Raw genomic sequence first — 72,089 nt, forward strand, 5'->3', positions numbered from 1 at the left:
ACCTTTACTGACTCCATTCACCAACTCTTGAAAAAAGGAAAACAGGTCGCTTCTATATTACTAGACTTGTCAAAAGCCTTTAATGCTGTCTCCCACCAGCTCCTTCTTAACAATCTATCCACCTATGGCCTTAGCTCACCCGCATTAACTTGGTTCCACAGTTAGCTTTCCAACCATCAACAGGCCACAGTATGGGACTCCTCTCTCTCCCCTCTCCTCCCCACCTCTGTGGGAGTCCCCCAAGGTTCCATTCTCGGTCTACTCCTCTTTATCATATTCACCAATAATCTCTGCACAGCAACCCAGCATGCCTCCATAGTTCAGTACGCTGACGACTCCACCCTTATCTGTTCTGCTCCCTTCACCCTTGATCTCCAAATTCGAATGCGATCTGCTTTTCAGAACATCGAATCCTACCTCTTACAACACCAACTCTTTTTAAACCCCAACAAAACCAAAGTTATAGTATTTAGGAATAACAAATCCAAACCTTCACCAATCCCCCTATCCATTATCTCTGCTAATGGTACCAAACTTACCCCCACTAACCACACAAAACTCTTAGGCATTACCATAGATGAATACCTCAAATTTGACATGCATATTGCCCAAACCATCAAAAATGTCCACATTAAATTAGGTAGCCTGTATAGAGCCAAGCCTTTCCTAACACCCTATGCCAGGCTTGTCACTGCACGCACACACCTCCTAAGTTCCCTTCTCTGTGGTTCCATTGTTTCACCAACCTCCATAAATCAGACCTCAATAAACTGGAATCATGTTACCACAAAATCTCTAAATTTGCCACCAACCTCCCACTCATATCCCATCACTGCTCATCACTGTCAGCATTAAACTGGCTAGAGCTACCTAACCTTCTGTTTCTCAATCATCTAGCCTTAACCCCCAAAGTAATCTACAATTCCAGTAACCGCCCTGTCTTATCCTCCTTAGTTCAACCACACTCCAACCATCGAACTCTTAGATCCTCCAACTCTTACTTAAGGTTTCCAACTCTCACAACCAACACGGCAACTCCATCTATTCCCAAAACATAGCCAAACTCTAGAACTCCCTTCCAGAAACCCTAAGGAACATACCCTCACATGATCAATTCAAAACACTACTCAAACACCACCTTAGCAACCACTGGCTATGCTCCTGCCACTCCCCTGCTTAAACCCACTCTCCTCTCTTGTTAGCTACACTCAGAATATGCTCTCCTCCTGCTTCTTTTGTAACTTAGTTCTTCTCCCTGCTCCCTTCTACTCCCTGACCCCTACCGATCTCTTACTTAAGCCCACTCTCCTCTCTTGTTAGCTACACTCAGAATAAGCTCTCCTCCTGCTTCTTTTGTAACTTAGTTCTACTCCTTCTACCACCTTTGCCATTAGCTCTCTCAACTTGTAAATAATTCTTTACTCAGCTTCCTCTTTATTCACTATATTATCTGCTCTATTGGCAGATTTTTAATTTTTCATCATCCTGTTGTGTTTGTTCATCAAGGTAGATCTTACCCCAGGATCTACACCAGTAAACACACAATACTCATGCAATGTTTTCTTCTTGATATGTAATGTTTATTACTTAATTGATCTTTTGATATTGTAAAAATGCTTCTATTTTCGTGATGTTATTGACTTGTAAAACTGCATTCTAAGTTTGATAATCTGTGTATCTAATATCTACTTGTATTTTACTTTCTGTGGAGCTTTTCTCCCCGGGACTCCACTAAAAATGGGCATCTGGCCCAGTTGGACATTCCCGGTCAACAAAATGTAATAAAATAAAAATAAAAGATATGCAGTCCTGTGACTGTAGAGCTATACATGTAATGAGTTTTGAAGAGCCCCATACTTCTTTCAGAATGAGAATTATATAATTTTTGTATACACTGATTTTTATATATCATTTGATAAGTGTGAAGCATTTTTCTTGTTTTCCTGTCCAATTGATCCAATACCTTTTGGCGTCAGCAAGTCACCCCAAAACTGAGGTTTAGAAGAGGAAGAGCAAATTGGTTTATAGGTTAGACTTTGCTCCTAGATGTCAGGGCTGTTTTCAGTTATTAATTTTGTCTTCTAAAATATTCCTTACTGAGTTTTATTCATATTCATTTATGTTTTATTGTAGATCCTTCAATTCCCAGATATTTATAGTCTCCCGCCTGCTCAAGTTCCTGTATATCACATTCCCGTACCAGATTGATATTTTCTTGGTACTGCAGCTTTCATGCTTTAAATTTGCTTTTGCACATCTATGAAAACCAAATGACATTCTTATACCATCTGAGAAAGTTTTAACCACTTGCAGATTTGGTTCTCATCTGATGAACTATACTGTTTTAGATCATCCACAAAATGATGAGAAGTCTTTACACTTGGAAGTTTTCAGGGAGCCAAATTGTAACCGTGACATAATCTGTTAAGAACTTAATGGGTTAAGGGAAAGAAAAAAAGAGAGGCAGTGAGAAAGAGTCCCTATAATATCCCCCTTTAAATTTTTGTCCCTTTTTGAATTCTTATCCCTGAGATAATAATTTGTCCATTATTATGGCTTAGCTGCAAAGCGGTTTGCCACTATGTGGTCACTGTAACAAAATTGATCAATGTAGGGTTTATCTTTATAGACCTGTAAGTACTCCTCTATCCATGAATGTCAGATGTTGCCAAATGCTTTTTGTAATCTATCTGTGCCGTACTTGGATTCTTCCCCTTTTTACAATTTTCCATTATGACCTTAACAACAAATGATCCTTTGTTAGATATGACTTTCTCTTGTTACCCTTTTGCTCTGTTGCCATGACTGAGTTTTCTTCTAAATGACTATAAACTCTGTTGGCATCAATTCCAGTACATAGTTTATACATCATTAGAAGGCAATTTATTGTTCTGCAGTTTTTAGGACAGCATGCAGGTTCACTCTTAAGGAGGAGTATAATTTTTACTGTTGATAACCAGGTTTGTGTCTGTTCGAGATGTGCATGTAAGTAGTTCTTACTCTTGGCTAAATCTTTATCCAGACGTTAGGTGCTGCATCAAGCCTGGCCTTTTGCATTTAGGAGCTTATCTCAAATTTCTTTCAATTTCTCTGGTTGTTACTTCATCCCATTTCATATCCCATACATTTGGACTTCTTACAGTTACTTTTACTTCTTCTATCCATTCATCTTTGTTATGTTCTACAGGGTCTTATATTTTTCCAAAATATACCTATTTCTTCTTTTTTTGGTGGTGTTTCTACTCCTTCTGCTTTGTTTTCCAATTTTCTCTAAAACTTTTTATTGGTCATCAATGCATTGCTTACTTTGTAGTTTTTTCTTTATATATATCTGCATATCTTCTAAGCTTTTCTGCCTATGCTGATATCTTTAGTTTATCATTTGCAATAACGTATATTAGAGCCTGGTCTGTTCAGGTACTGTGCATTGGTTTTATCCCATTTATGTAAGTATTTTTGTTGATCTGTTCTCTCTTGAATACTCTTCTTACAGCGACACTTCTTGTCTTAATTACTTTTTGTTTTCTGCATTCAATGTTTCCATGATGACATTTGATTTCTTTTCTGCTTTTCCCTTATTGCTCTATGTTTTTGTGATGAGACTTTAGCTGTTATTAATTTAGGTGCACAGTTATATAACCTATTTACTTATGTCATATTACATGAATTTCTGTTAATAATCTTGATTACTGTGTTCATCTGTTTTATGAGACTTCTAACATTTTGTGTCTTATACTAACTTTCTGTAATCTATTTCTTTCATCTGTCTTAATATGTCTAGCCATCTCAATTAAATCAAGCAACTCTTCCCTTAGATCATTTTCTTCTAAACTGAGGGCAAATTCTTTGTTCTCTGTTTCCTGTGAGTATTCTACAGAAAGTTCCAGAATATCTTCCTGTGACATATTCTCTTCAGCTGCATCTTACATCATCTGTTGCTCTTTCATATGAGAACTCACTGGCTTATCACTTCACAACATTAACTACATCAGATTTGCCACTGTTTCCTGCTCCTTCACTTTCTGTGTAACTCCAACTGAAATCCTATACTGGTTTCCTACTAAAGGTTCCAGAGTATCTTCATATGACAAGTGATCAAATGCTTCCTGTTCCACTTGTTTCTCCTTATTTTGGGGACTCATTATTCCATCATGCTGTGACATTACTCAAGCTGGGTTTTCTATACTAAATCCTTGTATTTCTGTTTAAATCTTTTCTGCTACTTTTTTATATCAGTTTTGCTTTCTCCTTTGGAGCTGTGGTGGTACAGTAGTTAGCATTGTTGCCTCACAGCAAGAGGTTCTCCCTTTCGATTCTCGGCTGGAGCACCTTCTGTGTGGAGTCTGCATGTCCTCCCAATGGTCAAGTGATGTTTAAAGACATGCAGGTAGCTGCGTGTGTGAATGGGTGTGCCTTCTTTGAAGATTGGGCATTGGGCTGGCAACTTGGCAGTGTAAAAATCCACTACCAATCATGAGCGGACCGGATTTCTGCTGTAGCGACCCCTAACCGGGAAAAGCCGAAAGACATTACTTTAATTTTGCTTTCTCCTTTGCATAAATATTGCACCGTATTAAATCTCTTTTCCTATTCCATGTCCATATTTCTTTTTCAGATGTCTACCGCTCCACCTGTTTCTCCTTATTTTGGGGACTCATTTTTCTATTATGCTGTGATATAACCTATGTTAGACTTGCTACACTAAAGCCTTCACTTTGCAGGGATTCCATAACTTCAGCTTCTGTTTGCTTAACTTCCACCTTACTGATCTTCTGTTCTACATTCCCCCTTTGTCATCTTATTTTTGTATTGAGAAATTTTCCATATCTGGGTGCCTTTGCCTGCATTTCTCTTGAAATATCTTTGGAGCTGCTGTTTTGCATTGATTAGTTTGGCTTTCTCCTTTGCATAAATATCACACAGCATCAAATCTCCTTTCCTTTCCAAAGTCCATGTTTCTTTTTTCAAATATCTCTAGATTTTGCTCTTTATGTTTTTGCACTTCCTCTGTTGCTTCTTTTTCCAAATGGCTCAAAGTTTTTTAGACTATATAATGTGTTTCATGGATCTGTTGCATTAATGAACACAATTTTGCATTTGAAGATTTTGTCAGTTTTTCTTGTGCAAGTATTTTTCTTTCCTTTCATTTCTCTCAGTCTTTTTGAATATTTTCTATCTGGAAATTCTGGACAACTTGCATAACGACAATGATACATCATTTCTTCCTTATTCTCAATAGTCCACTCCATCATCTTTATGAATCTTTTTTGGCCTGTCAGGTCTTGTGGTTTTTGTGGACTACTACTTCTTTCTACAATGGTAGGGGGTATATTCCCCTGAGCCTGGCTTAACCCCATTGCAAGAATGCTTCTGTGTCTTGAGGATTCTACAATGTCATTTTTTCCAGTACTGGCACCAGTGTGCTTACCAGGATTGGACATTTTTGTATCCTGGGACTTACGCACTCAGCTGTCTTTTTTATTTTTTAACTTACCTATGTCTATGATAAATGCTATATGAAATACAGTCTATATATCTGTGTTGTCTTGGTGAGATTTTGTAAAAACACTGTCCACCATGTGAAGGTACTCACCAAGATGTGAGTATAAATTCAGTTCCAACAATACTACTTTCCTTTTCTTGCTGATTGTATCATGCCTCCATTTGGTATGTATATATAACCCATACAATCTTAGACTTGGATAAGGTCATACAGTATTGTAACATCGCATACATAATAGTTACAACATGTAGATTGTGTAAGTTTGCATGGCATTGTATTTATACTTATTCTGTATGTTACATTTTTCCTGTGTTGAACTTTGACAGAGTGCAGCACAAATCCCAGCTCACCAACATGAAGACAATGATGATGTACCAGACCATTGCAGCTGAGTCCGACTTCAAGGACCAGGTTGATGACCATGATGGGGACTATGATAACGATGTCAGACCAGGACATGCATCTGCCATTTTTCCTGCTGCTCAGTGTAACAGATGTCCACCACCATATCAGGCAGACAATTTTCTGGACCAAATCTGGAACACAGTGACTGACATCTTTCAGATGTTCCTGTTGGGTAAGTTCTTTCAGGACATGGCTGGAGCCATGCTTAACTCCTTCTGGGAGATCACCAGAGAAATCTTTTGTAATATTTAACCCCATCAGTGTGGCCCCTCAGGACTGGAAGCATTTTCTGTGTGATCCACTTTTGTAATGCTGCCACAGTGGTGTTTTCCATATTAAAATATGTTATGATTTAGGAATAATTGTGCAGATATCCTGTATCACTATTGCACTTTTCTGACATACGTCATAATGTACACTGCTTATATCATGTGACATGTGCCTTTAACTTGCTGCTGCAGTATAACACACGTTACCAAATGGCACATGCGTTAACCATTATTATTTACATGCTCATGCTGCCATTGCTGCATATATTGCTCCATATGGGGAGGGATGCTACTCCTTCAGTCTGTATCTGCATGTACACCTATGCGCTGAGTGCAGCATAATATTGTTATGTCCATTAAACTCTGGCTGTGAGTGTGACAGATATGACTGCTACATTTAGCATAACAAGAGTGGGACACAATTGTTCTGCTTGTGTTTTTCCTATAAATACTTAGCAGGGATGATAGCAACTCACATACTACATTATTTCCATTCAACTCACATAAAACAGTAAGGTCAGTGGAGAATGTTCATATGCACATTATCCATGTGTATACATTACAGCCATTTGTGTACTGGTTGTTGTTGTCTTCTGTCAGTTGAACAACATGGCATGACATTGATTTTTTTAACTTATTTAACATTCTTGGGTCATGCTGTCTCACTGGCACAATGACCTTATGATACTGGCAAACATTGTGCCATGTTGTAGGAGATTACTGTGACTGATACATGTATGCATGTATCCTTGACATACTGCACTGATATTCTTAGGTCCCTTACTGAATATATGAAGGTGATGCTTTTTTTAGCAAAATGCATGACTCCTTTTTTTCCATATCTTGCTTATGTCAATAGCCATTCTTTTTGATAAAAGTGTACATTAGGACACGAATACATGGGTTTACATATTTGTCTATTTGTATGCATTTGTAGTAGATATGCACTGATTTTTATGGATGTACTTATGTATGGCCATAATCTGATTGATGCACAATCACTTTTGGAATATATGACTGGTTACATGCACTTATTCCATTTTTCTGAACTGCACTATATACACAGGACTTTCCTTTGACCAGTCCTGCACACGTACAGTGATATTTATATCAATAATGGTGACTGCTCCACCTGTTTTATTATGTTTGCATAGCAGTGTATATATATATATATATATATATATATATATATATATATATATATATGTGATACTCACGCATACTTTTGTTAACTCTTGCACATTATTGCATTTTTTTGTGTCATTTGGACACAGACATTTTTAGAGTTATACTGAATGCACAATGTCCGTATGTCAGACTTTAGCCATTTGCTTTAATGTACCTTGGACTTGCCGTACATCTTTTGTTGTAGACACATACATGTGCACTGTGTCTCCTTAGCTATGGTTGTCCTGCTTTATTGTGTGTCTACCTTCTCTCACTGGCATTTTCTCACTGATGTGGGCCTATGTTGCTCATTTCCTTTTCACCATATAGCTTTTTCCTACATGTTTCACATATACATGGCATATATTTACCTTCCTATATGGTATTGTCACTGTAATGTAGGTGTACGTGTACAATATTGCCTTGCTCCACCATACTAGGTATTATACATATACAAGGCATATGCATGCAAAGTAGTAGCAACTGATTTAATTTCATCATTGTTCATGTTGTACTTGTGTGTTGTGTATTACCCAGAGATTTATATGCTTTCTACCTGTGCACAGGCTTGCATTCCTTAACTTTCATAAATCATATATGTATTTCCATTTACTCCATATTCCATGTCATTAGTGGGGGACGTCTGATGAAAGTTCTTACTTTCTGGATTATGTTATGCCATTGTATTTTATGCATGTACATTGTATACCTGACAACCCATCTGTGTTGCCTCTGGCATGGCATGTGTTTTTGACATATGGTGGATCCCATTTCTCTTGTGTTTGTGGTGTGCATACCTATTTGTTGATTACACAGCCACATTAATGTTTTGATGCAGTACTGCTGTTTGGCACTGTGGTTGTTTGCTTTTTGCATGCAGGATGGAGGTTTTAGTCTGCCCTCCTCTTGTCTGTTCCTGCATTTGTTTATCCTTGCCATTGTTTGGCTTGCAGTTGCACTGCTAAGAGCCTAATGGATGATTGTATTTGATATCCATTGTGTACTGCAGTGAGGGTACTCCTGATTTAGTGTTGTCAAAACCACACATACCATCAGTAATACTCATTCTAGTATGATTGCCAGACAGGTTAGAATATCTTAGCAATGATTTATGCATTGTATTGGGTATTTTTGTGTTGTACCATGGCTGGTATGCATTCTACCCTGTTTATTAATTTTTCTTCACCCATGTTGTATGGTCTATATATGCGCTATCTGTGTACCTTACCTCTCTCTTATGTATATTTCCAACCTTTGTTTGTCATGTCTAGTGATATTCATTATATGTTTATACCTGATGTTTTGCCTTCCCCCCAATTTCCAGTATTTTACTTTCTTTCTATTCTCCAAAAAACAAAACAGGGAGCATATTCCCACCCAAAAAATGCCCATGCTCCTCTGACTCTCCCTCTGACCTTCCTATTCAACATACCTCTTGTGTGTCCCTCTTCTTCATCCCGATCCCACATTTGCTTTGCTATTACCCTGTTTCCTTGGTTGTGTGCATACTTGTGTTACCCACATGTCCCACACCTATTGTCAGCTACTGTTAGCCATGGTGAAGTGGCCATGATTGTCTTTGCCTTGCTCAGTGTTTTTATTGGAAATTGAGTGGATTACATCAGATTCTGCAAATTGAGATGAATGTGTTTATATATGCTCATCTATGTATTATGACAGTATCCATAATTGTTTGCAGATATTTGTCACTTTTCCAAATAATGACTGATGCACAGTTTTCCTTCAGTACCTTTCACCTATTAGAGTTCCATCAAGCTTGTAAACACTTCACAGAGGTGCATTGGTAATGCACATATATATTTTACTTTATAAACATGTTTTCCTGGAAGACAGTTTTGACATGTCTGCTTGTGGTGATGCTGATATGTCCGGATATGCCTGCCTTGTACTGTGGTATTCTCTGTAAATTGAGGTATATTTGCATATTACTTGGTTAGCCACAATTCTTGCACAGAACTCTGTGCAATCCAACATATTCCACAAACTTTATGAAATAACCAGAAGTATTTTAATTTTCATGTTACAGAAGGTGTTCTTAAAAGCATTAATATCATTGGGTTAAAGTAAATAAACTCATAGCTTAAAATACCACTTGGTCAAGTAAAGTGCATATAATGAAAGGAAGGAATTATAACACCTGCCCTTAAAGTTGAGATTCAGTTTATAAAAGAATCAGAGCTAGTTTAGAAAAATGTATTCCTAGTATAAAATATTTCTACTGTGTCTGTTTCAGTATAAAAACATAAATAATGTAACTGAAATTCTAAGTACACTTTTATTATTCCATAGATAGCTTTTCATCACTTGTTATTAATTTTCATCATGAGAAAAGTACATTTTTCTGATTGATAGCTATTTACATTTTAATTGGATTCCAGGGTGACAGATTTCATTTAGCTGGAATCCACACAAAATATACCCATTTTGCCATAAACCAATTAATATGTAGCTCAAATAAAATTATTATCTTAAAGAGATGTTTCAGAGCAGTAAAATTAATTTGTTATGCATTAATGCAGCTAGCTAGTCAAAATAACAACAGTGGATTTTCAGCAACAACATACAAAGTCTTTTTGACTAGTCATTTAAATGTAGTGCAGTTAGGACTTTTCCATACTAGTATGAGTAATCAGAATGAAGTGAACATTCACCATGTATCTATAAAGAATCAGCTTCTTATAGCTTGTATTCACTTTAAATACAATAAATATGTGTATATACATGTGTGTGTGTGTGTGTGTTTATATATATATATATATATATATATATATATATATATATATATATATACATATATATATATATATATATATATATATATATATATATATATACACACACACACACACACACACACACACACACACACACACACACACACACACACACACAGTGGATATAAAAAGTTTACACACCCCTGTTAAAAAATGCCAGGTTTTTGTGATATAAAAAATGAGATCACAATAAATCCTTTCAAAACATTTCCCACCTTTAATGTGACCTATAACCTGTACAATTCAATTGAAAAACAAACAAATCTTTTAGGGAAAAATATAAAAAATAAAAAAACGTACAATATGCTGGTTGCATAAGTGTGAACACCCTTAAACTAATACTTTGTTGAAGCAGAGAGAGGGGTGACAACAACATAATTGTGTTGTGAAGCTAATAGGAGCAAATTAAGTGTGTCAAGTAGACATTTGTGTTTGAAATTTTGTGGATGGACAGGTGTCCTTTTTTTTTTTTTTTTTTTTTTTTTAAAGGAGAGAGGAATGTTGGGGAAGGGAGAGAAGCATGTCTGGGGTAGGCATGTTGGGAAGGTGAGGAAGCATTTTCTGATAGACAAGATAAGAGACAGGGTTGGTGAAGGACACAAGAGGGGGGCGAACACCATGGTTGGGGTGAGGCTGAGGAAATTGCAAAAATATGGACATCAAGTTTGGTGACAGTGAGAACCAAGTCATCACCCATTGGACTGTTATCACTGTCACCTCACTGCACTAATGCCTGCAGTGTCTGATGTCTGCGTGTCTGTGTGTTATTCAAGATAATGATGGAGAACAGTGTCTCCATCTGGCGCAGCCATGCACCAGTTGTGCGGTGCACAATCCTAGGCACCATACCTGCCAGTTCAGCTAGGGTGACAAAATCACTCCCCTTTGCCTCTGCTCCCAGAGGGAACCATAAGCCTATCCTCTGGGGCAGAACTACCTGAGAGTCCACGTAGGGCAGGGGCAGTTGGGGGTGGGTGTGGCCAGGCTGCAGCCCAAAAGTGCTGGGCCTTGTTACTGTAGCTGGCGGAGTGAGTGTAGGTGGATAACTGAGAACCAGCCTACCCTGCTGTGCTGTAGTAATAACATAAAACATTAAAATACAATAATAAAATAAAACCAGAAAAATATGAATAATAAAAGAAAAATGATAACAACGAAAAACAAATATTATAAATAATTATAAAAAAACAAGCACAATTAAATAATAAGTAAACAAATAGGTAGCAAATAAATTCAAAATTATACATAAAACAACATTTAAGTAAAAAAAATAAAAAAGTAAAGGCGTGAGGGGAGAGAAAAAAGTAGAAAATTACTAATGTCATATGTGACATACGATGTGCATGTATACAATTCTATGACACTATTCTGCTCATACATCTCCACCTCTTAATGCAAGAAATCTGGACAAACCCTAACAAAACGGGTGGACAAAGACCCAAAAATTGGGACATATTTTAAATATTACTCCTATTAACTGACAGAGTTGCTAGAGTAACAGGGTTTTTGGTATATACATTTCTTAGAAGGATTTGAAGTCTGAAACTCAAATGTATGTCGTTATTTCATGACTTCAGTCCTCAGATAATCCCAGTGATTTGCCAGAAAACCACACATTTTATGAGGAACACACCAAATATATGAAATATAAATCTGGACATTCTGCAAATATCTGAATAGTTTAGAGGTATGCATCTGTTACCTTCATTTTTAACACTACTAACTCTTAACAAATAACTTTTACACTGTTAAGACAACCAAGCTCATAACAGATGCACAGTATATTATTGATTGCATCAAGCAATTATGGATATGTGCATATATTGTTCATATGCATGTTCCAATTATACTCATGACAATCTTCAGTAGGCTAGTCTTGTCCCTGGTTTATAGGTCTTATGTTACATTGCAATATTGATGTAAAACTTAACAGTGTTGTATAGTTGGAAAGTGTGGTTTTTGAACCAACAACCTCTGACTACTCTCTAATACTGGACTGTTTTATCCTACAGACTAATGCATGCATACTTTTCCTTTACAATTGGCAAATGCATACCAAATGTGATACAAGTGTTTAACACAATAAGCTGTATTTACTCTTAATGCTACAATAACAGTACTGTTTGGATGCATACACACCACTTGTGTCTTGCATCCATGCCAATCTTGCTTCATAAGTTCACAGATTCAGTAATCTATCTGCATGACTTTGGAGTTGTTGGCTACTGAGACTTGTCTGCATATATCAACTGGACACAAGTTGATTTAAGTATACTTTTCTCTGCACTTATTTAAGATTTGAGTCAATAAATACTGTGTGTCTTTGATTCAGTAAATATTGCGTGTCTGTCTCTCTGCAGTTAAGTTGCCTGAAGTGTGAAAAAGTGTAGCCATCTGGGCTCATTGAAAGTTGTTAGACTGCTTTGAAATTCCTGTGTTAGTGTTAGTTAGCCTGGGGGATTCTGCTAGCATTAAAATCTGTGTTGTTTACATTTCTAGTAATCATTTTAATCAGAGTTGCTGGCTACTGAGACTTGTCTGCATATATCAACTGGACACAAGCTGATTTAAGTCTACTTTTCTCAGCACTTATTTAAGATTTGAGTCAGTAAATATTGTGTATCTTTGATTCAGTAAATATTGTGTGTCTCTGTCTCTCTGCAGTTAGCTCCCCACCTCCCCTCCCTGTTTCCTGTTGTGGTGTTAATCTTGGTGGCTTTGGAATTGCCTGCCCCTGCTGTAAATCTGTTTTTGCACACTCCTCCTGAACCCATCTCATTTGCTCACTCAACTGAGTATAGTGATATCATATTTTGATTTCAGATACTCCTACCAGTCCCATCTCCTCTGCAGTGTACAGATAGAGGACTTGGGAAGGACATTCCCCTATAGTATTTTAATCTGCACTGTTTCCTCCCTCTCTAAAAAAAAAAAAAAAAAAAAAAAAAAAAATTGCACTTCATCTGTTTTACTGTATTTGTGTTTCTTCCTACTTTATTACCTTATTTTGCTTTTGCCTATTTTTAAAAGTATTCAATTGAATTTATTCTGCTGCCTTTATTACTGCTTGTTAATAGCCTGATTAAATTGTAACTGTTATTCTAAGGCCCTTGGTTTAAGCACTTGGGCTTCAAACCAGTTGTTTTACATTAAGAAGGTTTGTGGTCTGCACTGTTGTGGTAGGACAGGTAGCGTACATCCTTCTAAGTTGGGAACTGCTGATTGAAGGCTCAGTGTCTGTTATACTAAAAGTGTATTAGTTCTGGGTCAAGCACTTGGACTTCAGGCCAGTTATTTTACATTAAGAAGGTTTGTGGTCTGCACTCTTGTGGGAGGAGAGGCTAGATTCTGCCCTTCTGAGCTGGGAATTTCTGGTTAAAGTCTTATTGCGCATGCTTACTTGAATTGTTTCTTTCTGAAATTGGTACGCCTTGTTTGCTGTAGCATAGACTAGATTCAGGCCGGCTGGATCTAGCTTTGTTTGTATAACTTGTGCACTGATCCAGGCTGTCTTTTTTGGAGAAGGTTTCTCTGTACCCTAGTGGCAGGACTGTGCAGTTAGAACTTGTCTAATTGAAGACTGCTGGAACAGGGCTCAGTTTTGAGCTTTTTATCTGGTTAATTGGGTAAAGTGTTGTTTTGATTGTATCTGCTCTATTTTTCAGAAAAAAATAATATTTATATATATACTTGTTTCCCATCTTTCTGAACAAGTATAGTCCAGTTTTCAGGTCACTGCTGAATCCCGGGCTGTGTTACAAGTTTCTGTGTTTGCCCATACCTTACTTCGATAGAAGGACATTTCAGTGTTCACCTGTGAGAGAGGGAGCTTTGAGCAGCCTATCTGTCCCTGGAGGAGTGGTTTCAGCCCAGAAGTTAGTAGTTTATTGGCCATTTTGGGCTAATTTCTATCTCTTTCACTTCCCTGCTATAAAAACTTCATTTTCGCAGTTTTTGCGCTTGTATTCCACTCAGCAAGTGCCTCCCAGGTGTTCTGCAGAGTCTACAGCAGCAGAGAGACAAAAGAGAGTTTGGAGTGATTAAGTATCATTTTTCTGCTTTTCTTTCTGTCTTAACTAATTCTGTCTAAAACAGTTTTTTTTTTTTGCGTTTCTGTGATTTTAAAAGTTTGTTATTGCTACATATTGTACTTATTTGCTGCCTGCACTTGAATTGAGTCATTTTTGTGTTTAAATAATCTGTTTAACTGTTATAGGCTACACACTAATGTGCAATAGCCTTTTCTGTGCATTTCAAGTGCTATTTTGATTGTATCTGTTCTATTTTCTGAAAAAAAAAAATATATATATACTTGTTTCCCGCCTTTCTGAACTAGTATAGTCCAGTTTTCAGGTTATTGCTGAATCCAGGGCTGTGTTACAAGTCTCTGTGTTGCCCATACCTTACTTGGATAGAAAGAACTTTCTCTGTTCACCTGTGAGAGAGGGGTGCTTTGAACAGCCTATCTGTCCCTGGAGGAGTAGTTTCAGCCCAGAAGTTAGTAGTTTATTGGCCATTTTGGGTTAATTTCTCTCTTTCACTTCCCTGCTATAAAAAACACATTTGCGCAGTTTTTGCTCTTGTATTCCGCTCAGCAAGTGCCTTCCAGGTGTTCTGCAAAGTCTACAGTAGCAGAGCCACAAATGAGTGACTTTGAAGTGATTATCATTTTTCTGCTTTTCTTGCTGTCTTAACTAATTCCGCCTAAAACGCCAGTTATTTTAGCGAATCTGAGATTTAAAAAGTTTGTTATTGCTACATATTGTACTTAATTGCTGCCTGCACTTGAACTAAGTCATTTTTGTGTTTAAATAATCTGTTTAACTGTTGTAGGCAACACACTAAAGTGCTATAACCTTTTCTGTACATTTAAAGTGTTGTTTTAATTGTATCTACTCAATTTTCTGAAAAAATATATATACTTGTTACTCACCTTTCTGAACTAGTATAGTCCAGTTTTCAAGTTATTGCTGAATCCAGGGCTGTGTTACAAGTTTCTGTGTTGCCCATACCTTACTTGGATAGAAGGAAGGTTCTCTGTTCACCTGTGAGAGAGGGGAGCTTTGAGCAGCCTATCTGTCCCTGGCGGAGTGGTTCCAGCCCAGAAGTTACTAGATTATTTGCTATTTTGGGCTAATTTTGATTGTATCTGCTCTATTTTCTGAAAAAAAAAACAAAAAGAAAAAAAAAAACTTGTTTCCCGCCTTTGTGAACTAGTACAGTCCAGTTTTCAGGTTATTGCTGAATCCAGGGCTGTGTTACAAGTTTCTGTGTTGCCCATACCTTACTTGGATTGAAGGAAGTTTATCTGTTCACCTGTGAGAGAGGGGTGCTTTGAGCAGCCTATCTGTCCCTGGAGGAGTAGTTTCAGCCCAGAAGTTAGTAGTTTATTGGCCATTTTGGGCTAATTTCTCTCTTTCACTTCCCTGCTATAAAAACCACATTTGCGCAGTTTTTGCTCTTGTATTCCGCTCAGCAAGTGCCTTCCAGGTGTTCTGCAAAGTCTACAGCAGCAGAGCGACAAAAGAGTGACTGGAGTGATTATCATTTTTCTGCTTTTCTTGCTGTCTTAACTAATTCTGCCTAAAACGCCACTTATTTTAGCGAATCTGTGATTTAAAAAGTTTATTGCTACATATTGTACTTATTTGCTGCCTGCACTTGAACAAAGTCATTTTTGTGTTTAAATAATCTGTTTAACTGTTGTAGGCAACACACTAATGTGCAATAACCTTTTCTGTACATTTAAAGTGTTGTTTTAATTGTATCTACTCAATTTTCTGGAAAAATATATATACTTGTTACCCGCCTTTCTGAACTAGTATAGTCCAGTTTTCAGGTTATTGCTGAATCCAGGGCTGTGTTACAAGTTTCTGTGTTGCCCATACCTTACTTGGATAGAAGGAAGTTTCTCTGTTCACCTGTGAGAGAGGGGAGCTTTGAGCAGCCTATCTGTCCCTGGCGGAATGGTTTCAGCCCAGACGTTAGTAGTTTATCGGCCATTTTGGGCTAATTTCTATCTCTTTCACTTCCTTGCTATAAAAACCGCATTTGTGTGGTTTTGCACACCGGGCAGCACAGTTTAGCTAGAGTTAAACTATTCTCAGCTCCACAAAGTCTGCTCTTCAATTTTTCCCTTAGGACTAGACAAACATTCAGCTTTAGCACTCAAACCATTCATTTCACAGTCAAGCACTCGCTTGAAACTCATAGCAAGCACTAATTAACCCTAGCACTAGACCCCCTATACTGTCCAGAAGGACAAGGCTCTCTATTCGTCCCCACCAGCCAATCTGAAAAACAGCTTACTCTACCTATTCAGGCATGTCCAAAGGGCAGTGTCTGGTGTACTCTCCAGTCCAACTGGTGAATCTGGGCATTTTGAGGCAATGTTACAATTGCCTCATGTACACAGACAACCCTCTCCTCCTACCACCAAACACTAATATATGCGAGAGATGCAATTATACAGCCAAACTGGAGGCAAAGCTCTCTCAACCCAAGACTGGAACTGACAGTCAATAGGAGAAGGGTAATACTTGCAACACACCACCAGTCTCACATAGACCTAATAAACCAACACCGGCAAATAACACACATGAATACATGAATACATACTCGGAGGCTCTAAATAAAAATCTGCAAAAGCAACAGAGACCTCCAAAGCAGACATCCAAGCAACCTCCACACCCCATCACCAATCATGAAACACATACTTCACATAATCAGTGTGCCACACAATCACAGCCCTTAATGCAAAATAACATACCCAACACATTAGTAATAGGCGACTCTATAGTCAGGCACACTAATGTCCCACTAACTAGACTGGACAAGGAGAAGGTTACAGTTAGCTGCCTGTCGGGTGTCAGGATCTGCCACATAACACAAGCACTCAGGTCAGTCCAGAACAAGTACAAATGCAACTCTGTCATTGTCCATGTTGGTGTGAATGACCTGAGATGTACTTCCCTGGACTACATGAAAAGAGACATGGAAGAGCTCTCTGATCATGTAGCCCAGGCCGGTATGACTCTGACCCTGAGTAGTATCCTGCCCTCACCAAGAATGATGCCACCCCCACCTGAAATAAAAAAGACCACAGTAAAGAACTTCTCGAAAGCCGACTTCACACTTCTAAAGACTAGTGTGGTCTCCTTTAAGGCCCCCGAGCCGGCGGAAAACAGTACTCAAGCCGCTGAATCACTTACAAATGCTCTCCTACCAGCCACCTGCAGGACTGCATGATAAGGCAATCAAAAAAAAAAAAAAAGACTCTTTGTACCAAAGGCAAGCGTCCAGTCTGGTGGACCCCAGCCATAAACAAACTCTACAACAAAAGGAGGAAGCTACTACAAGATAGAGCAAAATCCTTAAAAGGTAAGACACCCTTGATCACTATAAGTAAAAAACTAAGAGCTCTCATAAAATCATCCAAAGCAAATTTTGAGAGAAATAGCTAAAGACTCAAAAGACAATCATAAGGCCTTCTTTAGCTATGTTAGAAACCTGGGAGGAACCTCCCAGATATGCTCAGAACTAGTTCAAAATGATGTGAAGATTACTGATCCTACACACATTGCCAAAATACTGGCTGACAGGTTCAGTGCAAACTTCTCCCCTCCCCCAAGGAGAGATATCTATACCAAGCGATTGCAGCCCCCAAACATCTCCAACGCCCAAGTGAGAACTGCTCTCTCCAAAGCAAAAAGACAGCATCCATGGGACGTGATGGTGTCCCCGGCTGTGTGCTCCACAAACTCAACGAGGAATTAAACCCACAGCTAGGACAGCTGTTTAATCATAGTCTTACCTCTGGATACGCACTCCAGGAGTGGCGACTGCAACTGTGGTCCCATCTCTTCAAAGGCGGTGCCTCCACCGACCTTGAAATTACCGCCCATTAGCTTGACAAGCCTTATCTGCAAAGCCATGGAGAGGATCATAATGGACCTAATAAATAAAGACATAGGGAATTTGCAGACTTTGGATCCATCCCAGTTTGGCTTTGTCAAAGGCAGATCATGCTTCTAAACTTGGTTGACTTTTTTTGAAACAGTCACCAAAGCCATTGATGAGGGAAAGGCAGTCCATACAGCCTACCTCGATCTGGCTGAAGGCCTTCATACAATACCCCACTCAGGTATCATTGAAAAACTCATCAGCTTAAATGTTAACCCGCACATCACAAGATGGGTTGCAAACTGGCTGAGTGACAGAACCCACAGGGTCAGAGTTGCTGGCGCCATGTCAGACTCAAAGCCTGTCACAAGTGGTGTGTACCACAGGGCTCAGTCCTGGGCCCACTCTTGTTTGGCATCTACTTTTCCAAGTACAAGCAAACACAGGAGGGTTATGTTATGGCTGACAAAGTTTGCAGATGACTGCAAACTGGGCCATAGTAGAAAACACATCTGACACAGATATCCTTCAGAAGGGTCTCACAGAAACGGATAACTGGTGCCAGAGCCATGGCCTAAAGTTAAATGCCAAAAATGCATAGTCATACCCTTCGAAAACAAGGTTACCCCTAGCTACCAAATAGGTGGCAATCCACTGAGCATAGAAGAAGTTATCAGGGACCTGGGGACAGGTTGATAGTAGTAGTGTCATTCACACCCATGTGTAGCTAGTAGTAGTTAGAGACCTTCTACATTGCCCACCTTATCATGAAGGATTTCTCTCTATCATCAGGGGAGGTCAGGTCATAGTCTCCTATACTCATCACTCATCAGACCAATGATTGAGTACCAAATGTATTCGAATACCTCTGACCCGCAGCTGGAGAGGCCACAAAAGTTCAGTTCCTCACTCACCAAAAGGATAAAGGGTCTCAAACATCTGTCCTATGCTGCCCGACTGAAAGAACTCCAGCTCTATTCAGTCGCCACCGCTTGCCTCAGAGGTGACCTTGCCTAACATACAACAAGGCCAAAAACCCAGATGATTTGAATATGATGTCACCTCAAAAAAAATCATCCGCCGCCAGAGCCACAAGCCACAAGGGAGACTTAAACCTCGACACGGCTATTAATAGGACGCGCTGGAGGGATAGATTCATCACCCAAAGACTCCCTATGCTGTGGAATAAAATCCCGGTATATGTGAGGCAGAGCGCTGGCCTTGTTCAAGAGAAATCTTGACCAATGGATGGGAGATTGCAGATATACCCCAGGGATTACCTCAGTGTCACTGCTCAACAGAGGCACAGCAAAATAATGGGTATAGTTCCCCATACTAAAGGGGTGGCGTAAGCCACAAAACTATGGGCTAGGCTTGTAAATGCCCTCGGGCAGATAGCCTAGTATGAACCTATGAACCTATGAACCTATGAAAAATGATCAATTTCAACAAATGGCTAAGTTTCTGGTGTCATTCAAAGGGGATTCAGTATCTGTCTGCCTGGGATGACATGCTCGACAAGCCACTTTGCTTCACAAGAGATGGCTTGCACCTGTCACCCTTAGGCTTTCGAGTACTGGCCAAGGCTCTTGCTGCCCCCATAGTGGCTTTTTTAGGCAAGGCTCAAAAGACAAACCCACCACCATAAATAGCACAAGTAACCAAAAACTGAGGGTAATGCTACTCAACGCCAGAAGTCTAAACCTCAAAATGCACACACTAGAGGCACTCCTCAGTATGGAGAACATCAACATCTGTGCAGTAATAAAAACCTGGTTTAAGGCTCCTGAGAGCACCCCAGCACTACTAGGTTATAACTCATACCATACCTTTTGGCCACAGAACCAGGACTGAAACACAAAAGGTGGGGGTGTATCCATATTCATCAAGGATACCCACACCTCCAGGTTAGTGGCACAGCACAATGCATCAGAGATCATCCATGTAACTCCCTTGCCTAACACTTCCTAGAATTTATAAACTCTAATGTCCTGGATCAACTGGTCAACACCCCCACCAGAGGGAACAACATATTGGACCTGGTCATCACCAACATGGGCAACCAGTGTTCCACACCGGAGGTCAACCCCTTGCTGGTCAGATCAGATCATAGACTAATCACTCTGGATATCCACATTCCTCCCCCACCCCAATCAAGGAAACCACCATGAAAAACTTTTCAAAAGCAAACTTAACATTACTTAAGACCGAGGTGGAAAGGTTCACAGCCCCCATGCTAAAGGACAATACTGAAACCTTTACAAAGGCACTCTATGAGCATCTGCAGGAATGCATGGATCGTGCTATCCCAAGTAAAACCAAGACTCACTCCTCCAAGAAAAGGAAACCAGTCTGGTGTACCCCTGCCATAAACAAGCTATACAGCAGAAGGAGGAAACTAGTACAGAAAAGAGTAAAATCCCAAGAAGGAAAGACATCCCTGATCAGTATCAGCAAGAAACTATGATTCCACATTAAATCATCCAAGGCTAGTTTCAAAAGAAAAATTGCCAATGACTCCAAAGATAACCACAAAGCGTTCTTTAACTATGTCAAGAACCTAAGTGGAAACTCTCAGATCTGCTCTGAGTTAGTGCAGAATGGCACAAAATACACTGAACCGACTGATATTGCCAGCATTCTGGCAGACAGGTTTAGTGCAAACTTCACCCCCTCTCACCCCCTAAAGGGCCCATAACCATACCAGAAGAATGTAGGGCCCCATCAATCACAGATGCACAGGTTAAAACAGCCCTATCCAAAGCCAAAAACACAGCTTCAATGAGACTGGATGGTGTCCCAGGCTGTGTCTTACAAGAGCTCCAAAATGAACTAACCCCTCACCTAAACACACTGTTCAAACTCAGCCTCTCTACAGGCTACGTGCCCACAGAGTGGCGCACAGCAACAGTTATCCTGCTCCACAAAGGTGGAGCCACAACAGACCCCGGGAACTATCGCCCTTAAGCCTAACTAGCCTGGTCTGCAAGGCTATGGAATGCATCATCATGGAACTCATTAACAGAGACATTGGGAACCTCCAAACCTTGGACCTACCCAGTTTGGCTTTGTTAAGGGCAGACCATGCCTCCTAAACCTGGTGGACTTCTTTGAGATGGTTACCAAGGCATTAGACGAGGGAAAGGAGGTCCACACAGCCTACCTAGACCTCACAAAGGCTTTCGACACCATTCCCCATTCTAGTATTATAGACAAGCTCACCAGCTTGAACATAAACCCCTTTGTCACGAGATGGGTTGCCAACTGTCTCATGGATAGAACCCACATGGTGAGAGTTGCAGGCTCTACGTCCCACTGTATACCGGTTACAAGTGGCATCCCCCAGGGCTCAGCCCTAGGACCCTTCTTGTTCGGTATATACTTCTCAGAGGTACAGGCAATCATAGGAGGACTATGGCTGACCAAGTTCACAGATGACTGCAAACTAGGGGCCATAATTGATTCTCTGGCTGATACAGACACTCTCCAGATGGGTCTCACTGAGACGGATACCTGGTGTCAAAATCATGGCCTCAAGCTAAATGCCAAAAAGTGCATAGTCATCCCCTTTGGAAAAAACAAAGTACCCGTGAACTACCACATAGGTGGTAGTCCCCTAAATACAGAAAATGTAATAAGGGATCTGGGGACCCAAGTAGATAGTGATCTCTCCTTTGATAATCATATTTCCAAGGTGGTTAGAAAATCCTTCTATGTGGCCCACCTAATCACAAAAGGGTTCACATCTAGAACAAAAGAGGTTATTGTGCCTCTCTACTCATCACTCATTAGACCCATCATAGCATACAATGCCCCATTTGGGATGTACCTTACAAGACACCTGCAATAGCTGGAAAGACCACAAAAGTACCTTACCAAAAGGATTACTGGCCTCAAACAGATGCCCTATGCAGCCCGACTCAAGAAACTCCAGCTTTACTTGGTTGCATACCGCTTACTCAGAGGTGATCTCTGCCTGACATACAAGGCCATGTCCAACCCAGAATAGATGGGCATGGTCCACCTAAAAAAAAAACAAATACTGGAGAGCCACACGCTCTAGAGATATAAACCTCACCACAATTATAAATAGGACATGCTGGAGGGATAGATTCCTGTCCCAGAGACTCCCCATGCTTTGGAACAGGATTCCAATATACATCAGGCAGAGCCCCTCACTAACACTGTTCAAGAGAAACCTTGACGGTGGATGGGAAACAGAAAATTTACCCCGGGATCACTGCAGTGGCTCTGCTGGACAGTGGCATAGGGAACTAATGGCTCTACTGGACAGAAGCACAGGGAACTAATCTAAGGGGGTGGCGAAAGCCAACACAGTCTGGATAGGCTTATAAATGCCCTTGGGCAGATAGCCTAGTACTTACCTATGAACCTATGAGCTTTGGAAAAAGCAGAACACAACAGAATACCATTAAGAATACCAATCCTGAGCAAATGTAGCTGCTAACTTTTACAGGTAGTGACTGTAAGTGATGCTTATACATCTGTGGAGTGCCACTAGTCTGACATTCCTCGATCCAACATTCAAGTGTATCCCTCTTCCTCATCCTGAGGTCTCTGTAGTAATTTCTAAGTTGTTCACCAGTGCAGGGGATACTGGTAGCTCTTGACAAATCTCAGGTCAAACTATTACATGCATCTGTGTTGTAATCAGATCCATGATAGTGCTACTGCAACAGCCAGGGATCATACTCATAGGAGACTAACAAACACTTTGGACTCCTGCCCACTCCACTTTTGAGACAGTAATCTCAAAACCTCGCCATGAACACTAGCCATGTCTAATGCAGATAAAAAACTATTTATAAAGATGTTTCCCACCAATTCCAGTTATCACAGATACTGAGAGTGCACACTTTTTGATTTTGCAACATTTGAAAATGGTGGGTGTTGCTTAACATTGTGCAGACACAGACAACATGTTAGTGCAATGGTAAGCAAAACAGACATTAATACATAACTGACACAATACTAATGTGTCAGCCATCGGGAAAATAATTACGATATAAGAAATACTAGGTCAACTGCTATAACTCAGAGTGACTATGATGTGAAGTGGGACACCATTAAAAAAGAATGGAATCTGCTGTATTTGAACCCTGGATCTATGTGGTAGTCCTACACTTACAGCTGTTGCCACAAGACAAATGAAAAAATATTTTTCTATGTTTAATGTCATTGCTATCTAATGCAAGGTCACAACAGTAAAATAAAGGCCACAATCCTTATAGTCAAACCCAGTACCATGTGGGCTTCAGCCCAACAATTAACATCTGTAGGGACAAGAGAAGTTACATGACCATCTCCTAGGTTAATATTTATTTTGAGGTTCACGCTTTTAAATGTAGAGCAATGACGCTTAGCGGGTTTGCACCAGGCACAATTATATTGAAAGAATGCATCTGTCTATTTATAGATGCCTGGGTCCTGTCTATTACTGGGGTGGTCCAATTGTCCAGTTTGCGCGCTGCAGCTGTGCATGAAAACCAGTTGACCATAGCCAAAGCCATTTGTACTAAGCACAGCACCATGCAAACAGTGGCCCAAAAAGTAAGGGAAAAAACAAGTAATAACAGGCAGAAACAGAAATCAGTGTATGACACACACAGTACAATATGTTAGTACACATGAAATATGCATTCATTGATCAGGAATCCAATCACCATCTGATGCACATTCAGAACACAGGATGAGTGCCTTAACCATGTTTTTCACACAAACACCTTTGTAGCAAGCAACAACACTCATTCAGCACATAAACAAATTACACAGAATGTACAGTTATAATAAAACATTACCTGTTAGTTACACATTTAGTGAAATGTTTATCTTTAAAAATACTGCACTTACAGATTACACACCTTGTTATAATTCTTGATTGCAAATATACAGCATTGTCTTACCTTTCTGTGTTCATTGGTCATTCAGCATCATCTGACCAGTACTCTGGGACATACAGTGTGTAAACCATTCTATATAATCGCACTTACAATGTCAAATGATATTAACTTGGAATAATATGATATGCAGTTGCCAACTAAGGAAAGTCACATTGGATGTCACAAACAAGCATTGCCTGTCCTTTTGGGGGTTGGAGAGCAAATATGTGTTCCTGCTGTGGTGCTAGCAAGACTGTGTTGGTCTGTTTGCTCTGCTTGTTTGGCATCCTGCCTGTTGTCAGATTTACGGAGGGTTGAGAAATCAGAAACTGCAATGCGTATCCTTACTGTTGAACTTTTCACTGTAATGCTTTCCCAGTACAAAGGTATGGTGAAGTAGGAGGATGGATTTAGGCTCCTAGGTGGTGAGTCAGTATGCTATGGCTTGTCTTCTAGCCAATGTAAGGACATACTGAGCATGCTTATGTCTGCCTACAACCACACCAGCTGCCATTTCCACCTCTGACTCATCATCTACCTCTGGCTGTGGTGACCTTGGCATTGTCGGGAAGATGTATTCCCCTTCCCCTTGCTGATCCTGCTGCATCTGTTTCCACAAGATTAACTTGGGTTGCATAGCATATACTATGAGCATTGTGGAACAGGTCGGTTGATTGCAATGAAGGCCTTGGCCAGATGATTATATGCATAGGCACTGTGACTGCAGTAGCTCAAAAACATGCTCTATGACATTACAGGTTGGACTGTGTCTCGTTTTATTTATTTATTTATTTATTTATTTAAATTTGTTGACCGGGAGTGTCGACTGGGCGTGTGGTTTTTTTTCAGAGGAGGGGAGAAAAGCTCCACAAACACCTCATTGAGGTGTGTGTGTGTGTGTGTGTGTGTGTGTGTGTGTGTGTGTGTGTGTGTGTGTGTGTGTGTGTGTGTGTGTGTGTGCATTTCTGATGGGTTTCATTAGCCATGACTCCAGTGCATGCATCAACTCCTAAATAAGCCTGTGAGATATCCCCCATAGCACACACCTGGTGCAGTTGGGAGATGTGGCACATATGGGAGTTGTGTAGATGTTATGGTTAATGTAGACCCTACCCTGTTCCCCAGGTGTTGTTTTCACATGTACATGACTGTGATGTACACACCAGGATAGTGCAATACATGGTACAATTGGAGCATTCTTGTGACCCTCTCCGCAGAACTAATGGTAACATTTATGTGTTCTCTGACATGTTGTAGCATAGCATGCTGGAATGTTTGGGAGATCCTGGATGCTGATGTCTATGTCACACCAAGCATGTCTCCTGGTAGTCTGTGAAAGGTACCTGTGGCTAAGATTCTAAGTTCAACACATAGCTTATTTTCCACTGTGATGGGTTCCCTCCATTTGGCTCTGGAGGCTGTCAGAGGTTTCACAGTGTTTGTACTGTGTCCTTGGCCTGCAAAGTCTTCACCATCTCTGTATATGTCTATTGGCAGCAGCAGCATTGGCTTCAGCCTGTAGTACAGACAAATGTATTAAAAAAGCAGCAGCTAATAACAATCTGTGATTACTTTATGTTTGTACGCCACTATGTTTCCAATATGCATAGAAAAATAGCATAAAGTCCACGTGGATGTTTTATATCTTGTTGACTGACTCCACAAGATTGGTTGAGTAGCATGAAATTCAGGTGATTATGTTGTAATTAACATCTCTGAAGCACAAACTAAGACAGATGCAATCCATTACTAATGTACTCCATTATAAAAAGGTGAATGTGTAGGTAGGCAAACTGATGTGGATGAGAGTTGTTGCATTGTTTAACTCAATGACACATTTATTTTGGACAGTATATTTCTAAAGTGGAGCATTGTATTCCAGCAGATATGTATCCATTTTGTTATCTACATAATGCATATGCTGGAATGTAGTTAAGAATAATGTGATTTAAATCTATATGCATGTTTTAGAACCATAATCATGGCATGACCTTATTTTTTAACCCATTTCAGAGGTGAAGAGGATGAAGAGCAGGCTGAAATTATAATGCTGTTTGATGACTATGTACACGTTTCATGGAAAGGTACTTTGATAGCACTTTTAGCATTTCACAGTTGTTTGGTTAGCACAATTGGTCTGTCACCTGTTATTTTGTTTGGGAGGGGGGCACATATGAGTTCCTGCTATGGCACAAACTAGAATGGACTGTCATTTTGTGCGGGTGAGTATCTGTTATAGCCCAAACAAGGTTATGTTTCTCTTGTTACTCTCCTTGTTTTGCATCCTCCACCATTAGTTTTTGACCCCTGTTGAATCTTTAAGTTTATAAAGCATGGAATACTGACATTCTTCCTTTACTGCTTTATCTGTAAATAGTTTATCTGCACTTATGTGATCCTTATATGTGTTATCATTTTTTTGTCTTTTAGGACACAAAATGTCTGGTCAATATAGGCCACCCTTTACTGAGGTGGAGAATGACCTCATCATAGAGGCCTTACATCAACATCATGCAGTACTGCTGCCCAGAAGGCGGGCCAGTGTGGCTCAACATACAGCCCTGTGGGATGAATTACTCCACAGCATAAATTATATTAGGTGACACAGTCACACTTATGAGCAGGTGTGCCACATTGCCACCGATATGATAACAGATGCAAGGAGGCTTGCAGCTGCAGTGGCACTTGATCACCAGATCACCGGTGATGGGCCTGCTTCAGAAGCCACCTGTCACTGTCACAGAAGAATTCCTGGTAAACATTGCCACACAGGACAGCTCCCAGCAATCAATGACCCAGTACATTCTGGACATGGGTGCCACTCCTGCATCTCAAGAGGAGCTTCCAATATGCTTTGTTACATCATCATTAGAATACTGTGGCATTCTGAAATAGTGTGAATAGTTTATATGTGTGGGTCAAGTAATTTTATGGGTGGGGGAATTTAAGATAGCTGTAGTTTTAAGCTTAATTTTGAGGTTGTCAGCCACATACTTCTTAACATTTGGGTTACTGGCGATATAGATGAGTACAGGTATTACCCCCTGTTATACTGCCAAGTGTAGTGCTGTGGCCATTACCTCTTCCTTTACTCATTTCAGGACCGTCAGGAATTCAGAGACATAGGGCTCCTTCAGTTGGTAAGCATAATACATTTATGTCAGTACTGTAGATAAATTCCAAGATATCTGATAATGTGTCCTCTCAGGCCTGCTGTATGTATTGCTGTACTGCCTCCATACCTGTCAACTGTACAGATGTTTGCTGAATGCCCAGATTTTCTACTCATATTTCAGGTCTGTAGTTCATATCATAGTGATTTTCTGGCAAATTACTGACAAGTCATTAAAGATTGTAGATATAAAGTAGTGACTGAGATCTGAGTTTCAGACATCATACCATTCAGAACTGTCATGATAAACAAAAACCTATTATTTTAGCAACTTTCTAAGTCTGTAAGAGCAGTATTTCAAAACTGACCCTATTCTTGGGTCATTGACTACCCATTATTCATGAATTTGCCCAGATTTCTTGCTCTAAGAGGTTGAGAGGTATGACTATCTGTAATAGTGACAGCAGTGTAAATTGTTTAGCATATATTGCAGCATAGTAGTACAGTTATTAATGTATTCCTGTGTTTCTTCCTTTTAAGACAGGTGATTTTGGAAGTGGTTCTGTGGCCCTTGTGCCACCTGATGTCAGTGTCTCATCAGAGTCTGATGATGATGGTGGCTAAAGTGAGGGACAGTCAGGGGCTGCAGAGGCTAAATCTGACACTGAGGTTGGCACTCAGTGACCCCCCTCATATTCCCCACACACAGCCAGTATGCCTACACATCCCCAGTGCACCAATGCCACAGATATTGGACAGGTGGAGGGTGAGGTCATTGACCAGGGAAGTGTAGCTACCGCTGCTTCAGAGCCTGTTGACTCTGACCGTAGCCAAACTGTTGGCAAGGTGCCATGCAGGGGGCTCAATAGGGGTGCTCAGAGAAGGTCTGCTGTCCCTCCTCTACCTGGTGTAGGTGTCTCTTCATGTGTAATTCAACGTATGTTTAGGGCCATCATGGAGGCACAGGCATGTTCAGAAAGGTGCTCCAGTCAAATGCTCAGGGTTGTAGATATGGCACAGTCTGACATCTGTGACTGCCACCACGGTGTTGTTGATTCCATGGATTGTGTGAATAACACATCAGATCAAAGTGTGTCTGCGATGGACCGCAGAGTATCTGTCATGGAACACACATTGTCAGTGATGGAACATCTGCTGGGAGGGGAACATCGGCCTTGTGGGCATAGGTCAGCAACTACATCTGCTGTGAGCCAATGTGGCCATGTCCAATCATGCTCCTGTAGTGACAGTACTTCCACTGCTCCATCAGGGAGCGTTTTGTCCACAACTAGATGTGGCAGGCCATGGGGTTGTGGTCCTGGGCATTCCCATGAAGGAAGCATGTCCAACCGACATCACTCACCTGCAGGTAGCAGCCCTGTGTCTGATCTTGGGCATGTCGGTACCAGTGCAACTCCTGGCAGAACCAGTTCTAATGGTTGGGGGCAACAACAATGAACTGGCAACTCTACCATGCATGGCTCACATCTGTCTGACATACAGACATGTAAAGGTAGGGCGGCACAGTGGTGCAGCGGTTCTCCTTGGCTGTTCTCCCTGGTTTCCTCCCACATTCCAAAGACATGCATCTAAATAGGCTCTGTGGAACCTAGTCAGACATTCCTGGTCAACAAATGTTAAATAAATAAATAAAATAAAAATAAAGCTAGCGTTCAGCTTGGCTGTGTGCATGCAGACACTCACACACCAATGTTATATTGAGGGCACCTATAGACAGAAACACAACATTTTCATGGTCCATCTTCCCTGCTTCACTTCCTTACTCACTCACACTCACACCCCTTTTGTGTCAGCCTAGGCCTCCTGTACCCCCACACAACACCCTGTGCAAGTGATAACTGTGCCATATCCCTGTTTTCTATCTTTTGGATTCAGAGATAGTAAAGCTATGTGTCTGATACACAGTGTGAATATTTACAAAAATGATGATTACATCTGCATGTCTGTGGTTGAAATGATGATTGCACATGTCAGTTATATTGTACTTGGCCAGTTATCCAGATGTTACCATCATTATTTCACTACTTTACAGTGGATGCTCTTGTAAGGGTTGTGAAGTTAACAAAGAAATTTGTATCATACAATTTGAAATTTTCCTTGTAATAATTTTTATTACAGAGTTATGGTGCACATTAGATGTCACAACATTAAGATTCAGATATAAGGATTTTAAGTATGCACTGTAGTCAACTCTCAACAAAACAGTCATACAGTATAACAGTATTTCTGGCATGTACATCACCATAGCTTCATAGGTACATGGGATGTTACTAGGCTATTAACCTGATGGTGTTTAGAAGCCTAGCAATTAAATCACAATATAAAATGTGATGTCAGATATCATGATTGGGCAAGATTTGTCTAGCAAGGACTACCGATATCCAGGTAAGAAGCAGAGGCAATGCAGGTCAGAGATTAAAAGTTTTGCATAATGTCATTCAATCTGTGATGAAACATGGAGGTGCTCGGATTGACATGGTTTTGAAGCCTATTCCAGAGGTGTGGCAACCTATGGGAGATGCATATGTCTCTCCAGCATGTCCTATATATGTCAGTCTACATTGGTAGCCCTGGGAGAGGTGACTATAGTCCCAAATGACATATGTAGGGTCAGCATTTCCATCACAATTGGGTTAGAGATGGCAATGTAAGGCATACATAGGTTTCCTTGAAGCAGTCTATATCATACTGAGTACAGTAATAGTCTGTCCTTATTAGACACGTTTGACACCCTGATTTATATTACTTGTAAATCTCTGAGGTTTGTCAAATTTCTGCAGGTGTCTATTACACTACATAGCAAAGGGAGCATTATATTCAGGGGTAGGCCTGAGGATGGATGACTATAGGGTATTTAGAATTGTACTGGGATTTGATAAGCTGATGCAATATGTAGAAAACATTCCTCACCACAGTAGACACATGTTGCAGTCTACTTGTGTGTTCCCAGATCTGTCAATACAGAATTGGTGATTAGCATATTCAGGGTATTTCATAATAAGCTGGAACATTGTTAATACCAAAGGAAATTATGGTGCATTTGTATGAAGGTGGTTTAGCAGCACAGAGTTGCCATCAGTTATTAGTCTGTGTAATCCCCTTTTGAACAGCATTCACATTGTTAGGGGATACAATGAAGTCCTTGAAACACAAACATGTCTAGACACAAACACTCAGTTTTGGTCTTGACTTCTGAGAAGTGCATGGCGAACATGAATGGACACAGCAGTGACACTTGCGGTAGCCTATGGGTGATGGTTCTGCTGCTAGATTTGACCTCTCCCACTTTTGAATGAGTGCTGTCTATGAGTCATTTGCAACCCACCAGACAACATACTAGTTGATATTCACATAGCTTTGCTTCTCACTGATGCATGAATATGGGATTGTGTGGAAGGCCTTAGCCAAGTCAAGATAGACAAGGTTAATGCTATGCACACATGTTGTCTCTGGTCACATTATTGAATATCAACAGTTTTAACATGCCCAATCTTCCCTTGAGAAAATCATGCAGGGACAGATGTAGTTTTTGGATGTCATCTCTCTTCATGTATCTGACATCTATGAAAATCCATTCCACAGTCTTACAGTTGAGGCTTATGAAACTTAAGGGGCTATAAGTACATGTGTATGTTGCTGATCCACCTGTGTATAGAGGAAAATAGGTGACTCATTTCAAATTTGTGTGGATAAAGGCAGTACTCAGACTGTGATTGAATAGGGTGCCTAGTGCAGTAGTTCATTGGTTAAGAACATTATGAATGCATGTCAGAATGTCATCTAGTCCCATGGAGGCTGTGTTCCTAGTCTTGGAGATAGCAATGATTACTTGTTCTTTGTAGAGGAAGGTTGGAGGTGATGTTGAAGGAGTGTTATGGCAAGCTTGGGGTTGGGTGGGGGATAATTTCTATCCAAGCATGACTGCTAGCAGGTTTTCAATTTACACTGATTCAGTGTGTGTGCAATACCATCCACAATTGATTCAGCACACATCTCAGTTATACTTTTGATGTTGCAGATGCACCAGAGGAAAGCCTTATGGTTATACTTGGCTATGGTTTTGACATATTTCCCATAGCTGCTCTGTGACAACTTTACAAGGTGTCATATTGTCTTGTTTAGGCTGGGGATGTTCCTCTTTCAGTTTGGGATTTATATTGTTGTATTTGTAGACATCAGCTTTGTTCACTTACTGTGTAATTAATTAATGTTAGACATCCATCAACATGGTTATTATTTTTGAAAAGATCGTTCTTTGATCCTATCAGATAAGTCTCTGCATATACATTTGTGTAGATGTTTATACAGGGCATCAGGGTATACCTTACTATAATGTCAATATCCTGTGTGGAAACTTTAGTTTGGAAGAAGATTCTACCATCCCTTAGGATGGTGTTGTTACCTTGGAAGATGCATTTTCAGCTGCTCTCTCATTTTATAATCCTGTACCTATTGCAAATTATAAGAAAACTACCTTATGGTTGTGTTGAAACAGTGCAGGCCCTACACATGAGGGGTTGCATTGGTCAATGCTATTTGTGATGACTAGATCTAGAATATAACAGACAATTGTGGGGTGGTGCAGTCTTATTTCCATGGCATATGAGTTATCAAAGTCCAGGAATTGTTGTGCAAGTGAGTTTGGCCTCAAATAAGTATTACAATAAGTATAGTTATAGTTGAAATCATCTCTGAGTAGGTTGTTTTGTTCAACTTTAATTATTACAAGTACTTATAAATAGACTGTGTGGCCTTTCCTGTTAATGGAAGGGGACATATAACTGGCAATAACATTAAGGGGTTTCTTAGCCACAATAAATTGGAGTTACATTAACTCCATAGACTTATGTTGTCTAACCCCTGTAGAGGAGGAATTATCTTCAATGAAGACAGATAATGCATCTTCTGTGGTTCACACAACTTCAACTTGCAGTCTGAATGTGTGGAAGGCATTGTAGGCTAGCAAGTCTGGGTTACTTACTGCGGCCTTGAATCAGGTTTTTGTAACTGCACAAATATCCATGACTTCCATTGGGAAAATTGTTGACAGAGTGCAGTTTCTGATGTTAACTCCTACAGTTTAGCAGGATGACCCTTATCTTGTTGGAGTTATATATTTTCACATAGTAACTTCTGTTTTTGTGACCTTGCCTAATAAAGACATTATGGTGGAAGCAAGTGCTTTAGCCAGCAGTCAAAAGCCTAATGGTGCCATGTGAAGTCCATGTCTTGCCAAGAAGCGTGGTCTATCCATAATAGCATACCAGACTGACAGGAGTTGGAGACCCTTAGAATCACACCAGACACATAACCAATTTCAGAAGATCATTTGTTCTTCATATTGTTGTCTCATCCAAATCAAGCTTGCAGTGCTGGTCAAGCATAGGGACATGCATGCCTGGGACACATTTGGTGAGCTCAATCATATCTGCCTCCATATATTCCCTAGAGATACATCTCAGATTGTGCACACCAACACCAACTATGATGGATTAATAGTGGGACATGGGTGAAATTCTTGGCTAGGCTTATAAGGGCCTCTGGGCCAATCCTAGTATCATCCTATGAGCCAATGACTTGTGGTGAGACTTGATTGCATGTGCAATGTGACAATGACTTGTGACACACAGCTGACCCTAAATTTCTCCCTTGTTAAGCTGGAGAGTCGGATGGGTGTATGGCTCACTGTACAATCAACTATAAAGACTACATTTGCAATAGAAAACTATTGCCTTAGGTACTTCCTGCATGAGACACTGGTGCTCCTTTTTTATGTGCAGTGTGTGCTTTGGGTTTAGTGTTAGGGGTACCATGCATGTGTTTTGGATGTCTCTGCTGTTTATGTAGGTTGCTGGAGGGTACCTCTGCCCATGACTTCATGAATGCTGTAGTACAGGTCTGAGGCATTATGTGCCCTGAGACAATAAAAATATGTCAACTAGGCTAGCAGAAGATAAAGTGGGGAACTGACAGCTTGTATTGTGAGGTGTAATCCTGGTATTTGTATAGAGGATGAGAAAAGGATGGGGTATGTGATATGTTGCTATTTTAGGGGGGACTAACACATGGGGTGTACAGTAGGAGATGTATCCAAAGTGGGATATATAGTTCTATTGTGGAGAGATAAGATGTGACATTACTGCGTGTTTAACTGAAATATGCCCAGCTATGTTGAGCTGTTGAAGATCTCCTTTGCTAGATAGCATTGGCCAATTGTAATGAAAAATAATTATATTGTTTTTTTCTGCATCTATAACCGCAAAGAGTTAAGCTCTCTGCACACAAACAAGAGCAGAGCAGCTAAGATAATGAAACACTATTAAAGCTCAAAATGAGATCAGAAACAGTAACCTTCAGATGTATAGTCTTAGTGTACACTCCAGCCACAAGAGTACAGTGGCATTTTCTCAGAAATCATGTGTCATGCTGTTTACTTATCAATAGTTGAACTGAACTGGATTCATCCAATGTGAATCCAATGTATAGTGTGGGCAGCAAAACTGCAACAGAATAAAAGCAATAACTGACCACTTGTTTGTACATTACATAGGGAACAGAGTCAAAGGCAGCACATTTTTTTCCACAATTAATCATAGCAACTAAAAAAAAAATACTTTTTCTTACATAAGTAAAAACAGCAGTTGAGCATACTGCAGGTCTTTCACTTCATAACAGTGGCATGATACATGTGTATAGAACAGTGCTCCATAGGCTGCTGTAAAACACTCTCTGTGTAATGTCCAGTAACAGCTCAGACACACACACACACACCACCTCTCCCCAGTTGACTGCATTGAGAATAGAACCCCTACCTAACTCATTAGACAGGGTACAGAGCGCAGTACTTAATGCACGTGCCACAGCACAAGTGTGATTTTTAAAAGACTGCATGTGAACTTGTAGTAGATGACATTAGCAGGACATGTGGGGGAGACAAGAGGTTGGAGGACTGCTTGAAATGGATGTTTCTGCAAGCACCAAAACACTGCAAAACCATGCCATTAAAGAAGTCAGTTAGGGATACACACCTCCACTCTTCTTTATGAACACACACAGTTGAGTGCAGTGAGAATAAAACCCCTACCTATCATTATTTAGCACACGTGCCACAGCATAAGTCTGATATATGTAAGACTGCAGGTGAACTTATAGTAGATGACATCAGCAGGCTATGTGGGGGAGAAGAGGTTGGAGGCCTGCTTGAAATGGATGTTTGTGCAAGCACCAAAACACTGCAAAACCATGCCATTGGAAAAGGCAGTAAGATATATACACTTCCATTCTTCTGTATTGTGGTTGATATATGTGTTGAAAAATTAAGGAGACCCCAGGGTTGTACTGATTGTTGGTGTGATTGGTGGTGGCGATGGAAATGTGTGAATTGTAAATATATGTACATATAGTTATACTGTGCACTCAGTTTGCAATGTTTCCACATGTAGTTTTAGGTCAGACAAAGGAACTGAGAAATATAGAGCAATAAGAACATATATCTATGCATCTGTGTGTGTGTGTGTGTGTGTGTGTTTGTGTGTGTGTGTGTGTGTATATATATATATATATATATATATATATATGTGTGTGTGTGTATATATAAAATGTAAAAGTGCAAGAAGCATTGGATTTGCTCTATGGTTAACTAAGTATATACACATGCGTTTACCTGTTTACCTGTTTGTGCATAGGTGCGCAAACGAGAGCCTCATTGCTAACATCTGAGACTTACTATTATGTAATATATATCTACTACTATAGCCCACTCCTATCTGTACTCCAGGCCAGGATTTCCCAATGACCAGGAGCAATAATTGAATGTATCTTGCTTTCTGTTGTTGGCAGCCAGATATAAATTTTACCTGTTTTTTGCTGTTCCTGCAATGCTGTGCTTCACACAAACTAGATAAGCCTTCTTAAAAATGTTTTCTAGGCACAGTGCATGACACAAATGTGGAATTAAAACAAGACAAAGAGGATAAATATTAAAAGTATGGGGCACATAATCAAAGTCTGTGAAAACACACTACCAGTTGATAGTACACATCCAAAATGTCTATTTATGTCGGGATTAGAACCCTCACACCAATACAGCTTCAGCAAAAAACATGGCTGCCTAGTCCTCTTTGCCAGAGAAGCAGCTTGCCAGCACAGAACTGGAGTATTTCATCACACAACCAACTGCATTAAGAATGTACACTGCTATTAAACCATGGACAGTATATTGTACAAGTAATTCTCTGTATTAGTTTTCCACTTAGAGCAGTTAGTAGTCATACAACCTGTCATAATTATGGTTACAAACATACACCTCTCTGTCTTACATGAGTGTGTTTGTTTGTGATTCATCTGTTACCTAACACATGCAAGGTGTAAGTAATTTTATATAATTGTCTTTAACATGAGAGGGGATATTAACTGTGGCATAAACATGCATATACTCCGGGTTTGGGGATAGCATCGCTGAGTTACTGTTATGCTAGGTACAAAGATACACTCCTCTTTTGGGGGTTGGGGGAACAAAGCACTCTTCGGTTATAACACAAACAAGTCTGAAGTCAGAAGCTGCAATGTGTAATCTCACTTTCTAACTTCTCTCTTGAATGATTTACCAGTGTTCTGCAGAGGTATGACAGTGTGAATGTTTCATGCCCGAGGCCTACTAATTACAAATGGACACATATTAGTATAATAAGTGTCTGTAGTCACATGCTAATGTAATTTTTATACTAATCCACTACTATTTACTTGCCTACTGTACCAAGTTAAGAGATACAAGGATATGTCATAATAATCTTCAAGAATACAGTCTAGGTTCAGGATTTGCTTATCTTGCAAATGTAGCAGTTGACACACCTTTAGTTCAGGGCTGACCTGGTCTGATGCAAACAGTACACAGCTAATACATGAATAGGTGAAGGTTGTGTGAGTTGCCTGGCTTCAATTTTAATATATGTATGTGAGTAGGAGAAAGGTATTAGGTCCCTAGCTGGCTAGTGAATGTGCTATGTGTTGTCTCTTAGCCAAAGCAAGGGCATATTAAGCATGCCTATGTCTGCCTACAGGGACAGCAGCTGGTGGTTCCTCCTCACAGTCTTTCTCTGACTGTGGCTGTGATGACCTAGACATTGGTGGGGGAATGTGTGGCCCTTTCCCTTGCTGATCCTGCTGCAACTGTTTCTGCAGGATCAGATTGTGGAGCATAGCACATAGTGTGAATATCTGTGTACACTTGCATGGATTATACTGCAGGGCTCCACCAGATATATCTAGGCACCAGAACCATGACTTCAGCAGCCCAAACACATGCTCTATGATGTTTCAAGTTTGAGCATGTGCCTGGTTATGGTGTTCTTCAATGGGTGTGTGTGCACTTCTGATGGATGTCATCATCCACAGTTCCAGGGCATAGCCAGAATCCCCCAGAAAATGGCCCTGTGGAATGTCCCCCCTAGCAAACATCTGGTACAACTGTGATGTGTGCCAAATATGGGAATTGTGATAACTGCCAGGGTTGGCATCACACACATTCAAGATAATCCCCTGGGCATTACACACAACTTGGCAGTTGATGAAATGGTACTTCTTGCAGTTAATGGAGATTCTACCCTGCTCACTAGGTGGTGCCTTCACGTGTATATGAGTGCAATCTATGGCACTCAGTACTTTAGGGTATTGTGGTACATGGTAGAACAGTTGCATATTGCTGGCCCTCTCCTCAGCAGAAGGGGGAAATATATGTACTTACTGGCATGTATGAGCATAGCATCCAGGAAGTGGTGCAGGATCCTGGATGCTGATGCCCATGACACACCCATCATGTACCCATCTGGTCTTTGAAAAGTACCTGTAGCTAACATTCTAAGGGCTACACATACCTTAGTTTCCACTGGGATGGTTCCCCTTGGTTGGCTCTGGCTCTGAGTTGAGGGTGGCAGAGGTCACAGAGTTCTTGTAATGTGTCCCTGTCCCACTTGTAGTGGTCTACAATCTCCAGCTCTTGTAGCACCTTGAAAGTTAGCCTGGGCCTGAAGACTCTTCTCCTTCTCGGCCTAGGCCTATTGTCAGCAGCACCAGCAGCATCGACTTCAACTTCTAGCACATACAGATGTAGAATAGCTGCAGCAGCCTCTAGCATTATCTCAGTTAAAATTTCCAAGTCTTGACTCCAATGGTATTGAAGTGTTAAGACAAAATTAGACTAAAGGCTATGTGGATACTTTATATATTTGTTGAATAGGTACATTGTGTGGGGTTGGCTAATTAAGATGCAATTCACCTGCTTAGGCTGTAATTAGAATGAATTTAACACACCGGCTGAGTGCTCAGTAGTGTGCTATGCACACCTTCATGCAGCTCCACACACCATAACATAAATCAGGTAAGCATAAACAAAATTCATATTTTATCTCTGTTTTCCTGATATCATGCAAACATGGGACATAAAATGTAAAGTAAAACTTGTGCATCCTATACTTAAACCCAGGACCATCGAGACTATAGCCCTACCCATACACATGCTGCCACAGGATTTTCTCCTTTTCCCATGGGTGCACTAAGCACACCAACGTACAAACATGTTAAAGAAAAGGGAAGCTGACATACTTCCATGATGTCATCACTCACTCTTGGCATCCATTGGAAATAAAAAAAAACAGTATAGGTGCCTACACAACGGTTACTCTTTTTGTGATTCAACAAATGTACTGAGTTTTGGCCTCATTTGCCTAATGAGTGTGTTGACAATCTGGAATCTATACAGTTAGTAGCCATCTAAGCAGGGGAAACTGCACAGGAGCAAAATGTTGTAAACACAAGGCAGGGTATTACTTGGCCTAAATATGTGATACATACTACATAATAGTTACAGTACATTGCAATACTCATGTGTTTTGAGCATTTTAGCAGCCTGCATTGCATACATGTTTATTCTTCATTTGGGGGTGGTGGACCAAAGGTGTATTTATGTCATGGCAGTTATAATGACATTTTTTTTGGAGGGGGTGAATGATTTTCTAGCATCTGCAGTGTGTACTTAGCCCATAATACATGTGGTTTTACCTGTTATGGTCAGTTTGGTTAGTATTTCAGGACTTTTACTTGCCCTTATTTCCGTGCAGACTCCTCTGCTTGGAGACCTACGTGGGTCTACACAGTTTCATTATAGGTTGTTGGATTGCTTAATCATGTTGATTTGCTTCATTAGCATAAATTTCAGATACATGTGCTGAAATTTGCATTCAAGAAAGTTTCTGTATTTGTGCACGAGTGCATGTGATTGCTCGCTGCTACAAGGAGCTTACTGAATCTAAAACTTGCTGCACCCATATATGCATCGAGCCAAGACACACACATGATAAAAATTATCATGTAAGCTTTACTGAATTCCCACCATATTCTATGTTTATATTAATAATGCAAAATGGAGTGCGATACTGTTGTGTTGAGGGTGGTATATTCAAGGAGTAGGTGTTAGTGAAAATGACATTAAAATACGCTAGGTAATGTGAAGACATTTTGAGAAATAAATGCTCTTTTGGTAAAGCAGTTATGAGTATTACATTTTCATAAGTGAATTAATTTCATAAAAGCTGCGTGACTTATGTGAACAAATGGTGCCATCTTATTCAAAACATTAAAGCTCACAATGTTGCTGCCACTGATATTTATCATCTAACACAAATGGTTTTGTAGATTAATATTGTATAGAAATGTTATGGAATTATTATATGCATAATTTGCAAATATTCGGAAATATCACAATACAGCAGTTTGCTATTCCCTCATGGAAAGCTCTTGAACAGGTGAAAAATTCCCTCAAAGATATCTATTGAACAGGTAAACAATTCCCTCAACGATAACTTGGCTCTGTCTTGCAGACTTACAGTGATATACCCCTTTGTTTGACTACAGCACTAGTATTATTTGGAAAACAAAATACAATATTTATTTTGTAAATATGCAGTATAAAATCAACATCTACAGGCAGACCTTTTATACTAGCAACAGTGTATATAGCCCATTGTCTACCAAAGAGCTATCATAATTTACATTTCTTGTAGCACACACCATTTATCAGATATTATAAATCTAATAAAGTTTTTTTTTTCAGTAGAGGATTTTAGAGAAAAACTCTCAGAAAGCATGTGCTTCCCTGGCTTAGAAGATCTCAGGAAGCAAAGGGGTTAATTAGCTTCCTGCTGTTTAGAATTGCATGTGTTAACAGTAGGTGGATTAGTTTATTTGGTAGGAAGTGTGCTGTAATTCTGACAGGCAGCTGTTAGCCTTTTTATAGGTTCATAGGTTCAGTATCGATTACTAGCCTAGTGGCCCTAGAGCCCTTACAAGCCTAGCTATGTTAATCCCAAGTTATCTCAATTGTTGTTGGTTAGATGGGTGCAATTTGCAGAGCACTTCTATGAATAATACTGACTACCCCTGTCCATGAGGAACATGCGTGCCACCCCTTGGATGAATTTGTGGTCTCCCATCCATTTGTCCAGATTGCGCTTGAATAGGGTCAGTAAGGAGCCCTGCTTCATGTGAATTGGAAGTTTATTCCAGAGTAGTGGCAACTTCTGGGAGATATATCTGTCACTCCAGCATGTTCTGTTAATATCACAGGCTAGATTAAGATCCCTAGACCGAGTGACTTTTGTGCCATTTGACTTGCGGATGTGCATCATATCCATCAGTGCAGGGTCAGAGACCCCAACATGACAGTATAACACTTTTGTGAAGTTTCATAGTGGTGCTCCCATTTTTAGGATGAATGGATGAATCTTGTTCTCTTAAATTGTATGGGCATTTTAGCTAATTAATAAAAGAGCATATTCAAGTCTTGAGACGAGAATATTTCTAGCTGTGGATCTGCATGTTTCTGCAATTTGAAGGTTAGAATATTTATAGGATACTTTTAGTTGATTTAAAGCTTTGTGTATGCGTTTATCTATGTGCTCATTAAAGACTAATTTTTGATCAGGTTTTGCTCCTAAATACCTCTGTAGTTCAATGGATAGGATTTGTATGCCATCTGGATCTTTACTGAGTAGTGGTTATATAAGAACTAGACTTTGCTATGTTCCAAATGGTATACATGCATTTGAGTGAATGGCCGATGTCAAACGCGAACATGTCGAAAGCAGAAAACGAAGATCGCAAAATTTCGAATCTGCAGATGCCAAACCTGGAATTATTGAATACTGGCCAGGCTACTATTCCCCCATCTCGACCCATGGTAGCGCTTGTTGCGGCGGTTGTGCGATTGGGAAGTTCGAATTTGACATTGTGCATGACATTATGAGCGTTCGAGCCTATGAGTTTCGAAATTACAGTTTGGAATTATGATGGATCGACATTCGGTCGCGTGACCAAATGCATGTATTCCGTTCCAAATAAGATCACTGAAGACTTTTGGGTAATGATGGTCAGATTACTGCAAGTAAGCCAGTTCCAAATATATGGTAGTTGTCTACATAGAATATTAGTTGCTCTGTTCGACCTTGTATTCACAATATCATCTGCATACAGTGTCTGGATGGCAGCATTGATGAACAAAAGCGAGAGTAAGGGGCCTGGTTGCACTCCATTGGCTATTCTCTTTCTGAGAATGTGTTGTTGCTATATTCTACAAATGTCCTATTAGTGAGGGAATACAGAACCCCTGACCTACTTCCCGTGAAAGTACGTTTTTGATTAAGTGTTGAAATAGTAAGGGTTGTGCTTAAGGCTGAGAACAATGGTCCAAGAAACTGGGCTTTTTTCCATATTGCTTTGTCTTTGGTTAAGGTACACACCATTATCAGGTTACTGTAATTGGGATAAAAAAAAACTTGGTGTTTATCTAATAAAAATGTTAAACTTTTTTTTTTTAATTTTTATTGATGTTATATTCACAAATAACTGTAACATTGATTTTACAAAGTAACATAACATAATTACATTCTGGTTCAAACCATACAAGAAAATTAAGAAAATGCTATATTATTTAGAAACAAAACAATGCCATAAAATACCACTACACATCCCCTCTAATGTTGCACATTAACCTGAGCCTTACTTACTTTACATCTCCTTTCCTTGCTTTCCCATGCACACAACACTCTATGATAAATCTTCTATTCAAATGAGACACTGAGGCACTGTGATGGGTTCAAGTTGTTTATTGCCGATAAAGACATCAGGATCTGTAACTGGAACATATATTTAAGATAACTGGCTGACTCATTACTTCAGACATACTTGCATGTGCATCTCCATTCATGCCTGTATTCACTCTGACTGACTATACAAAATGACACTGACCTTGCACATGCTCAGTAACTTGCATGCATGTGCTATCTAGCTACAGTAGCTGACTAGGTACAATACACACAGTGATCTACATCCTCCCTTTTTGATTTGTTCAACATGCAGTAGGAGAACAAAATAGTTTACAAGCTAGACATCACATCAATATATAACAACAAATGAATTCAAGTCCAAATTGCTATGTATCTCGGAATGGGTCTGGAAATTCTACCCAGTCTAGTCACATAAAATCTTTGACTGGGTTTAGCAACAGGGACAGTCTCTGGGGATTATTTTACAACTGGAACTTCGGGGATTACATCAGGATTACTTGAAGAAAGTCCTCTGGAATTTGAACAAGTGTAGGGTCACTCAGAAATAGTCACTGACACAGGCAATCTGCTGCATCACTGGTTCAGAGACAGGTAGTATGTGTCTTCAGTTCCTTCTGAAATCCTTTCCATCAGATTGTACAATATAAGATCTTGGTTCTTCACAAATATTTTTGACAATTCCCACTCAGTCATATTCTTTAGATGTTTGCATTCTCTCAATCTCTCCTTGTCTTAATGGTCTAAAAGGTTTGCTGAATTTATCATACTACAACTTTTGTAACTGATGTTTTTTCAAAAGTTGAGTTTTGACCATTCTGCTGTTCTTTGCATTTGGTATCAATAATTGTTTAGTGACTGGAAGTGTTGCTCTAGTCTGGACACCAATCTCTGAGCAGGTGAACCAAGCGAATTATCTTGAGGAATGTTTCTGAGATTAAGTAGGTTAAAAAAAGCATTGGTACCATCTTCCATGGATTTCTCCAACAAGTACTTTGCACTTTGAACTGCACACTCAGCTAATCCATTGGACTGTGGATACTCAGGTCTAGTAGTAATATAGACAAAGTCCCAAGACTCAGCAAATCTCTTGAAATGCTGACTTGTAAACTGTGCACCATTGTCAAATACAACTTTGTGCTGACTACCATGAACAGCAAAATGTCTCTTCAGTTTTGTAATGACAGTGCTGGACATTAAATTAGGAAGAAGGTCAATTTCAAAACAATTCGAATAAGAGTCTTCTAACACTAAGTAATGTTGACCATTCCATTCGAAAATATCACTAGCAGCTGTCGACCATGGTAGTTCAGGAATCTGGTTTAGCTGAAGTAGTTCTTTTTGTTGGTGCAATTTAGTACTGTTGCAAATAGAACATGCTAGAGTTTCCTTCTCTATATCTTTTGACATTGAAGGCCAAATACTATGCCTCTTGCCCTTCCTTTGGCTGAGTCAGTACCTGGGTGACCACAGTGCAAAATTGTTATATATTTCTGTTGTAATGCTGAAGGAATTACCACTTTAAGACCTTTCATGATGATTTCATCTTCCATCATGAACTAATCTTTGTAGGGAAAATACTTCTGTATGTGAAGTGATAAACTAGTTTTTCATTCTGGTCATCCTTCTATGATAAAATGTTTCAGCTTCTGAACAATTGGATCTGAAGGTGTATGATTTCTAAGTTCATCAAGACATGGAAGTCAGAAAATATTCCTCATTACGACTTCAAAGTCTGCTTTTTCGTTATCATGCTGTTCTGTTGTTTATTCGGGTGCTCTTTACAAATCATCAGCAAGGTATAGAAATTTGCCTTTTGTACAGACAATATTGATATTGTACTTTTGCAATTTTAACATCATGCTTTACAAACGTGCTGGGGCTGTATGTACTGGCTTTTTCAGAATTGTCACTAGAGGTCGGTGATCAGTCTCTATTTTTGAATAGGTTTGCCATAAATATAATCGCTGACATGCGAACACTACTGCCGAAAGCTCTTTTTCAATTTGTGCATACTACATTTCAGTTTGAGTTAAAGTTCTGGATGCATAGGCTACTGATATGCCTTCTTGAAGACATGCTGCACCACGTCCATACTTTGAAGTATCACACGAAAGAGTTACAGGTTTATGAACATCATAATATCTCAATGTGGGTGGACTGGCAATTTTCTGCTTCAGAACGTCAAATGCTTTTTGGTGTTGTTCCATCCAAGACCAGTTTACAGTTTTGCATGTCAACTCACGTAACGGTGCTGAAAGTTCATTCAGGTCTGGGATGAACTTTCCTAAATATTTGACCATACCAAGAAAATGTTCTAAATATGTGACAGTTTTTGGAACTGGCATCTCAATAATTGCTGCTTGCTTAGACAGATCTGGTTGTAAGCCAGAAATGGTAAACAAATGACACATGTAAGTAACTTCTTTCAGTTTGAAGTTACATTTCTAAGGATTCAGTTTAAGATTTACTTCACAAGCACAGTCTAGAACTTTCTTAAGGTTTCTATCATGTTTGACTTCACCATTGCCCCCTACAAAAATGCTGTCTATTATAAAGGCGCATGGATAACCTGAAAAAAATTGGATCCATTGCACGTTAAAATACTTTACTGGCAGAATTTATTCCAAATGGCATTCTCAAAAATCTGCATCTACCAAATGGTTTACTGAAAATGAATAATAATGAAGATATGTGATTCAGTGAAATTTGCCAAAATTAACTTTTTGCATCTAAGACTGAAAAAGCAGTGGCATTGGATGATAAGGACGATTAAGTGCTTTGTTTTGATCTCTTGGATCAATACATATTTAAATATCATCTGAGCTTTTCAAATGAGCTATGACCATGGATGATACTCATTCATTTGGTTCTTTTACTGGAGTAAGTAAACCTAACTTTACCATTTTGTCAAGTGTTTCTTTTACTTTACTCAGCATTGCTACTGGAACCTTCCTTGCTGGTCTGACAATTGGGCTTACTTCATGGTTTAACTTCATGGAATATGTGTTTGGAAATTTGCCAAGCTCATCTGTGAAAATATCAGCTTATTCACTAAATACATTCTGTGTAAAGCTATAGTGGTTGTTCAGACTTATATGGTGGACTTCTTTATTAAATGAAATCAGTCCCATTCTCAAACTGTCTTTGAGGCTTAACAATGATTGCACGTCTTTTGACTATGAAACTGCAAGTCATAGCTGTTCCCAGCAGAATGGCATGTGAGAACTACAACTCCATCAGTGTAAATCTCTTCACCACTGTAAGGAACTAGTTTTACACACTTTGCTGAATTAAGTTTCTCACCAGCTTTTACTTTGGCAAACATTTATGCTGATATAACATTGCACTTAGATCCAGTGTCTACTTTAAGCTCCCATTAACCTGAACTGTACAAAATACTTCACTCTTTGCTGCCAACTGATAATCTACTGTGTTAACTGTTTCATTAATCACAGAGACACCATCAATATAGAAAGTTTGTTCACAACTCTCTATCTGATCTACTTGCTTCTTCGGATGCTCATTTTTAATAAAAGTATGTGCCACTTTAGACTTGAAATGCCTTTTGAAATAATTCCACTTTTTACATTTATGACACTGCTGACCAAAAGCTAAGCACTTCTCTCATTTAGGTTCATGACTGTCTCCACAATTACAACAGTTAGTAATGAGGTTAGGTATTGTGGCCCCAGTCGGTTTATATTTATTTTTTTATCTTAGCTTTATGTTGTATCAACATTCACACTGGCAGACACTGTATACATGTTTTTTTCATTAGTAAGTATGTTCGTATGCTTTTCTGTAAGCTCATATGTTTGACCAATCTCAATGGCTTTGCTCAATGTTAAATCATTGTTTTGAAGCAAAATCTTTCTCACTGCATCGTTATTAACACTAAGCACAAGCCTGTTTTTTTACCAACTCCTCTCTAAGATCACCAAACCTGAATGTTTTTGCTTTATTTCTTAAGCTGGTAATATATGCTGCACCAAGCATTTGATTTCTTGTGTAAAACATGTGCCTTTCCATTGTAATATTCATTTGAGGGTTAACACTTCTCTAAATTAACATTTTTAAGCACTCAGGGTCTTCCTGCTTTTCAGTCTATATCACAATATGGCAGTTCTCCCCCTCCCCTGCATACACAGCAAGTGCATACACAAATGAACGTTCCCTCTCAATGGTTTCCAAGTTAGCTAAATTAAGAAGTATGAATGCCTTTGTACATATTTATCAGAAAATGCCATCTGTATGAAATATATTCTTACTCAAACACTCACCAATTCTCATCAATATTATTATCACACACCAGTGGTTCAGGTCTGTGAAATCCCTCTGCCATAACAACAAAATACATTTAAATACAAGCATTGACCAGGTACTTGTAAGGTTTCACTTTAGCACTGCAAACATTCTGGACACTTCGGATACATCAAAAAATCTTAGTTAATGCAAGAAAGTAGTACATTGCAAAAATTTGGTTATTTTAGCTTTCGTGTACATTTTAAACACTTTGGAAATTATTTTGAAGAGTTTTGTATTTGTTTTAAATACTTTTATCAGTATGTCAAAATTTCAAACATTTTGTTTATCTTGGTAATTATTTCGACCATCTTGAATGTTTCACCACTTATTGGGTGACTGAAAATCATTTAAATGAGTTTAAGTACCTTTGAATAACTGCTGACCTGTTTGTGAGTTGGCTGGTGTATATTCCTCCAGTTCTAACTGTGTGCCTCATAGTTTGTGAGTTGCTTCAACTTTGGATCCCATTCTGACACCATGTCATACGTCTCTTGTATTAAATGAGACACTGAGGCACTGTGATGGGTTCAAGTTGTTTATTGTAGATAAACACATCAGGAGCTGTAACTGGAATATATATTTAAGTTAACTGACTGACTCATTACTTCAAACACACTCACATGTGCATCTATATTCGATTCGTGCCTGCATTCACTCTGACTGACTATACAAAATTGCACTGACCTTGCACATGCTCCATAACTTACAGGCACATGCTGTCTAGCTACAGTGGCTGACTAGGTACAATGCACACAATGATCTACATTTCCAATCCTTATCTTTCCCCCTAATCCCAAGAGGCAAACCTCCCATTTCCTCAGAGCTTGCATTCCAAAAATGATTTCTCTTTCTTTTATAGTGTTGTCCCAGTACTTAAGAATGGAAAAATGCTGCCAGAACATACTTATAGATCCCAGTTTAATTTCTCCATATCGCCAACATATCCTTCCTCCTCTTTCTGAAGCAATAACAATGTGTAAGATGGTTCAGTATCATCTATGCAGCCATTGCATATAATGGTCTCAAATTACTGGCAATATATTTAGCTTACACCCCTTCACCCCCATTTTTATACAAGCCAACTATTCATCTTTGGAGAACCTTACAGCTTCTTTTTCCTCCTATCTCACTCATAATCTTCCAGTCTCACTGCCATGCTTGTGCTGTATAGAAGTTCTATAAAACTTATGACAGGTTGTCCTCTCCTTTTCTTCAGTTTCCCTTATCATGCACAAGGGTATTCCAATAAATCCCTCACCATCTATAATCTCTTTCAACCCATTTTCCCTCTTCCAACATTTAACTGCCTATTTTATCTGCTCAAAACAAAACCAGACTTGTTCCAGCAAACTAAATATGGTTGCAAAATCTGCCCATTCCTGAAACTGGAACCTGCCTCCTTCTCCTTGTGGAAACAAACACTCTGTAGTATTAGTACCTATAGCCTTCCTTCTTCTCCAGTAGTTAGACTTTTCATGAAATCCTAATATTATGATTTTTCCACAGTCTTGTCTGCATTATGCCTTGCACTAACCCTGGGCTTCATTATCTTGGGGGTCTACAAGTCCACCCATGTACCCTTCATTTTGATAAAAGGAATAGTGTTTTGGAATAAATTATACAGTGTAGGCAAGAGCATATAGTTTGAAATCCAGCATACCAAACCCTGCCCACTTCCATTAGCAATTATCAACCCTTTCCCATTCCATACAAACATATCTCATAAACTTTGAAGGTTCTTTATCCATGTTTTCTCCTTAGATGTATATCTAATGACATATAGAATTCTTGGGAGTACCATCATTTCAATTCATTTAATTCTGCCTGTCACAGTAAACACCCTTCTTGACTACACCACATACCTGCTGATATAAATCTGAATCATTACTTAATGTTGATGCCTGATCTGTTTCCTTCACCATTAATCCCAAGTATTTGGTTTCACTGGCTCTGGTGATCTGATGCTGTCCAGTTTTGGACATTGCATTACCCACTCTAACTTGTAAAGTTTTAGACCAGTTATACTCCAAGACAGAAATTATCTTAAACTGCTCAAACATGCTAATTACTCCGAGCACTATAAGATGAAGCATATCCATTGCAAGCATACAATCCTCCAAAAACATACCAAAGAATTTCCATTTACACGGGATATAATACATATAATGATGGATTTGCTCTGCCAAGCTCTCCATAGCTAAAATTAAAAAGATCAGGGATAATGGACTGGTGCCCCTACTGATATTTGTATCCTGTGATAAATACCCATTTACTAGGAAGTGAGCTTTGGCATTTCAGTATAATACAGATACCCAATTTATTATTATACCTTTTTGCCCATTCCGAAATCCTTTATAACTTTGTATAAAAAGTCCATTCAAGTGAATCAAAAACATTTTTAATATCAAAAATATGACCCAGAGGGGCATGGCTAAGCAGCACTTTTCTGATGCTTTGCCTATAAAGATTGTTTCTGACAGGATTTTTATGTTTTAACTTAAAAAACTTGGAAGTTTTTTCTCACAAATTATATTTCTTGATATTGTGGACTATCTACTAAGAAGAAACTCAAGTTTTCAGAGACTTTTATCTAGAAATTTCCTATCAGAAGTTCTACAGCTTAGTACAACTGGATATAGCCATGAGTCATACAAGACCCTCTCCTCAGGACAGTTCCATGAAAAAAGAACTTCACATAATAATTTCCAGCATACAGGACCTCTCTGTGAAAATGGATAACCTAGAAAACATTATGGAGAACATGAAAAAGGAAAGTAAGAAACAAATAGAAGACCTAAAAGAAATAATTGCTAACCATTCTGATTAACTAGCAGCCAATCTGTAAATGAAATTGATGGGAGACAGATGGAAAATGACACTCAGATAGAATTCCTTCTAAAACAAAGCAACAAACTATTAGAGAAAGTAGAAGACTTGGAGTCCAGATCAAGAAAGAACAATATCAGAATATATGGAGTATCAGAAAAGATAGAAGGAAGTAACGATCCTGTTCTAAAATGAATGGCTGCCTAAAATACTGAATCTTCCTGTGTCCTCATTTGGGATTGAGAGGGCTCATATGTCTCTTTCCAATTCATCCCTCTCCAAGAATCCAGCTACAGTGAGATCTAGTATAGTAAAGTTTTTATCAACACAGGACAAAGACTTAGTACTGAGAACAGTTTAGTCAGGAAATCCAATACAAGTCAGTGGAAAAATATAAGGTTTGACAATGACTACACTTCCTCTACAATAACAAAAGAAAAGAATGTGCTCCTCTTATCAAAAGTTTGAAAAAAGCTGATATAAAAGCTCAGATCTTATTCCCAGCAAGAATCAAGATTACCCTCTCAGATGATCAAAAAATATTTAACAACCTTGAAGAAGCAGCAGACTTTGTGAAGAAAAACACACTGTTGGATAAAACAGAAGACATGGACATCTCATTACCAAGAATGAAAATACACACTATTAATGGCAGATTTTCCACAAATGACAAAACTAATAAAAAAACTAAAAGGGAAATAAATCTAATAATTTTCATCTGTAATATTATCCAGCAGACAGAATATATGTAAGTGTTAAAAAACAAACAAACAAACCTTAAGGTAAATGTAAAAGTCTTCTTATTATATATATATATTTTCTCACTGGTAATTATAAATTAGAAATTTATATGAGCAGACTGTCTTAAACTGCATATAGTTTCTCATAGGTTCATAGGTGTGTACTAAGCTAATGGCCCTGGAGCCTTTACAAGCCTAGCCCATAGGATTACCCTGGCATCATTCCACCTGAACTTAGTTCCCAGTGCCTCTGTCAAGTAGAGCCACTGGAGTGATCCCGGGGTGAATTTTCTATTTCCCATCCACTCACCACGATTTCTCTTGAAGAGGGCCAGTGAGGTGCTCCACTTGACATGTATGGGAAGTCTGTTCCATAGTATGGGCAGTCTCTGGGTTATAAACCTGTCCCTCCAGCTTGTTCTGTTGATTGTGGTAATGAGGTTGAGGTCTCTGGAGCATGTAGTGTGGAGGGATTGGGATTTCTTTAGATGGAGCATTTCTAACAGAGCTGGGTCAGACATGGCTTTGTAAGTCAAGCAGGGATCACCTCTAAGTAGGCGATATGAGACAGAGAATAGTTGGAGTTTTTTGAGTCTGTCCATATAGGACAAGTATTTAAGCCCTAAGATCCTCTTTGTGAGATATTTTTGTGGCCTCTCCTGTTGCTGTAGGTGTCTAGTGAGGTACAGGCCAAATGGGGCATTGTACTCAATGATTGGCCTAATGAGGGAAGAGTAGAGGGAGACAATGACCTCTTTCTTCCTGGATGCAAAACCCTTAGTAATGAAATGTGCCACATAGATGGACTTTCTGACTACAGTGGCAATGTGGTGGTCAAAAGAGAGGTTGCTGTCAACCTGTGTTCCCAAATCTCTTATGACGCCTTCTGTGTTCAGTGGACTAGCATCGATGTGGTAATTCATGGGAACCAGGTTTTTCCCAAAGGGGATTACGGCACATTTTTTGGCATTGAGCTTAAGGCCATGGTTCTGACACCAGTCATTGGTCTCAGTGAGGCCTTTCTGTAGGATGTCAACATCACTTGGGTAGTTAATTATGGCTCCCAACTTGCAATTGTCTGTGAACTTTGTCAGCCAGAGTCCCTTCATGTTGGCCTGGACTTCAGAGTAGTAGATACCAAACAGGAGAGGACCCAGGACCAAACCCTGTGGGACTCCATTTGTGACTTGTCGGCAGTCTGAGTTGGAGTCAGCTACTTTCACACTGAGTGTTCTATCTGTGAACCAGTTTGCAACCCACCTAGTGATATAGGGGTTGATGCCTAGCTTAGTGAGTTTTTCTATGATTCCTGAGTGGTGAAAGGTATCAAAGGCCTTGGCCCAATCAAGGTAGGCTGTATGAGCCACCTTGCCTTCATCCACAGCTCTGGTTACTGACTCAAAGAAGCCGACCAGGTTGAGCAGGCATGATCTACCCTTCACAAAACCAAACTGTGTGGGATCCAGAGTTTGGTGGTTCCCTATATCTTTGTTTAGTAGGTCCATGATGATGTGTTCCATAGCTTTGCATATCAGACTTTTCAGGCTAATGGGGTGATAGTTCCCAGGGTCTGTAGTCACTCCTTTGTGGAGATGGATGACTGTAGCAGTGCCCCATTCGGTAGGGACAAAGCCTGAGGTGAGGCTGCGATTGAACAGGGCACACAGGTGAGGTGCCAGTTCACTCTGTAGTCCATGTAGAACACAGCCAGGGATATTGTCAGGTCCCATAGAAGCTGTATTCTTGGCCTTGGACAATGTTGTTTTAACCTGTGCAGCAGTAATACTGGATGCCTGGCAATCTACTGGTATTGTGATTGGTCCTTTGGTGGGGGAGAGATGGGTAAAGTTGGCACTGAATCTGTCGGCCAGTATATTGGCAATATCTGTTAGCTTGGTATAGGAGGTGCCAATGTGCAATAGCCCAGAGCAAATCTGGGTATTCCCGTGGAGATTCTTTACATAATATGTATATATATATATATATATATATATATATATATATATATATATATATATAGGTTCATAGGTTGATACTAGGCTATCTTCCCTAGAGGCATTTATAAGCCTAGCCAGAGTGTGTTTGGCTTTCGCCACCCTTTTAGAGTAGTTGACTGTGCCTCCGTATAGTACGTCACAGAAGATAGCCCTTTTGAGGTTAGTTTACTGTGCCTCTGTCTAGTAGGGACACAGAAGAGATCCCAGGGCTAAACCTACGATCTCCCATCCACTTGTCAAGATTTCTCTTGAAGAGGGTCATTGAGGGACTCTGCCTAACATGGATTGGTATTTTGTTCCAGTGTGAGGGGAGCCTCTGGGATATGAATCTGTCCCTCCAGCATGTCCTATTTATTTCTGTGCTGAGGTTTAAGTCCCTGGAGCATGTAGCTCTAAGGGATTTGGATTTCCTGAGGTGGAGCATGTCCATTAATTCTGGGTTGGACATGGCTTTATATGTCAGGCACAGATCGCCTCTGAGTAGGCGGTAAGCAACTGAGTAGAGCTAGAGTTTCTTTAGCCTAACTGCGTAGGGCATCTGTTTGAGTCCCTTGATCCTCTTGGTGAGGTACTTTTGGGGTCTTTCCAGTTGCTGCAGGTGTCGGGCAAGGTACATCCAAAATGGGCATTGTATTCAATTATAGGCCTGAAGAGTGATGAGTAGAGGGGCACAATGACCTCTCTTGATCTAGATGTGAACCCTTTCATGATAAGGTGAGCTATATAGAAGGTCTTTCTAACCACTATGGCAATGTGATTGTCAAAGGAGAGATTGCTATCTACTTGGGTCCCCAAATCCCTAATTACTTCTTCCATACTTAATGGATTGCCACCTATGTGGTAATTTGTGGGCACTTTGTTTTTCCCAAAGGGGATGACTATGCACTTTTTGGTATTTAGCTTTAGGCCATGGCTCTGGCACCAGTTATCCATCTCTGTGAGACCCTTTTGGGGGATGCTTGTGTCAGTCGGCAAGTCGATTATGGCATCCAGTTTGCAGTCATCTGCAAACTTGGTCAGCCATAGTCCTCCCATGTTAGCCTGTACCTTAGAGAAATATATACCAAACAAGAGAGGTCCCAGGACTGAGCCTTGTGGGACGCCACTTGTAACTGGTTTAGAGTCTGACATGGCACCTGCAATTCTGACCATGTGGGTATTATCCCTGAGCCAGTTTGCAACCCATCTTGTGACACAGGGGTTGATATTTAAGCTGGTGAGCTTATTTATGAGGCCCGAGTGGGGTATTGTGTCGAAGGCTTTTGCGAGGTCCAGGTAGGCTGCGTGGACTACCTTCCCTTCATCTATGGCCTTGGTGACTGTTTCAAAGAAGTCGACCAGGTTCAAGAGGCAAGATCTGCCCTTAACAAAGCCGAATTGGGTAGGATCCAGTGTTTGGAGGTTCCCAAAGTCTTTGTTTATGAGTTTTATGATGATACGCTCCATAGCTTTGCAGACCAGGCTAGTCAGGCTTATAGGTCGATAGTTTCTGGGGTCCATTGTGGCACCACCTTTGTGGAGTGGGACCACTGTTGCTGTACGCCATTCCTTGGGTACATATCCTGTAGTAAGGTTGAGACTGAACAGTGACTTTATGTGAGGGTTCAGTTCTTCTTGGAGTTTGTGTAAGATGAAGCCCGGGACACCGTCCGGTCCCACTGATGCTGTGTTTTTTGCTTTGGAGAGGGCAGCTCTCACTTGTGCATTTGTGATGTCAGGGAGGCTACACTCTGTTGGGATAGACATTTGCTCTTTTGGGGGGATGGGGGGGAGAAGTTTGCACTGAACCTGTCTGCCAGGATGTTGGCAATGTCTGTGGGTTCAGCGTATTTTTTGTCATTTTGAACTAACTCAGAGCATATCTGGGAGTTGCCACCCATGTTCCTGACATAACTAAAGAAGGCCTTGTGATTATCTTTAACATCTTGTGCAATTTTTCTTTCAAAGCTGGCCTTAGATGATTTTATGAGGGATCGTAGCTTCTTGCTAGTACTGATCAGAGATGTCTTCCCTTTTTGGGATTTTGCGCTATCATGTAGTAGCTTCCTCCTTCTGTTGTATAGCTTATTTATGGCTGGGGTCCACTAGACAGTTCTCCTGCCTTTGGTGGAGTGAGTCTTGGTTTTATTTGGGATGACACGATCCATGCATTCCTGTAGGTGTCCATAGAATGCATTTGTAAAGGATTCTGCGGTTTGGGCCGTATTTTCCACTGGCCTGGGGGATTTGAAGGATTCCACCTCAGTTTTGAGAAGTGTGAAGTTTGCTTTTGAGAAGTTCTTCACCGTGGTTTCCTTGGCTGGAGGTGGGGATGGGATATGGATGTCCAGTGAGATTAATTTTTGGTCAGATCTTACCAATGAGGGGTATACCTCTGGTATGGAACATAGAGTCCCCATGTTGGTGATGATCAGTTACAATATGTTTTCCCCTCTTGTGGGAGTGGTGACTAGTTGTTCCATAGCATTTGAGTTTATAAATTCTAGGAACCATTGGGCGAGGGTGTTGGGGCTTGAGTAGTGCTCCCAGCCTATGTTTGGGTAGTTGAAGTCACCCAATATAATGGTGTTTGGAGAGACCTTCATATTCTCCAGTGTTCTCAGGAAAGCCGAGTGGGGTTCCTGAGTTTGGGATGGTGGTCTGTAGCAGGCTACAAACTGAAAGGCAGTTTTGCCCACTGTTAGTTGCACATGGATGGTCTCCGATGCTTCGTGCAGTGCCACTAACCTGGAGGTGTGGGTATCTTTGATGAATATGGATACTCCCCCTCCTTTTGTGGTTCGGTCCAAGTTTTGGGGCCAAAAAGCATGGTATCAGGTATAACCTGGTAGTGCTGGGGTGCTCTCGGGAGCCTTGAACCAGGTTTCTGTTACTGCACAGATATCGATATTCTCCATACTCAGGAGAGCCTCAAGTGCATGCATCTTGAGGTTTAGACTTCTGGCATTGAGCAGCATTACCTTTAGTTTTTTTTTCTTTGTGTTGTCTATGGAGGTGGGTTTGTCTTTTGAGCCTTGCCTAAAAAAGGCACTATGGGGGTGGCAAGAGCCTTAGCCAGTATTCGAAAGCCCAGGGGTGACAGGTGCAAGCTGTCCCTAATGAAGCAACGTGGCTTGTCAAGCATGTCATCCCAGGCTGACAGACACTGGATCCCCTTTGAATGACACCAATACTTTAGCCAATTGTTAAAATTGATCATTTTGTCTTTATACTGTGGCATCATTCTTGGTGAGGGTAAGATGCTACTCAAGGTCAGGGTCATACCTGCCTGGGCTAGATGATCAGAGAGCTCCACTATGTCTCTTTTCATGTAGTCCAGGAAGGTACATCTTACGTCATTCACACCAGCATGGACAATGACGGAGTCATATTTGTACTTGCTTTGGAGTGACCTGAGTGCTTGTGTTATGTGGCGGATCCTGGCACCTGACAGGCAGCTTACAGTGACCTTCTCCTTGTTCAGCCTGGTGAGTGGGACGTCAGTGTGTCTGACAATAGAGTCGCCTATTAAAAGTGTATTAGGTGTGTTATTTAGCCTTAAGGGCTGTGACTGTGTGGCACACTGACTTTGTGAACTATGTGATACGTGGGTATTTTTGTGGAGTAGCGGTTGCTTGGATGTCTGCTTTGGAGGTCTCTGCTGCTTGGGCAGATTTTTATTTAGAGCCTCAGAGTATGTTTTTGTGTATTTATGTGTTTGGTTTTCTGTTGCGATAGGTCTATGTGAGACTGGATTTGTGGTGTGTGTGGTTACCTTCTCCTCCTGACTGACTGCGCTAGTACTAGGTTGAGAGAGCTCAGCCTCCAGTTTGGCTATATAGTTGCATCTCTCACATATATTTGAGCTTGTTGGGAGGAGGAGAGGGTGGTCTGTGTACATAGGGCAGGTGTAACATTGCCACAAGATTCCCAGATTCACCAGCTGGACTGGAGAGTAAACCCGAAACTGACTTTTGGACATGCCAGAATAGTATAAGGAACTACTTTTTGACTGATCAAAAAGGACCAATAGGGAACCAAGTACTTAAAGGGAGTCTAAGAGGGTGTAGTGCTTTAGTTTATTAGTGCTTACTTATAAGATTACTTATACAAGCAACTGCAGGGCTTTAGAATGAAAATAGAGTGCTTACTTTGAGATTTAGAACAGTTCTAAGGGAAAAAGTGAAGAGCAGACTTTGTGGAGCCGGGAATAGTTTAAACCAGATTAAGCGACGCTGCCCGATGCTGCGCTATGCGCAAAATTGTTCAAAACCGCGCAAATGTGTGTTCTAAAGCAGAGAAGCTGAAAGAGATTGGAACTGACCCAGAGTGGCCAATAAGCTAGTAGTTTCAGGGCTGAGACCACTCCTCCAGGGACAGATAGGCTGCTCAAAGCTCCCAACTCTCACTGGTGAACAGAGAAGCTTCCTCCTATCCAAGTAAGGATATGGGCAACACAGGAAACTATACCACAGTCCAGAATTCAGCAAAACCTGAAATCTGGACTAATCCAGTTCAGCAAAGGCAGGAAAAGAGATTTTTTTTTTGTTTGTTTTTTTCGGGAAACAGCAGAAAAACACACAGAAAACACTATAAATGCTATAAACAGGCTAGCGCACTTTAGTGTGTAGCCTACAACAGTTATACAATACAAAAACGACCTAAATTGATATAAAACAAGTGCAAAAACTGTAAAAAGCAGAAGGGAAATGCAATTTAAACTTTTTAAAGCACAGATCAGTTAGAAATTCAGTATATATATATATATATATATATATATATATATATATATATATATATATATATATATATATATATATATATATATATATATATATATATATATATATATATATATATATATCTATATATATATATATATATATAAGGCCTTGTGGTTGTCTTTACTATCTGCTGAAATTCTGTTTTCATAGCTAGCTTTAGAGGATTTGATGAGGGATCTCAAATTTTTGTTGAGGTTGATAAGGGAGTTTTTCCAGTCTTGGGATTTCACCTTATTTCTCAAGAGTTTCCTCCTTCTGTTGTTAAGTTTGTTTATGGCAGGGGACCACAATATTGGCTTCCTTTTTTTTGGAGGAGAGTGTCTTGGTTCTATTGGTTTTGGTGAGATCCATGCATTTGTGTACGTGTTCGTACAGGGCATTAGTGTATGATTCAGTGGTCATGCAGCTGTTCTCCAATTGCATGGGTGACGTGAACTTAGCCACCTCTGTTTTAGGAGCCCAGAGTTAGCTTTGGCAATGTTTTTCATGGTGGTTACCTTAGCGGGGGTGAGAGGGATGTGGATTTCCAAGGTGATTAGTTTGTGGTCGGATCTAACCAGGGAGTAGTTGACTATTGGTACAGAGCAGTTGTCACCCATGTTAATAATGACCAGGTTAAGGATGTTGCTATCTCTAGTGGGGTAAAAATGAGCTGGTCCAGGGCACTGGAATTAATGAATTCCAAGAAACATTGGGTAAGTGTACTGGTACATGAGTAGTTTTCCCAGTTAATGGGGGGGTAGTTGAAGTTGCCCAGTATGAGAGTGTTAGGTTGGACCCTAATATTCTCCAGGGTGCTTAAGAATGTGGAGTGTGAGTCTTGGGTCATGGTTGGGGACCTATAGCAGGCTACGACCTGAATCGCTGTCTTACCCAATATTAGCTGCACCTGAAGTATCTCTGATGCATCATGTTGGGCTACCAGTCTGGAGGTGTACTCATCCTTTATGAATATGGAAACACCACTGCCTTTGGAGCTTCGGTCCAAGTTCTGGGGCCGAAAGGTATGGAATGAGTTATAGCCTGGTAGTGCAGGGGTGCTATCTGCTGCCTTAAACCAGGTCTCTGTTACAGCACAAATGTTGATGTTCTTCATTTTGAGTGCTTTGAGCGAGTGCATTTTGAGATTTAGACTTCTAGCATTGAGCAGCATGACCCTCAGATTGCATTTGTTTGTAACTGTTATGGTGGTAATTTGGCCTTTGGAACACCACCTAAAAAAGGCACTATAGGGATGGCAAGAGCCTTGGCCAGTATATGGAAGCCCAGGGATGACAGATGCAGGCCATCTCTGGCAAAGCATCTAGGTCTTTCAGTCATGTCATCCCAGGCAGATAGATACTGGAGCCCCTTAGAATTACACCAGAAACTTAGCCAATTGTTGAAATCAATAATTTTCTGCTTGTACTGTGGTAACATTCTGGGTGATGGTAGGAGGCTGCTCAGGGCTAGGGTCATACCCATGTGGGCTACATAATCCAAGAGCTCCTCCTTTCATGTAGTCCAGGAAGGTTCATCTCAGGTCATTCACACCCACATGGTTAGAAGCATATATAGTCACACAGTACTGAAGTAATGCTGACAGCTTTATATATATATTCATTATGCCTTTAACTACATTAAAACTTATGAAGAAATGAGGTATATAATATTCTGGAGGCACAATCCCCTCATAGTAGAATTATTTTTGAGAGGTGAAAGCAATAATTTATATTCCCTAATCAATAGCTTTGCCCACCTTGGGTTAAGCAAAAAAAGGGGGGGGGGGCAGAAATTGTCAACAAGTAGACAAACCTGTTTTTATTATATTGTACTGAGATTGAGTGTAGAAATGTAGAGAAATTGATGTTTTATGTTTATAACTGATTTGACATGTTTAAAGCGCATAGTGTCTTTATAAATGCATTGGGTGCTGTTGGCATGGCTATGGCTGGTGCCATTAACATAATAGTTTCCTTTTTACCATTAGCATGGTGGTTGTGTATGTTCAGTCCCTTTTTTTATCTAGATGTAAGAATTTTGCTAACACTGCCCTCGAGATATTTTTTTACCACCAGAATGTTCAAAAGCTTCACTTTCTTAAAGTCTCGAGCTCACAGTACAGCCGTTTTTCTTGTACACAGCAGCTTTCCTTTTAATCTACAGAATGAAGGAACAGAAAGAGTGACCTCTGAACTTTCGTCATCACTCAGTGACGCTATGTGATGGAAAAGATGCCGGATTCCTGTAGCCGCGCCTCATAGCAGACTGTACGAGCCTATTTAGACTTCAGGAATGCAAACTCCTATGCAAATGAGCAGAGAAAGGTACTGAAAATGATTTTTACTACAAGCTTAAATAGTTATGTTTTAAAGATCATCCTGAATATGAAAATAACATGATCAAATAATCTGACAGATGTATATAGCTCCATATCAGCCTATAATGATTAAACTGCCATGGCAAACAGAAATTAGACTAATAGCAGCAAAAAGAAATATTGCTGTACACATGGTTTACAAGCTTATGCTATGATTTATAAAAAACATAAAATGGCACCCATATGTATAGAAATGTATGTGTGCGATGTTTTATTTAACTATATGCTAACTCAATGGATATGTGATCATTTGCTAATTTATATCATAGAAGTTACACATATGCAATTTCTTGATGGCATATGCACTAATATAGACAGACTAAATTGTATATATGTTTTTTTCTCTCTCTCTCTCTCTCCTTGAAGGAGGGGAAGAATGGAAAGGAACAGGAGTCATTCAATAGCTTAACTCATATAAATAATATGTAAAGCTAACTAAACTTTTTGATATATATGTGGTATACATAAAGTAATGAGATATGATGGGGGAAATTTAGAATAACCCTTACACACATGAATGGTATGATATGAAAAGGTTCAGAGTTGTTAGAGGCATTTCTTTCTTGAACCTCATAATTACTGTCCACTGTTATACTATGCTTAACAAAAGTTGATATGAAAAGTTTTGGTAAACATATAATTCTCACCGTATTCACTTGGAATGTGTGTTATATGGTAGTTAAGTTAAAACTAGGAGGTTATTATGTTTACTACACTCTACTGTAAAAACATATCAGTTACAATAACAAATATAGATGGTCTGATATAAATGTGCTATTTAGTCAGCTAGAATATCTAATATAATATAAGTACAAGGTTTTTGTTTATTCCATTATCAATAATAAGTAACAAATGTTCTACTACCCAAAGAACTAAAGCCTTTACCATTTGAAATAGAGTGGCTTGTGATACTATTAACTACTTCATTCTCTGTTCATATTTGTCTATCTGAGATAATCAATATTTCATTTAATGATATTTTAAAAGCTAGACTAGATGTTCTGTACATCTTAGGAGAGATATTATCTTTTTGTGTATATTGTACTATTGGTTAAACCAAGGCAGAAGCATTAAACTGATAAAGGCTAACGATTGTAAGATGGAATAAGGTGGTTTTAATGACTTGTTCATTGAACCAGGAATATTATATTCCATATTTGGAGTTGTATATAGTTTTGAATATATATTAATTATGTTTAAAGTTAAATTTTTGTCCATGATAGAATTCATAACACAAAATTGTGTCTCTAAATATGTCTTCGTATAAATGTGTTTCACTTAATGTCAATGGCCTTAATAATAATATAAAGAGAGGAAATTTAAGTAAGTATTTAAAAACAAACAAAGTGGACATTGCCTTTATACAAGAAACTCATATAATAGAAAATGATGTGAATAGAATGTTTTTTAATGGATACTCAGTACTTGTCGAATCTCATTACCAGACCAAGAGAAGGGGCATTATGATCTTGTGGAAACAATCTTTGCCTGTACCAAAATGTATTGATTTATATTTGGACAAAAAAGGTATGCTGAGTATGGTAACATTAGAGATAATTAGAAAGTATATCACTTTAGTGAACATATATTGGATACCTGGTGTCAGAAACAGCAAATAAATATCTCAATTAAAGCTAAAGGAGACATCATATGTGCAGGAGACTTTAATTGTATCATTTCTAAGAGTGACACTACTAAAAATGGTAATTTTAGATTGTCAGCCCCAGCCAAAAAGCTAAACAATTTTATTAGCATTTCAAAAAAAAAAAAAAAAACTGTAAGCCTGTTTGCTACCTTTCCTGTAACATTTGCTGTATCCAGGACTGTATGTAAGCTTCTGAGCCCCCCAAGCCTTTCTGTGTTGGAGGGAAGCCTTCTAGCTTATCAGTGGGAGTGGTAAGCACTAGGTAACCTGTCTACCACATAAGTAGTGGTTCTGGCCCAGAATTTGTAGTTATTGGCCGTTTGGGCAATCTCTTCCATCTCTCTCAACTTTCTGATTTGAAAGCCTGTATTTGCACTTGTTTCTGTCCTGTAACTCATCTAGTGCAGATACAGAGTCTTAGTTTTAGCAATTAAATTTGCTTGTTCATGCTTAGCACTTGTTCAAAACTTGTAAGCACTAAATAAGCTACTAATTACCATAGCACTCTATCTTCCTCATTACCTAGAGGAAAACAGTTTTTGTACTTACTTTTCTCAGTTGCTTAGAAAAAAACAGCTCTTGTACTCACTTTCCTCACTTATGTAGAGGAAAAACCCTGCAAATCTCTTTTTGAGCGGTCTTGCGCACAGAGCAGCATCGGGCAGCGCCGGTTAGTTGGGGTATACTATTCCCGGCCCCACAAAGTCTGTGCTGTAAATTTTCCCTTAGAACTAGGCAAGCCTCAACTCAAGTGCTTCAGATCAGCTGCTCTTATTGCAGCACTTGCAAAACAGAAATCAGCACTTGTCCTAATCTCTTAGACAGCACTATTATTCTCCAAATTTCCTAGACAGCACTATTATAATATAGCATAAGACCCCCGATCTTCCACAGGACTTAAGTTCAATTTACTCTTCAAAGCATGTCCAGAGGTCAGCTTCAGGTGTACTCTCCAGTTCATCTGGTGGAATTGGGCATCCTGAGGCAATGTCACAACTGCCTCATGTATACAGACAACCCTCTCCTCTTACCTCTAGACACAAACACTTGTGAGAGATGCAAATACACAGCCAGACTGGAGGCTAAGCGCTCTCAACCCATGACTGTAACAGACAGTCAAGAGGATAAGGGACACACTTGCATCACACCACCTGTCACACATGAATCTACAAAACAAGCACCAGCAAAACATACGCATACATACACAAAAACATATTCGGAGGCACTAGGTACCAATCTGAAAAAGAAACAGTGCCCTCCAAAGCAGACAAGCAAGCAACCTGCACCCCAAACACAAGCCAGAAAACACATAATTCACCTCAGCAGTGTGCCTCACAACAGCCCTTAAGGCAAAACACCATACCTAACACGCTAGTAATAGGAGACTCTATAGTAAGACACATGGATGTTCCACTCACCAGGCTGAACAAGGAGAAGGTTACTGTCAGCTGCCTGTCGGGTGCTCGGATCCGCCACATAACACAAGCACTTAGGTCACTCCAGAACAAGTACAAGTATGACGCTGTCATTGTACATGTTGGTGGGAATGATCTAAGACGTCCCTCCCTGGACTACATGAATAGAGACATTGAGGAGCTCTCTGATCATGTAGCCCAAGCTGGTATGACCCTGACCTTGAGTAGCATACTACCTTCACCTAGAATGATACCACAATACAAAGACAAAATGATCAATTTCAACAATTGGCTAAGCTTCTGGTGTCATTCTAAGGGGATCCAGTGTCTGTCTGCCTGGGATGACATGACAGACAAGCCTCACTGTTTTGCCAGAGAGGGTTGCACCTGTCACACCTAGGTTTTTGAATACTGGCCAAGGCTCTTGCCATCCCCATAGTGCCTTTTTTAGGCAAGGCTCAAAGGACAGACCAACCACCGTAACCAGCACAGGTAACCAAAAACTAAGGGTAATGCTACTCAACGCCAGAAGTCTCAACCTCAAAATGCACACACTCAAGGCTCTCCTCAGCATGGAGAAAATCAATGTTTGTGCAGTGACGGAAACCTGGTTCAAGGCTCAAGAGAGCACCCCAGCACTGCCAGGTTACAATTCATATCATACCTTCTGACCTCAGTTACCGGATCGCAGTACAAAGGGCGGAGGTGTATCCATATTCATCAAGGATACCCATATCTCCAGGTTAGTAGCGCAGCATGATGCCCAAGAGATCATCCATGTGCAACTATCAGCAGGCAAAACCACATTTCAAGTTGTAGCCAGTTATAGATCACCCACCATGTCCCAAGATGCTCACTCTGCATTCCTTGAGACATTGGAAAATATAAAGGTCCTACCCAACACCATAATCTTGGGTGATTTCAACTACCCTGGTATAGACTGGGCGAACTACCAATGTTCCAACTCCTATGCTCAGCGATTCATAGAATTTATAAAGTCAAATGCCCTTGAACAACTAGTATGTTCCCCCACTAGAGGAGACAACATATTGGATTTAATCATCACAAATATGGGTGCCCAATGTACCACACCCGTTATCACTCCCTCCTTGGTCAGATCTGACCACAAACTGATAACCCTGGACATCCTCACCCCTCCACCTCCACCTCCTCCAGTCAAAAAAAACATAGTCAAAAACCTTTCCAAAGCAAACTTCAAACTACTTGCATCCGAAGTGGAAAGCTTCACTATTCCCTTGCAGAAGGATAATGACATCCAGGATGCAGAATCCTACACCAAGGCACTCTATATGCATCTTCAGGATTGCATGGACCATGCTATCCCAAATAAAACCAAGACTCCTTCCTCAAGCAAGAAGAAAACAGTCTGGTGGACCCTGGCCATAAGCAAACTTTACAATAAAAGGAGGAGACTTATACAAAAAAAGGCCAAATCTCAAGTAGAAAAATCATCCCTGATCAGCATTAGTAAGAAATTGAGGGCCCTCATCAAGTCAACTAAAGCTAATTTTGAAAAGAAAGTTGCCAAGGATGCCAAGGATAACTATAAGGCCTTCTATGGCTACATCAAAAACCTAAATGGCAATGCTCAGGTCTGTTCTGAGCTAGTACAAAATGGAATAAAATACACTGACCCTTCTGACATTGGCAACATCTTGGCTGACAGGTTCAGTGCAAATTTCTCCCCCCCCCCCCTCACCACCTACAGGGCCTATTAGCATTCCAGGGGATTGTGTAAGTCCAATTATTACTGATACATTGGTTAACAAGGCTCTATCTAAAGCTAAACACACTGCCTCCATGGGACCAGATGGTGTCCCAGGCTGTCATACGCGAGCTCCAAAAGGAATTAACCCCGCATCTTAATACCCTGTTCAGTCTCAGCTTCTCCACAGGATATGTGCCCAGAGAATGGCGCATGGTAACGGTGGACCCGCTACACAAGGGTGGGGCCACAACTGACCCTGGGAACTACCGACCAATAAGCCTGACTAGTCTGATCTGTAAGGCTATGGAGCGAATCATTATGGAACTCATAAATGGAGAGATTGGGAACCTCCAGTCGCTGGACCCCACACAGTTTGGATTCGTCAAGGGCAGATCATGCCTCCTGAACCTGGAAAATGTCTTTGTGACAGTTACTCAGGCTATAGATAAGGGAAAGGAGGTACACACAGCTTACCTTGACCCTGCTAAAGCATTTGACACCATTCCCCATTCGGGTATTATTGATAAGCTCACCAATCTGGGCATAAACCCTTATGTCACAAGATGGATCGCAAACTGGCTCTCAGACAGATCCCATAAAGTAAGAGTAGCGGGATCTATGTCCGAATCCAGACCAGTAATGAGTGGTGTGCCTCAGGGCTCTGTCCTGGGGCCCCTCCTGTTTGGCATATACATCTCAGAAGTACAGGCAAGCATGGAAGGGCTGTGGCTGACTAAGTTTGCGGACGACTGCAAACTGGGTGCTATAATAGAGTCTCCAGCTGACATGGAGATCCTCCAGAAGGGTCTAAATGAGACTGATGCATGGTGTCAAAGCCATGGTCTCAAGCTAAATTCAAAAAAATGCGTAGTAATCCCCTTTGGAAAAAACAGAGTACCCACAAACTACAACATAGGAGGTAATCCTCTGAAATCTGAATACGAAATAAGGGATCTAGGGACCCAAGTAGATAGCCAGCTTTCCTTTGATAACCATGTTGCCAAAGTGGTTAGAAAATCCCTCTATGTGACCCATCTGATCATGAAAGGGTTCGCATCAAGATCTAAGGATGTAATGGTGCCCCTCTACTCTTCCCTCATCAGACCCATTATTGAGTACAATGCACCAATTGGAATGTACCTGGCTAGACATCTCCAGCAGCTGGAGAGACCACAGAGGTACCTAACCAAGAGAATTACTGGCCTCAAACAGTTGCCCTATGCAGCACGATTGAAAAAGCTAAGACTGTTCTCTGTTGCATACCGCTTTCTCAGAGGCGATCTCTGTCTAACGTACAGAGCCATGTCCGACGTAGAATTGTTGAACATGCTCCATCTTATCAAAACCAAATCTACTCAAGCTACACGCTCTAGGGATATAAACCTCAACACAACAATGAATAGAACATGCTGGAGGGATAGATTCCTTCAGAGACTTCCCTTACTATGGAACAGGGTCCCGATCTACATAAGACAGAGCCCCTCACTAGCACTCTTCAAGAGGAACCTTGATGAGTGGATGGGTAACAGAAAGTTCACACCAGGGATCACACCAACAGCACTACTAGATAGGGGCCAAGGGTACTAGCTGCTAGTACAAGGGTCTAGGGAACTACTAAAGGGGCGGTGAATACTGCACAACGTCGCTGGGCAAATATATGCCTTCGAGCAGATAACTCAGTACCAGCCTATGAACCTATGAACCTAAATATGAGAGATATTCATGATATAAGAGAGTCAGAATCCCTCAAATACACACATTATTCTTATAGGTTTGATAAACAAACAACTATTGATAAGATATTTGTTACCAATAATTTAATATCCAAAATACAAGAAGTTATAATTAGCTCATGTCCACTATCCAACCACAACACTATTTTCTTTAAAGTGCACATACCACAAGACCTGATTTTTTGGCAGAGACTACCTGCATATATTACTAAACTAAAGGATTTTAGAGACTGGCTGTTAAAAGAAATAAAATAATTTCTTGACAGCTCAGCAAGCTCCTGCCTAGTGCCCTGCAGAGTTATACAGCAGCAGAGAGACAAAAGAGAGACTTTGGAGTGATTATCATTTTTCTGCATTTTCTTGCTGCCTTTAGCTAATTCTGCCTAAAACGCCAATTTTCTACAGTTTCTGTAGTTTAAAAAGCTTGTTTCAGCTACATATTGTACTTATTTTATTGCCTGCACTTTAAAAAAGTTATTTTTGTGTTTAAATTACATGTTTAACTGTTGTAGACTACACACTCAAGTGTGATAGCCATTTCTGTGCATTTAAAGTGTTTTTTTATTGTATCTGCTTTATTTTCTAAAAAAAAAAAACAAAAAAATATATGTGTTTTCCCACCTTTCTAAGCTAGTATAGTCCCGTTTTCAGGTTAGTGCTAAATTCAGGGCTGTGTTACAAGTTTCTGTGTTTGCCCATACTTTACTTGGATAGAAGGAAGTTTCTCTGTTCACTGTGAGAGAGGGAGCTTTGAGCAGCCTATCTGTCCCTGGAGGAGTGGTTTCAGCCCAGAAATTAGTAGTTTAGTGGCCATTTTGGGCTAATTTCTATCTATTTCATTTCCCTGCTATAAAACCCTCATTTGCACAGTTTTGTGCACCGGGCAGCACCGGTTAGCTACAGTATAACTATTCCCGGCTCCACAAAGTCTACTCTTCAACTTTTCCCTTGGAACTAGACAAACTTTCAACTTAAGCACTCAAATCATTCATTTCTCATCTCGGCACTTGCTCAAAACTCATAACAAGCACTAATAAACCTTAGCACTAGACCCCCCTATACTGTAGAGAAGGACAAGGCTCTCTATTTGACCTTATCAGCCAATCAGTAAAACAGTTCACTGTACCAAATCCAGGCATGTCCAAAGAGCAGTTTCAGGTGTACTCTTTGGTCCAACTGGTGAATCTGGGCATTTTGAGGCAATGTTACAATTGCCTCATGTACACAGTCAACCCTCTCCTCCTTCCAACAAACACTAATACATGCAAGAGATGCAATTATGCAGCAAAACTGGAGGCTAAGCTCTCTCAACCCAAGACTGGACCAGGCAGTCAAGAGGAGAAGGGAATTACTTGCATCACACCACCAGTCTCACATAGACCTATGAAACCAGCACTGGCAAAAAACACACATAAATACACAAAAACATACTCAGAGGCTCTAAATAAAAATCTGCAAAAGCAACAGAGACCTCCAAAGCAGACATCCAAGCAACCTCCACCCCCCAACGCCAACCATGAAACACATGCTTCACAAAACCAGTGTGCCATGCAATTACAGCCCTTAAGGCAAAATAAAATACCCAACACACTAGTAATAGGTGACTCTATAGTCAGGCACACTGACATCCCACTCACTAGGCTGAACAAGGAGAAGGTTACTGTTAGCTGCCTGTCAGGTGCCAGGATCCACCACATAACACAAGCACTCAGGTCACTCCAGAACAGGTACAAATATGACTCTGTTATTGTCCATGTTGGTGTGAATGACCTGAGCTGTACCTCCCTGGACTACATGAAAAGAGACATGAAGGAGCACTCTGATCACGTAGCCCAGGCCGGTATGACCCTGACCCTGAGTAGCATCCTGCCCTCACCAAGAATTATACCACGGTATAGAGAAAAAAATATCAATTTCAACAATTGGCTAAGCTTCTGGTGTCATTCAAAGGGGCTCCAGTGTCTGTCAGCCTGGGATGACATGCTCGACAAGCCACGCTGCTTCGCTAGAGATGGCTTGCACCTGTCACCCTTAGGCTTTTGAATACTGGTCAAGGCTCTTGCCACCCCCATAGTGCCTTTTTTAGGCAAGGCTCAAAAGACAAAGCCCCCGCCGTAAATAGCACAAGTAACAAAAAAACGAGGGTAATGATACTCGGTGCCAGAAGTCTAAACCTCAAAATGCATGCACTCGAGGCACTCCTCAGTATGGAGAAAATGGATATATGTGCAGTAACAGAAGCCTGGTTTAAGGCTCCAGAGAGTACCCCAGCACTACTAGGCTACAACTCATACCATACATTTCGGCCACAAAACCCAGACCAAAATACAAAAGGCAGAGGAGTATCCATATTCATCAAGGATACCCACACCTCCAGGTTAGTGACACAGCACAATGCTTCAGAGATCATCCACGTGTAACTAACAATGGGCAAAACTGCTATTCAAATTATAGCTTGCTACAGATCACCCACCATGTTCCAGGACCCCCACTCCGCATTCCTGGAAACACCAGGAAACATAAAGGTCCTACCAAACACCCTGATTTTGGGTGATTTCAATTACCCAAACATTAACTGGGAGAACTATGCAAGAACAAACTCCCTTGCCCAACATTTCCTAGAATTTATAAACTCAAATGCCCTGGATCAACTGGTCAACACCCCCCCAGAGGTGACAACATATTGGACCTGGTCATCACCAACATGACGACCGGTGTTCCACACTGGAGGTCAACCCCTTGCTGGTTAGATCTGACCATATACTAATCACTCTGGATATCCACAATCTGCCACCTCCCCCAGTCAAATAAACCACCATGAAAAACATTTCAAAAGCAAATCACGTTACTTACGACCGAGGTGGGAAGGTTCAAAGCCCCCATGCTAAAGGATAATGCTGTTTAAGCTGCAAAATCCTTTACTAATGCACTCTACGGGCACCTACAAGAATGCATGGATTATGCTATCCAAAACAAAACCAAGACTCACTCCTCCAATAAAAGGAAACCACTCTGGTGGACCCCTGTCATAAACAAGCTATACAATAGAGGGAAGAAACTAGTACAGAAAAGAGTAAAATCCTAAGAAGGGAAGACATCCTTGATCAGTATCAGCAAGAAACTACGTTCCCTCATAAAATCATCCAAGGCTAGCTTCGAAAGAAAAATTGCCATGGGCTCCAAAGATAACCACAAGGCATTCTTTAGCTATGTAAAGAATCTAAGTGGCAATTCTCAGATCTGTTCGGAGTTAGTGCAGAATCGCACAAAATACACTGAACCGACAGATATAGCCAACATCCTGGCAGAGAGGTTCAGTGCAAATTTTACCCCCCTCTCACCCCCAAAAGGGCCCATAACTATACCAGAAGAATGTAGTACCCCTGAAATCACAGACACTCAGGTTAAAACAGCCCTCTCCAAAGCCAAAAACACAGCATCAATGGGACCGGATAGTGTCCCAGGCTGCATCATACATGAGCTCAAAGATGAACTAACCCCTCACCTAAACACACTGTTTAAACTCAGCCTCTCCCCAGGCTATGTGCCCACAGAGTGGTGCACAGCAATGGTTATTCTGCTCCACAAAAGTGGAGCCACAACGGACCCCGGGGATCTATCGCCCTCTAAGCTTGACTAGTTTGGTCTGCAAAGACCATCATAGATCTCATTAACAGAGAGATTGGGAACCTCTAAACACTGGACCCTACCCAGTTCAACTTTGTTAAGGGCAGATCATGCCTCCTAAACATGGTGGACTTCTTTGAGACAATTACCAAGGCTATAGATGAGAGAAAGTTGGTCCACACAGCCTATCTAGACCTTGCAAAGGCCTTTGACACCATTCCTCACTCAGGTATTATAGACAAGCTCACCAGCCTGAACATAAACCCCTATATCACAAGATGGGTTGCCAACTGGCTCATGGACAGAATCCACATGGTAAGAGTTGCATGAGTTAGGTCTGACTCTAAACCGGTTGCATGTGGCATTCCCCAGGGCTCAGTCTTAGGACCCCTCCTGTTCGGAATATACTTCTCAGAGATACAGGCAAAAACAGGAGGACTATGGCTGACCAAGTTCACAGACAATTGCAAACTAGGGGCTATAATTGACTCTCTGACTGACACAGACATCCTCCAAAAGGATCTCACTGAGACAGATACCTGGTGTCAAAACCATGACCTCAAGCTAAATGCCAAAAAGTGCATAGTCATCCCCTTTGGGAAAAACAAAGTACCCACCAATTACCACATAGGTGGTAGTCCCCTAAATATGGAAGACGTAATAAGGGATCTGGGGACCCAAGTAGATAGTAACCTCTCCTTTGATAATCACATTGCCAAAGTGGTTAGAAAATCCTTCTATGTGGCCCACCTAATCACAAAAGGGTTTGCATCCAGATCAAAAGAGGTCATTGGGCCCCTCTACGCATCACTCATCAGACCCATCATAGAGTACAATGCCCTATTTGGGATGTACCTTACAAGACACCTGCAACAACTGGAAAGACCACAGAAGTACCTCACCAAGAGGATCACTGGCCTCAAGCAGATGCCCTATGCAGCTCAACTGAAGAATCTCCAGCTGTACTTGGTTGCATACCACCTACTCAAAGGTGATCTCTGCCTGACATACAAGGCCATGTCCAACCCAGAATTGATGGACATGCTCCACCTAAAGAAAACCATATCCCCTCGAGCCACATGCTCCAGGGATCTAAACCTCACCACAGCAATAAATAGGACGTGCTGGATAGATTCCTGCCCCAGGGACTTCCCATGCTCTGGAACAAGATTCCAGTCTACATTAGGCAGAGCTACTCGCTAACCCTCTTCAAGAGAAACCTTGAAGAGTGGATGGGAAACAGAAAGTTTACCCCAGGGATCACTTCAATGGCTCTGCTGCACTGAGGCACAGGGAAATAATCTAAGGGGGTGGCGAAAGCCAACACAGTTCGGCTAGGCTTATAAATGCCTTCGAGCAGATAGCCTAGTACCTAACTATGAACCTATGAACCTATGTTAATAATAATAATGAGACTTCTAGAATTATACTTTAGGATACATTAAAATCATATTTATATGGTAAAACTTAAAGTTGGTATTTAAACAAAAGGAAGGAATGGGACAAGGAGTTAATAAAAATACAATCAAAGATTGATATATTAAAAAGAACTTAGACACTAACTAGAATTTCAGAACTAAAACAACTAAATCTAACATACACAGAGATTTTGAATCACAAAGTAGCAATAAATCTACAGAGAATAAAGTTACAAACTTATTCAACTAACCCTAAAAACATGCATAGATTAGCAGTTAAATCTAAAAGCTTAACAACTGCCAATCATATTATAGAAATTATAGCTAATTCCAAGAATAAACCTAAACATATAACTGATTTAAAAGAAATATTAGAGGCTTTTAGAACACACCATGAAACAGTGAATAGCACCAATCTAAATAATATTGATAATACCCTGAAGGACAAATTCTTGAAAGACAACACAAATAAAAAAATAACAAAGGAACAAAATACTAGATTACTTAAGCCAATATCATTAAAGGAACTTAAGGAAATAATACAAAACTTTAAAAACAATAAGGCTCCATGTCTTGATGGACTAATAGGAGAAATATAAAAGATACTTCCAGATGAAACTCTAATGATTTTAATTGAAGCTTTTGAAGAATTCAGAAAGAATGACAGATTTTTCCTTCATGGAAATATGCCATGATATCACCTTTCCTAAAGCATGACAAAGACCCTCAAATAGTGACTTCTTATTGGCCTATCTCTCTTTTGAATGTGGACGATAAGATTTTCACATCAACTTTAGCAAACAGATTAAACCACTTCATGCCAAAAATAATACCAGATGATCAAACAAGGTTTATTTCACACAGGAAAGTCCAAGATAATGTCATTAGGCTTCTAACCTTAATAGATAATGCAAATAAGAAAAAAAAGGAATTATCAATTATCAGCTTACATCTGGATAAAGTTTCTGATTCTATAAATTGGTTGTAGTTATTTAAAGTATTAGAAATGTATAATTTTTTCCCCTGATTTTATAAAGCTGTTAAGCAAATTATATACCACTTCTATATCATATATCAAAATTGGAGCGTTTTTATCAGGACCACTTAAAATATTGAAAGGCACCAAGCAAGGGTGTCCTTTGTCACCTTTATTATTTGCCCTATCAGTGGAACCATTACCTAATTATATAAGAACTAATGACAAGATAAGTAGCTTTTCCATTTACCCAAACTATGGTTCCAAAATACAGCTTTTTGCTGACGACATCTTAGTAACAATTGAAAATATAGATTCCTCAATAGAAGACATTCCCCGGGATTCATGAAGCTTGGCACAAGGACGGCATTAGCCTTGCACTGACCGTGCGGTGTAGAAATGGTGCAGCAGCACCATATGCATATCAATGAAGGCGTGCTGCCGTAACGGCCACGTGCATAGGAAACGTGTATGAGTGCAGGGGGCATGTCCAAGTGCTGCACGGAGGCGTGAACATGTCGGCTGCATACACACAACCTAAAATGCTGACTAGTACAGCCTGCCTCTAATAGTAATCACTCCTGTCAGTGTCCGTGGATACTGACAAGACATCATTGCGAACACCACAATAAGAAGCAAACACAAAGGCACATAGCTGAATATTGAGTCCCCGTCCCTCGAACAAAGATATTTAAAACCCCGTGCCTGTATTCCATTGTAGTGTCACTAGTTATACCAAGTGGAAGCGAAACACATCATGTTAGCGCGCCACCAATTGCCAAGACTAGCCCAATGGTTTGGGTTACCACCTGTCCTACATTGTGAGGGACAGTCCCCCTCTAGGCAGGTGTGTCCATACCAAAATCATAATAAATGTGAAATGTCCTATGATAGTAGGACATAATTATGTCCCATATGTTATGTAATAGGCCCATACAGTATGTATGTATGTCCTTATATAAAATACCTATATGTTACAAGAAACAGAATAAGCAAGTAAATGAAACAGAATAAGCAACTACACCACTACAACAATAAAAGCTCATATGTAGGCATGAAACTAAAGTACTATCCTTTGTAATGACTGTGGGTATGTGTTGGCCTGTAAACTCAGATGTGTGCCACAAAAATGTCCCATCCAGGTCATATGAAAAGGTGGCAACCCTACCAATGGTCAGAGCATTCGCCCAATATCTGCCCATTCGCGGTCCAAGTCGTCCTTGTCAGGACGGCCCATAGATGAACGGGTATTACCTGGGTCTACCTGCCATGTCATGAAAGATAAGTATTTGCGAGTACCTATGTGCGTGAAGTACAGCATGTGGATGATCTGAAATGTTAGTGTAGACCTCACAACCATATTGG

Source organism: Protopterus annectens, chromosome 1.part1 (assembly GCF_019279795.1).
Source record: "Protopterus annectens isolate FY-2018-M chromosome 1.part1, PAN1.0, whole genome shotgun sequence".
NCBI classification, from domain to species: domain Eukaryota; kingdom Metazoa; phylum Chordata; order Ceratodontiformes; family Protopteridae; genus Protopterus; species Protopterus annectens.